This window comes from Loxodonta africana, chromosome 12 (assembly GCF_030014295.1).
Source record: "Loxodonta africana isolate mLoxAfr1 chromosome 12, mLoxAfr1.hap2, whole genome shotgun sequence".
In the NCBI taxonomy this organism is placed as follows: Eukaryota; Metazoa; Chordata; class Mammalia; order Proboscidea; family Elephantidae; genus Loxodonta; species Loxodonta africana.
The window spans coordinates 32,466,355-32,538,443 of NC_087353.1; positions in this window are offsets into that span (position 1 = coordinate 32,466,355).

Consider the following 72,089-nt stretch of genomic DNA (forward strand, 5'->3'; position numbering starts at 1 on the left):
AGTCAGCCCTTTCAGTCTCTCCTTTATTGACAATTTTGCCGGCTTCCCTCTCTCTCTATCCTCCCATCCCCCCTCCAGACAAGAGTTGCCAACACAATCTCAAGTGTCCACCTGATATAATTAGCTCGCTCTTCATCAGCGTCTCTCTCCCACCCGCTGACCAGTCCCTTTCATTTCTGATGAGTTGTCTTCGGGGATGGTTCCTGTCCTGTGTCAACTGAAGGTCTGGGGAGCATGGCCGCCGGGATTCCTCCAGTCTCAGTCAGACCATTAAGTTTGGTCTTTTTATGAGAATTTGGGGTCTGCATCCCACTGATCTCCTGCTCCCTCAGGGGTCCTCTGCTGTGCTCCCTGTCAGGGCAGACATCGATTGTGGCCGGGCACCAACTAGTTCTTCTGGTCTCAGGATGATGTAGGTCTCTGGTTCATGTGGCCCTTTCTGTCTCTTGGGCTCTTAGTTGTCGTGTGGCCTTGGTGTTCTTCATTTTCCTTTGCTCCAGGTGGGTTGAGACCAATTGCTGCATCTTAGATGGCCGCTTGTTAGCATTTAAGACCCCAGACACCTCATTTCAAAGTGGGATGCAGAATGATTTCATAATAGAATTATTTTGCCAATTGACTTAGAAGTCCCCGCAAACCATGTTCCCCAGACCCCCGCACTTGCTCCACTGACCTTTGAAGCATTCATTTTATCCCGGAAACTTCTTTGCTTTTGGTCCAGTCCAATTGAGCTGACCTTCCATGTATTGAGTGTTGTCTTTCCCTTCACCTAAAGCAGTTCTTATCTACTGATTAATCAATAAAAAACCCTCTCCCACCCTCCCTCCCTCCCCCCCTCGTAACCACAAAAGTATGTGTTCTTCTCAGGTTTACTATTTCTCAAGAGCTTATAATAGTGGTCTTATACAATATTTGTCCTTTTGCCTCTGACTAATTTCGCTCAGCATAATGCCTTCCAGGTTCCTCCATGTTATGAAATGTTTCACAGATTCGTCACTGTTCTTTATCGATGCGTAGTATTCCATTGTGTGAATATACCACAATTTATTTACCCATTCATTCATCCGTTGATGGACACCTTGGTTGCTTCCAACTTTTTGCTATTGTAAACAGAGCTGCAATAAACATGGGTGTGCATATATCTGTTTGTATGAAGGCTCTTGTATCTCTAGGGTATATTCCTAGGAGTAGGATTTCTGGGTTGTATGGTAGTTCTATTTCTAACTGTTTAACGTAACGCCAGATAGATTTCCAAAGGGGTTGTACCATTTTACATTCCCACCAGCAGTGTATGAGAGTTCCAATCTCTCCGCAGCCTCTCCAACATTTATTATTTTGTGTCTTTTGGATTAATGCCAGCCTTGCTGGTGTGAGATGGAATCTCATCGTAGTTTTAATTTGCATTTCTCTAATGGCTAATGATCGAGAGCATTTTCTCATGTATCTGTTGGCTGCCTGAATATCTTCTTTAGTGAAATGTGTGTTCATATCCTTTGCCCACTTCTTGATTGGGTTGTTTGTCTTTTTGTGGTTGAGTTTTGACAGAATCATGTAGATTTTAGACATCACTCGCTGGTCGGAGATGTCATAGCTGAAAATTCTTTCCCAGTCTGTAGGTGGTCTTTTTACTCTTTTGGAGAAGTCTTTAGATGAGAATAGGTGTTTGATTTTTAGGAGCTCCCAGTTATCGGGTTTCTCTTCATCATTTTTGGTAATGTTTTGTATTCTGTTTATACCTTGTATTAGGGCTCCTAGGGTTGTCCCAATTTTTTCTTCCATGATCTTTATCGTTTTAGTCTTTATGTTTAGGTCTTTGATCCACTTGGAGTTAGTTTTTGTGCATGGTGTGAGGTATGGGTCCTGTTTCATTTTTTTGCAAATGGATATCCAGTTATGCCAGCACCATTTGTTAAAAAGGCTATCTTTTCCCCAGTTAATTGACACTGGTGCTTTGTCAAATATCAACTGCTCATACGTGGATGGATCTATGTCTGGGTTCTCAATTCTGTTCCATTGGTCTATGTGTCTGTTGTTGTACCAATACCAGGCTGTTTTGACTACTGTGGCTGTATAATAGGTTCTGAAGTCAGGTAAGGTGAGGCCTCCCACTTTCTTCTTCTTTTTCAGTAGTGCTTTGCTTATCCGGGGCTTCTTTCCCTTCCGTATGAAATTGGTGATTTGTTTCTCTATCCCCTTAAAATATGACATTGGAATTTGGATCAGAAGTGCGTTAAATGTATAGATGGCTTTTGGTAGAATAGACATTTTTACTATGTTAAGTCTTCCTATCCATGAGCAGGGTATGTTTTTCCACTTAAGTATGTCCTTTTGAATTTCTTGTAGTAGAGCTTTGTAGTTTTCTTTGTATAGGTCTTTTACATCCTTGGTAAGATTTATTCCTAAGTGTCTTGTCTTCTTGGGGGCTACTGTGAATGGTATTGATTTGGTTATTTCCTCTTCGGTGTTCTTTTTGTTGATGTAGAGGAATCCAAGTGATTTTTGTATGTTTATTTTATAACCTGAGACTCTGCCAAACTCTTCTATTAGTTTCAGTCGTTTTCTGGAGGATTCCTTAGGGTTTTCTGTGTATATAATCATGTCATCTGCAAATAGTGATAACTTTACTTCTTCCTTGCCAATCCGGATACCTTTTATTTCTTTGTCTAGCCTAATTGCCCTGGCTAGGACTTCCAGCACGATGTTGAATAAGAGCGGTGATAAAGGGCATCCTTGTCTGGTTCCCGTTCTCAAGGGAAATGCTTTCAGGTTCTCTCCATTTAGAGTGATATTGGCTGTTGGCTTTGCATAGATGCCCTTTATTATGTTGAGGAATTTTCCTTCAATTCCTATTTTGGTAAGAGTTTTTATCATGAATGGGTGTTGGACTTTGTCAAATGCCTTTTCTGCATCAATTGATAAGATCATGTGGTTTTTGTCTTTTGTTTTATTTATGTGATGGATTACGTTAATGGTTTTTCTGATATTAAACCAGCCTTGCATACCTGGTATAAATCCCACTTGATCAGGGTGAATTATTTTTTTGATGTGTTGTTGGATTCTATTGGCTAGAATTTTGTTGAGGATTTTTGCATCAATGTTCATGAGGGATATAGGTCTATAATTTTCTTTTTTTGTAATGTCTTTACCTGGTTTTGGTATCAGGGAGATGGTGGCTTCATAGAATGAGTTGGGTAGTATTCCGTCATTTTCTATGCTTTGGAATACCTTTAGTAGTAGTGGTGTTAACTCTTCTCTGAAAGTTTGGTAGAACTCTGCAGTGAAGCTGTCCGGGCCAGGGCTTTTTTTTGTTGGGAGTTTTTTGATTACAGTTTCAATCTCTTTTTTTGTTATGGGTCTATTTAGTTGTTCTACTTCTGAATGTGTTAGTTTAGGTAGGTAGTGTTTTTCCAGGAATTCATCCATTTCTTCTAGGTTTGCAAATTTGTTAGAGTACAATTTTTCATAATAATCTGAAATGATTCTTTTAATTTCATTTGGGTCTGTTGTGATGTGGTCCTTCTCATTTCTTATTCGGGTTATTTGTTTCCTTTCCTGTATTTCTTTAGTCAGTCTAGCCAATGGTTTATCAATTTTGTTAATTTTTTCCAAGAACCAGCTTTTGGCTTTGTTAATTCTTTCAATTGTTTTTCTGTTCTCTAATTCATTTAGTTCAGCTCTAATTTTTATTATTTGTTTTCTTCTGGTGCCTGATGGATTCTTTTGTTGCTCACTTTCTATTTGTTCAAGTTGTAGGGACAGTTCTCTGCTTTTGGCTCTTTCTTCTTTTTGTATGTGTGCATTTATTGATATAAATTGGCCTCTGAGCACTGCTTTTGCTGTGTCCCAGAGGTTTTGATAGGAAGTATTTTCATTCTCGTTGCTTTCTATGAATTTCCTTATTCCCTCCTTGATGTCTTCTATAACCCAGTCTTTTTTCAGGAGGGTATTGTTCATTTTCCAAGTATTTGATTTCTTTTCCCTCGTTTTTCTGTTATTGATCTCTAGTTTTATTGCCTTGTGGTCTGAGAAGATGCTTTGTAATATTTCGATGTTTTGGACTGTGCAAAGGTTTGTTTTATGACCTAATATGTGGTCTATTCTAGAGAATGTTCCATGTGCGCTAGAAAAAAAAAGTATATTTTGCAGCAGTTGGATGGAGAGTTCTGTATAAGTCAATGAGGTCAAGTTGGTTGATTGTTGTAATTAGATCTTCTGTGTCTCTGTTGAGCTTCTTACTGGATGTCCTGTCCTTCTCCGAAAGTGGTGTGTTGAAGTCTCCTACTATAATTGTGGAGGTATCTATCTCGCTTTTCAATTCTGTTAAAATTTGATTTATGTATCTTGCAGCCCTGTCATTGGGTGCGTAAATATTTAATATGGTTATGTCTTCCTGATCAATTGTCCCTTTTATCATTATATAGTGTCCTTCTTTATCCTTTGTGGTGGATTTAAGTCTAAAGTCTATTTTATCAGAAATTAATATTGCTACTCCTCTTCTTTTTTGCTTATTGTTTGCTTGATATACTTTTTTCCATCCTTTGAGTTATAGTTTGTTTGTGTCTCTAAGTCTAAGGTGTGTCTCTTGTAGGCAGCATATAGATGGGTCGTGTTTCTTTATCCAGTCTGTGACTCTCTGTCTCTTTATTGGTGCATTTAGTCCATTTACATTCAGGGTAATTATAGATAAATAAGTTTTTAGTGCTGTCATTTTGATGCCTTTTTATGTGTGTTGTTGACAATTTCATTTTTCCACATACTTTTTTGTGCTGAAGCGTTTTTCTTAGTAAATTGTGAGATCCTCATTTTCATAGTGCTTGACTTTATGTTAGTTGAGTCGTTACGTTTTTCTTGGTTTTTATCTTGAGTTATAGAGTTGTTATACCTTTTTGTGGTTACCTTATTATTTACCCCTATTTTTCTAAGTAAAAACCTAACTTGTATTGTTCTATATCGCCTTGTATCACTCTCCATCTGGCAGTTCAATGCCTCCTGTATTTAGTCCCTCTTTTTGATTATTGTGATCTTTTACCTATTGACTTCCATGATTCCCTGTTATGTGTATTTTTTTTTTTTAATTAATCTTAATTTGTTTGTTTTTGTGATTTCCCTGTTTGAGTTGATATCAGGACGTTCTGTTTTGTGACCTTGTGTTGTGCTGATATCTGATATTATTGGTTCTCTGACCAAACAATATCCTTTAGTATTTCTTGTAGCTTTGGTTTGGTTTTTGCAAATTCTCTAAACTTGTGTTTGTCTGTAAATATCTTAATTTCGCCTTCATATTTCACAGAGAGTTTTGCTGGATATATGATCCTTGGCTGGCAGTTTTTCTCCTTCAGTATTCTGTATATGTCGTCCCATTCCCTTCTTGCCTGCATGGTTTCTGCTGAGTAGTCAGAACATATTCTTATTGATTCTCCCTTGAAGGAAACCTTTCTTTTCTCCCTGGCTGCTTTTAAAATTTTCTGTTTATCTTTGGTTTTGGTGAGTTTGATGATAATATGTCTTGGTGTTTTTCTTTTTGGATCAATCTTAAATGGGGTTCGATGAGCATCTTGGATAGATATCCTTTCATCTTTCATGATGTCAGGGAAGTTTTCTGTCAGAAGTTCTTCAACTATTTTCTCTGTGTTTTCTGTCCCCCCTCCCTGTTCTGGGACTCCAGTCACCCGCAGGTTATCCTTCTTGATAGAGTCCCACATAATTCTTAGGGTTTCTTCATATTTTTAAATTATTTTATCTGATTTTTTTTCAGCTATGTTGGTGTTGATTCCCTGGTCCTCCAGATGTCCCAGTCTGCATTCTAATTGCTCGAGTCTGTTCCTCTGACTTGCTAGTGCGTTGTCTAATTCTGTTATTTTATTGTTAATCTTTTGGATTTCTACATGTTGTTTCTCTATGGATTCTTGCAACTTATTAATTTTTCCAGTATGTTCTTGAATAATCTTTTTGAGTTCTTCAACAGTTTTGTCAGTGTGTTCCTTGGCTTTTTCTGCAGTTATCCTAATTTCATTTGTGATATCATTAAGCATTCTGTAAATTAGTTTTTTATATTCTGTATCTGATAATTCCAAGATTGTATCTTCATTTGGGAAAGATTTTGATTCTTTTGTTTGGGGGGTTGGAGAAGCTGTCATGGTCTGCTTCTTTAAGTGGTTTGATATGGACTGCTGTCTCCGAGCCATCACTGGGAAACTAGTTTTTCCAGAAAATCCGCTAAAAAAAAGAATGCAGTCAGATCCCTATCAGAGTTTTCCCTCTGGCTCAGGCTATTCAGATGTTAATGAAGCCGCCTGGGGAGGGTGGGGGAGGGAACAGAGAGATAGGAGAGTAGCACCTCAGAATATAGCCAGAGTTGCTTGTCTTGCTTGGAATGACTATTATATCTGAGATTCCCGCGGGGCGCGTCACCTATGTGTGCTGGCTGTGTGGAGATTGCCCCCGGGGGGTCTGGCCCGCTGGAGTCACGGTCAGATCCTCCGCTTCCAGCCCCACGCCCAGCGTCAAGGCTCCCCTACTGGGACGGTGCACTCTCGACTCCAAAATCAGTCGCTGCCTCCCGAGGACTTCTTGTCCCTCCAGCCGCGTGGCCGTGCCGGCTCCGAGAACCAGTTGGGCCTCCTCCCGGGGTTAGTTCAGATGGGTGGAGCAGCTCCCCGTGCTTGTGCCGTGACCGAGTGTCCCGGCTGGGACGCTGTTCTCCCCGCTCCAATACCAGTCGCTGCCTCCCGGGGACTTTTCCTACCAGCTGCGTCCCACATCGCCCGCGCGACCCGGCTGGTCCCCTTCCCGGGGTTAGTTCAGGGGGGTGGAGCAACTCTCCGTGTTTATGCCGTACCTGCGTCCAGTCCAAATCCCTGCGGGACGGTTCCCCGGCTCGGACGTTGCTCTTTCTGCTCCAAGACCAGTCACTGCCTCCCGGGGACTTCTCCTACCGGCTGCATCCCACGCCGCCCGTGGAACCGGCTGGTCCCCCTCCCGGGGTTAGTTCAGGGGGGTGGAGCAGCTCTCTGTGCTTGTGCCGTACCTGACTGGTACGCTGGCTCCAGGCTCTGGAAACAATCGCTGCTTCCCCGTATTAGTTCGTTCTCCGTCTCTAAATCTGTGTTTGTTGTTCAGGGTTCGTAGATTGTTATGTATGTGATCGATTCACTTGTTTTTCCGTGTCTTTGTTGTAAGAGGGATCCGAGGTAGCGTCTGCCTAGTCTGCCATCTTGGCTCCGCCTCTCCTCCTTTGGTTTCTTGCAGTAATGTTTTGCAGTTTTCTTTGTATAGGTCTTTTACATCCCTGGGTAGGTTTTTTCCTAAGTATTTTCTTTTTTAGCAGCTATTATAAATGGTATTGCTTTCCTGATTTCCTTTTTGCAGGTCTCTTTATTGGTGTATAGGAATCCATCTGATTTTCGTGTGTTTGTCTTGTATCCTACTACTCTGCTGAATCTTTCTGTTAGTTCCAGTAGTTTTCTTGTGGAGTCCTTTGGGTTCTCTATGTATAGTACCATACCATCTGCAAGTAAGGATAGTTTTACTTCTTCCCTAGCAATTTGGATGTCCTTTATTTCTTTTTCTTGCCTTATTGCTCTAGCTAGGACTTCCACCACAATGTTAAATAGCAGTGGTGATAAAGGGCATCCTTGTCTTGTTCCTGTTCTTTAAGGAAATGTTTTCAGCCTTTCTCCATTAAGAACAATGTTGGCTGTTAGTTTTGTATAGATGCCCTTTATTATGCTGAGGAATTTCCTTTCTATGCCTATAGTATTGACAGTTTTTATCAGGAATGTGTGTTGGACTTTATCACATGCCTTTTTTGCATCGATTGAGATGATGTGATTCATTTATTTATGTGGTGGATTACACTGATTGATTTTCTAATGTTGAACTATCCTTGCATACCTGGTGTGAATCCCACTTGGTTGTGGTGTATTATTTTTTTTAATATGATGCTGAATTCTATTGGCTAGAATTTTGTTGAGAATTTTTGCATCTATATTCATGAGAGGTATTGGTGTAATTTCCTTTTTTTGTGGTGTCTTTGCCTGGTTTTGGTATCAGTGTTAAGCTGGCTTCATAGAAGAATGAATTCAGAAGTATCCCCTCCTTTTCTATGTTCTGAAATAGTTTGAGTAGTACTGGTACTAGCTCTTCTCTGAATGTTTGGTGTAGAATTCTCCAGTGAAACCATATAGGCCAGGGTTTTTTGCTGTTGTTGGGGTTTTTTTTTATTACCTTTTCAATCTGAAGAGATAATTTTTAACTTTTACCAAGGAAAATCTATGACTGACAGTAAAGCCACTTAGAGAAGATGAATGAATCTGCAATATAATGTGTTTGTGACCTCTAAGAAAAGACAAAAAACCCACCCAGGATTAGTGAAAAATCAATCCAAATCTTATTAGTCTCCTAATTAGACTGGCTCGTCAGTTGTGAGGCACCTGGAAAATAGGACCAACTATTCAAGTTGGTTTGTTTTTCACCCCTGATGAAGCAAAACTTATTTTACTGAAGAAGGAAAAAAAAAAAATCTCTCTAATATAGGCCCAGCTGCTTTCCTCTAATGCTTGATTGAAATATTTCAAAAAGGTGTTCGTTTCATTTGTGGAAAAGGCATCCATAACCATCTCCTCAAATGGTTGTTTTCTATAAATTCTTGAGGTCATGTAGATTTTTTAAAAACTCTGGCCTGGCACGCTTCACGGTTTTGTTGAAATGTTTTGCTTTTAATCACACAGAATAGAGGCTTCAAGGCAACACAATGCTAAATGCATGACTGGGTTTCAGAAATCACAACCATCTTCATACAAATAAGCTGCCTGCTCAAAGCCTGTGGTTCAATAAAATTGTTATTTGTGTATAATTAATATGCATGGTACTTAATAAATTCATATATACCTTCAAGAAGCTTAACATAAAATAGAATTTTGGAACTTTGAATCCTGCTTGATACAGTAGTTTATTAAGAGAAGTCAGTAGAACATTTAAGATACATTGTAAATCAATTTGATTTTTCCAGAAAAATAATAATAAAGTGTTAGAGTAAGAAACAATACCAAACAACAGTGAAAAATTGAATATCTTTACTATCCAAAGATATCACAAATTCATAAGAAAAACATTAAGTCAGCAAGAAATAAATGGGCATATGGTATAAACTGGCCCTTTGTAATCAGGAACAAAACTTCCTGGGGAAAATGATAAATCAAAGAAATGAAATGAGACATAAACATAAGATTATATCCCTCCCTTTATTAAATGAAGAGAGCTTTAAAAAGAAAAAAAAAATCTCTTCTGGTAAGGATATTATGAAATGGATACTTTTATACATAACTGGTGAGATTGTGAATTGGCAGAACCATTTTAAAGAGCTTTTTGATAATATGTATTAAAAGCTATAATTCACATCCTCTAACTAGTAATGGCCCATAAAACAAAATGAGACTAAAGGGGCACAACAGCCCAGGGGCAAGGACTGGAAGGCAGAAGGGGACAGGAAAGCTGGTAATAGGGAGCCCAAGGTAGAGAAGGGAGAGTGGAGCCATGTCGTGAGATTGTTAAGCAGTGTCATAAAACAATATGTGTACTAACTGTTTAATGGGAAAAGTTCTGTAAACCTTCATCTGAAGTACAAAAAAAACAAAGTATTAAAAAAACCAAAAGAACACATCATCGTCTCATCAACAAAGCACCCAAACATGGCCATAGGGAAAAAAAAAGCCCCTGGAGGGTTTGTAAAAGCACTGATTATGGGGTCCCACCCCCAGAGTTTCTGATTCAGTAAGACCGGGTGGAGGCCCAATAATGTGCATTTCTACTTTTCCAGGAGATGTTGATGCAGCTGTTCCCAGGGCCACACTTTGAGAGCCACTTATATTACTACTGGAAAACTCTGGTGGCGTAGTGGTTAAGTGCTGTGGCTGCTAACCAAAGGGTTGCTAGTTCTAATCCACCAGGTGCTTCTTGGAAACTCTATGGGGCAGTTCAACTCTGTTCTATAGGGTCGCTATGAGTTGGAATCGACTCAACAGCACTGGGTTTGGTTTTTTTTTTTTTTTTTTGGTTTAACTAGTAATACCATTTCTAAGAATCTATTCTCAGGGGAAAGTCTAAAAATTATCTGCACACAGATGATTATCTTAGCATTATTTTTTAATAGAAAAAATTAGAAACAGCCTAAATGACCAATGGATAGAAGAATAGATTAGTAAATTATGGTATACCTACATGATGGGATATTTCACCATTATTAAAATTATGAAATGAGAAAGAATATGTATAAAGGTTACTGAAAACAGAATACAAAATCTTCTATACCATATTTACAACAGACAGTAAGTACAAACCAGAAATAAACATATGCAAGTGAAAACAGTGGCTGTTAGGCTGGTAGGAATTTTAGGTTTATGATATTCCTTTTATCTATTTTCCTGTGTGTGTATATATTATATAGTTGTTGTAAAGATTTATTTTGTAGATCAGCTAACAGACAACCCAAAACACACTAATTCTCACCAGTGGTCTGAATTATTGAAAAGAACAAATTACAGAATGCTTTAAAAGAAATCTAGCTTTATTTCTGTCTAGTATATAATCAATAAATAGATAAGCTTGATTGTAATCAGTATATTAATTGTCTATGATCATTTTACAATGGGAGTAGGTTTCTTTTATCTAGAACCTTGACTTGATAAATAGGAGGCCCTTCTAGTCTTGGAAACGCTGGTGGTGTAGTGCTTAAAAGCTACAGCTGCCAACCAAAAGGTCGGCGGTTCAAATCCACTAGGTGCTCCTTAGAAAGCATTTGGGGCAGTTCTACTCTGTCCTGTAGTGTTGCTATGAGTTGGAATCAACACAGTGGGTTTGGTTTGATTTTAATGACTGTGTGGGTGCCCTGGGTAGTACAGAGGGTTAAGCGCTTGATTACTAGGTTGGCAGTTTGAACCCACTTCCAAAAAGTCACAGCCTTGAAACCCCTATGGAGAAGTTCTACTTTGCACACGTGGGATCTCCATGAGTTGGAATTGACCTGATCACAAAAAATGAGTGTGTAGTGGCATTTCATTTTGATATTAATTTGCATTTCACTAATGGTATATGATGTACATCTTTTCATGTTGCTTATTGACTACTTATGTGCGCTGATAGCACAGTGGTTAAGAGCTACGGCTCATAACCCAAAGATCGACAGTTCAAATCCACCACCTGCTCCTTGGAAGCCCTATGGGGCAGTTCTACTCTGTCCTATAGGGTCGCTATAAGTCGGAACCAACTCAACAGCAATGATTTTCTGGTTTTGCCTCAGCTCCTCTGGGAATTCTGACGAACTCTCAATTGCTTCTACCACCCATCTGTCTGTTTATGGTACTGTTGTGGCTTCCATGTTATTATGATACTGGAAGCTATGCTACCAGTATTTCAAATACCATCAGGGTCACCAAGAGTGGACAGGTTTCATTAGAGCTTCCAGACTAAGACAGACTAGGAAGACAGTCCTGATGATCTATTTCTTAAAATTAGTCGATGAAAACTCTATGGATTACAACAAAATATTGTCCAGTTTGGTGCTGGAGGTGGTCCCCTAGAATGGAAAAAAAAAGGCACTCAAAATACACAGTGGCCACAGTAATGGTTTTGAGTATACCAATGATCATGAAGATGGTGAAGGATCAGACAACATTTGGTTCTGTTGTACATGGGGTCACTATGAGTAGGAGGCCACTCAACAGCAACCAACAACAACTCAGTTACTTAAATTTGCTTATCGTCATGTTTGAGGGTTTCACATTATGCCACTTTCCCAGGCAGTAAACTCAATGGTTTGATTGCCTTTATTTTCTTCATATGTAAAACTAATGAGTTAACTAAATGACGTCTAATTTTAAATCTAGAATTCTGATTCTAAATTAGGGCTTTCAGAGTACTTTAAGCCTATTCCTCAAATGGTTTAAGACACTTTCAGTATTACTTACACTCTTAGTTGGCAAATCCTTTTCCTAAATGGAGAATATAAAGATTTTTTCATGTGAGTTTAATTGCAGATAAATACATATAAGTTAATGAGGCCATTAATGTGTGATCTGTTTACCATCTCCTGGCTTGACTTACATGAAGTTCAAACTGATCTGGTTGATTGGACTGTTTCAAACCAAAGTGAAAATTATCAGACAGTAATTTTTTAATTGTGAAATTGGAGTTCCATGAGATTCCCACAAACATACAAACAAAATGAAGCTTTCTAGTAATATTCATTCCCTTCATGGTGCACTCAACTATTAGTCAAAAGGTTTGTGGTTCCAACCTACCTAGAGGTGCCTGGGAAGACAGGCCTGGCAATCTGCTACTGAAAGGTCACAGCCTTGAAAATCCTATGGAGCAGTTCTACTTTGCACCTGTGGAGTAGCCATGAGTCAAAATCAACTTGTCAGCAACTAACAACAGCATTCCTCAATAATATGTTCCAGAAGGGCAATTTTGAGAATTTTCTCATATCTTGATCTGATAACATAAAATGCTTTTCCTAAAGTCTGAGTCTCACCTGTTAAAGCTCCCTGCCTACCTTTAGTTGTTCTGCTCACTTCAATTCTGGTAATCAGAGCTCTTCATATGTATGTCTTTTCCTTCTATAACCCTTTTTATGAGGATTATTTGCTTTTCTTCTTTCATAATCAAATTAATAGTTTTGGAAAGGTGAAATAAGCAGGAAAGCTTCAAAATAAGCTCATTTAAAAAATGAGGTACAAGAGATTGATTTGAATAAGTAGAACTACTTGTCTAAAAGGAAATAAAGTTTTCCTTGAATAGTGATGTGTTCTCTTTTTTTAAAATTCTGATCTGTTACTTAGTGTATCAGTCAGGGCCTCTGCTTCTTACCCAAAAGAGCTGATGAAGATAGTTAATGGAATCATGGGAGACGGTGAAGCAGACTCTGTTTAGCAACAGAAGCCTGAAAGGGCAAGGGGAAGGAGTGGTTACAGAGCCTGGTGAGATTGTACCTTTGAGAAAGGGCTGCCCAACAGGAGCTGTGGCCTTGGGTGGAAGAGCACCACCATGCCAGCCCTCAGCCCAGCGGGAGGGAGTTTTTGGGTTAATAATTATTTATTTCTCCTCCCACTATCTGGTCTTTTGCTAGAGCTCCTCATTGCCCAACCCAACAGGAAGCCAGAGGGTACGGGAGCTTGTTCCCTGCAGTCCCTAAATGTCAGCCTTCTGGGACATGGGAGAGGGTGGACGGTACACCTGGAAGGGCCAACAGAACATCCAGCACCCCAAATCTAAGAGAATCTAAATTAGAATCATAATATAATAATATCTCTGATTCCCCCAACCCTCACTAACAGAAATATAGTAAAACACGAGGAAGTAAGCAATTAAGACCTCTAAACTCACTCCTGGAATTGACATTACAAGTCCCAAATATTGAAGGGGACACTTTGAAGAATTTTAAACAGAGAAGTGATGAGGTTTTTTGTTTCCTTTTTCTTTTTGAAAAATCATTTTGACCACAGTGAGGAGGGCATATTGGAAAAGGGCGAGACTGGGAGGTGAATTAAAAGGCTCTTGGAATGCTTCAGACAAGACAGGTTAAATCATTTCAAGGATAGTAAGGACGGGAAGGAGAAGATAAATTTGAGAAAGTGGGATATTAAAAAGAAGGTAAAATTAATAGGACAAAGTGATTTATTAAATTTGAGGAATGAAGGAGATTGCAGAATCTAGGAAAAACCCTCCGTTCGTGGATTAGGCAACTGGGTAGGTAGTAGTATCATTCACGAGGCCAGAAATAAACAGGGTGTCCCAAAATATCGGTATTCTTAATTAGTTTTTATGAATTTTGAATAATAGATTTTTAATATTATTTTTTGTCTTAGTCCCTTTGAAGATGGCAAACATTCAAGGAAACATCAGTTACATTCTCTGGTTAGCTGAATTCAAATCTACAACAGCAGTAAGAAGAGAATTTGCTTCCTGTTACAAGAAGGAGCTTCCTTCCCCCCATGGAAATTTAATTAACGAAGATGAAAAAAGCCAGGGAAGCTGCCGCAATTCAGGACAAGTCTTGATCTGGGAGATGCCAAGCAAGTGAAGAAACTGCCTGAAATGAAGAGAGCATTTGAACCGAGTCCAAGTAATTAAATATTCCAAAACTCACAGTGCACAGACTTCTATCAACAGAACACCATAAGCATGCTTACCAGGTTACAACTGATCAAGTACTACAAGAAGATTACTCTGCCAGGATAGACTTCTGTCAATTAGTGAAGTAAAAACAGAAATTTCAGTGACTTCTTTGACAAGCTGAACTTTTCTGATGAAGCAACTTTCCATATAGTGGCAAAGTTACTAGTCATAATTGCCATGTTTGGAATATGGAAAAGACTCAAGAAGCCTAACAACATGAGACAGACGCCCTGAAAGTTAGTGTTTGGAGCGCCATTAGGAAGTCTTGCATTATCGGCCCCTGGTGAATTTTTGGAAACCCTGGTAGCATAGTGGTTAGGAGCTACGGCTGCTAACCAAAAGGGCGGCAGTTCAGATCTACCAGGCGCTCCTTGGAAACTGTATGGGGCAGTTCTACCCTGTTGGAATCGACTCGACGGCAACGGGTTTTGGTGAATTTTTAATCCCTGGACTGCAGAGATTATACTTGTTAAATAACATAGTTTTTCAATGATGGGTGTGTGACAGTTCTTGGATGACCTTTTCTCAGACTAGCGGATCCTAGAGGAGGTCCCTTTGCTTGGCTACCTCAGTCACCTAATGTATATCCATTAGGTATTTTCTTCTGGGGTCAATTCAGAATTTCACGTATGCTTCCAAACCACATCCTTTGGGTTATCTAAGGCTAGGATTACAAAGGCAATGCTTTTAGTTACCTAGGAATAGCTGATAAAACTTCTACAGAGTTCAAAATTCATCTAGAGTGATGTATAGCAAATACAAGATGTTAAATTTTAATAAGAAATATTGTGATATTAAAAAAAAATTTAAATCATTAACCTTTTAAATATTCTTATAAGCTGTAGCTTTTATGTTTCCAAAATTATAAGAGCTTGAAACTAAGACTTTTCAGATGACCTTTAGCAGGAGGATCAGGTTTTAGGGGTAAATACTGAGTTCAGTTCTGGAAACATTGAATCTGATGAGTCAATGTGAACTTTGGGAAAGGATATTTCATAGGTAGATGGGGCTTAAGTGAGAGATCTGAAAATGAATTGATAAAGTTGTGGTTATAGATAAGATTCTCCTGGGAGTATGTATGGGGAAGAGGGACAAGGCTGAAACACCAGGAGGGGCATACCCACCTATGCAATATGTGGAGAAAAAGGAGCCTAGGCAGGGGACTAGAATGATTTATCAGAGAGGTGAAAGGAGACCAAGAAGAAGGAAAGCACCATCAAGAATTTCAAAATTGAATGAAAAATGACAGATTGAACCTATACATCTAATTTGTTCCATCCCAAAAAACCACTTACACTATAGTATCCACCACTACCACCACTCGGTGCCATCGAGGCGATTCCGACGTAGCAACCCCATAGGGTTTCCAAGGCTGTAAATCTCTATGGAAGCAGACTGCCACATCTTTCTCCTGTGGATCCACTGGTGGTTTAGAACTGCCGACTTTTTGGTTAGCAGTCAACCGCTTTAACCACTGGACCACCAGGGCTCTTTAAACTATAGGATTTAAAAAAATATGGCCCACAAAGATACGGAGAATAAAAGAGATGACAGCAGGAACAAAATATTTGAAGCTGGAAGGCAGATGGGCTAATAGTAACTAATTTAGCAGAACCCTGAAAGCCAAATTCTAGACTAACAGTGGGTTAAAGAAGAGAATAAAACAGAATCCTCAAAGGAAAGTATATTAAGGTAGGAAGACAGAACACTTTAATAGTTTGCTAGGTTGATTTGTAATCTTAAGTAGACTTATGGTACATGAGACTCCATTTGTATTCTTGCCCTGAGCCCTGCAAATGTTGGGAGTGGTGAGCCTCTTGGATTTATTAAGCTAACAAGTTTCAGCTTTGGGACCCCTCATCTGCTTGGGCCTGAGAGGGGCCCTTGCTGTGTTTTAAAAACAATCATATGTTGGAAAACAGTGTGGCAGTTTCTCAAAAAAGATGACGAATAGAACTACGTATGATCTAGCAATTCCACTGCTAGGTATATATGCAGAAGACTTGAAAGCAGAGAATAGTACACCAATGTTCCTTGCAACACTATTCACAATAGCCAAAAGGTGGAAACAACCCATCAACAGATGAAAGGGTAAACAAAATGTACATACATACAGTGGAATACTACTCAGCCAGCATGAGAAATGACGTCTTGATACAGTAAAGATGGAACTTGAAGACATTATGTTGATTGAAATAGGCCAATCACAAAAGGACAAATACTGTATGACTTCACTTACATGAAAAGACCAGAGACCAGAGTTTATTAGCAGTTACCAGGGACAGGAAGGAGGGGGAAAAAGGAGGTTAATGGTGATGGGAAAACTGCTTTGTTTAAGGGTCAGGTCATACAGCTGATTATTGTAATTGCTGTCAATAAGTTGTGCAACTGTAAAAAGTTGAATGGCAAGAATTGTGTGTAGAAATATTTACGACAATGACAAAAAAAAAATGCTGAGGCTGCTCATGTATAACCAAACACTTCCTGGGATTTGGCTCTTTGGAGGTTTAGGGTCATGGTGTCACGGGACATCCCGGTTAATTGGCCTAAAAATGTGTTTAGTACTTCTACTTCCTACTTTGCTTTGTAGTGCCTGGGATCTTAAAAACTTGCAAGCAGCCATTCAAGGCACAACAATTGGTCCTTATTCACTTGGAGCAACAGAAGAAGAAGGGCAGTCAGGAATAGGAGGAGGATATGGAATGTGTAGCTAAATGCCTCCTTTGCCATGAGACCAGAAGAACTGGGTGGTGCCTGGCTACCACTACTGAACATTTTAACCAAAGATTCCACAGAAGAATGCTGATGAAAAGGGGGAAAATGTAGAGCAAAATTTCAAATTCTCATGGACTCCATACTTTCTGGAGCCATGGAGGGCGAACGAACCCCTGAAACTATGGCCCTGAGACAATCTTTAAATCTTAAATCAAAAATATCCCCTTAAGTCATCCTAAGACTGAAAAATAGTTTAGCTTAACTAGTAAAAAGGGTCTTCCTTGACCATTATGCTCTTTTAAGAACTATCTATATGGGAACAAACTAACAGCAACTCAAAAGATTAGATAGGAATCTTAGGGAGCAATGAGTTTATCTTAATGTGGGAAAAACAACACAGAAAAGGTGAGAATAGTTGCACAACTCGAAGAATGTAATCAGTGTCACTAAATTGTAAGTGTAGAAACTATTGGAATATGTTTTCCTGTATGCTCAACAACAACAAAATAAATTTTAGGAAAAAAAATCATATGTTTTTATATAATTTACAAAAAGTAATACTTTGAATGCCATTAGGTAAGACCATTGGCTCTTTCCACTTCCACTTCCCCCCTCACATAATACTTCCTCTCCTGTCAGGTAATGTTGGAGTGGCTGCAGGGATTTTTGGCATTCAGTTAAGGAGAAATTGAATTGAGGTTTCATTATTTTGGGCTTAGTGGGATATATTCATGTGCTCAGTTGCATTTCCCTTTTGTGGGAATGGCTTCCAGGAATACTCTTACTTCATACTCTGCTGACTCATCTGGTGCTGTGCCTTGAAGTGGCAGAGCCAGAGATCCTGTTACATATAAATGTGTCCTTCACAGCTGGCACTGGAAGTGTGTAGGTTGTGGAGGAGAAACAAGATTTGAAATATTCGAGCCAGAAGCTAGTCTGTGCAAAATACTTCCAGATTTAGAGCTTTGAAAGAAACTGTCTTGGAGGAGTTTGTTGCTGTTGTTAACAGCTTATGGAGCTATAACTCACATATGACACAATTCACCCACTTAAAATGTACAATTCAATGGTTTTTAGCATATGCACGGTGTTGTGCACCACAATCAATTTTAGAATATTTTCATCACCCTAAAAAGAAACCCTGTGGCTTTTAGCCATCATTCCCCAAACCCCTTATTCCTCCTATCCTTACACAACCACTAGTCTTTTTTCTTGACAGAGCTTTCCCAAATTTGGGAAATTTTACATGACATTACAAAGAATGAGTTGTAAAGTTGGAAAAAAAATTTTTTTCTTAAACTTAATAACAACAACAAAATAAAAATTGGTCAACCATGCTAGAGGAAAGACAAAATTATTTCTCCGTTCTGTATGGATAAAAAAATATATGTGGATACTACTTTACAAAAAAATTGTCAAACAAGGAGAAAATAAAAGATTTTATAGCCTATTAATGAAGGAAGAACATTATAGATGTGTCAAGCAGTTAATTCATGAAAATATTATTGGGTCTTCCCCTCCCCCATGTTTTGTGATATTTATGGTAGTTGTCAGCTTTTTTAAAATTTGCAAATCGTGATTTCTGTCTAATTCTAAGTAAATATTTTCATACTTAATTTTTAATTGTAATTTTGAATTATTAAAAAATCCTGCCCCCAGATGTATAAGCTTCAAACCCCGCAAAGCCCAGGCCCACCCATGACTAGTCCAAGAAGAATAGCCTAAAGATAACGGCATTGGTGGTTTCCCAATAAATGGCCCAGCCAGGTCAACCAGCAGTGAAGCTCAAACTTGACAAACCCCACTCAGTGTTTACAATCAGCCTCATAATTCCATACTCTTAATCTGGAACAGATAACAAAGAAATACAAGACCCCTAAGGAAAGCCAAAATAGCACTTGGAAATTCAAAACAGTAGAGCAGAAATGAAAAACTCAGTGGAAGGTTAAAAAATAAAATTGAGAAAAACTCCCAGAAACTATAACATGTAAAATAAGGAAAGAAATAAGAACATTTGAGGATTGTTGCAGCCTATTCAATAAGTGAATAATAAGAATTCCTGAAAGAATTGGTCTCAACCCATCTGGATCAAAGGAGAATGAAGAACACCAAGGTCACACGATAACTATGAGCCCGAGACAGAAAGGGTCACATGAACTAGAGACTTACATCATCCTGAGACCAGAAGAACTAGACAGTGCTCGGCCACAACCGATGACTGCCTTGACAGGGAACACAACAGAGAACTCCTGAGGGAGCAGTAGAACAGTGGGATGCAGACCCCAAATTCTCATAAAAAGACCAGACTTAATGGTCTGACAGACTAGAAGAATCCCGGCAGTCATGGTCCCCAAACCTGTTGGCCCAGGATGGGAACCATTCCCAAAGACTACTCATCAGACATGGAAGGGACTGTACAATGGACTGGAGAGAGATGCTGATGAAGAGTGAGCTACTTGTATCAGGTGGACACTTGAGACTGTATCGGCATCTCCTGTCTGGAGGGGAGATGGGAGGGTAGAGAGGGTTAGAAACTGGCAAAATGGTCACGAAGGGAGAGAGTGGGGGAAGGGAGCGGGCTGACTCATTAGGGGGAGAGTAAATGGGAGTATGTAGTAAGGTGTATATAAGCTTATATGTGACAGACTGACTTGATTTGTAAACTTTCACTTAAAGCACAATAAAAATTATTTTAAAAAAAAAAAGAATTCCTGAAAGAGAGAAAGAGGAAATAGAAAAATTTATCAATGTAACATTTCTTAAACTAAAGGAATGAGTTCCCAAGATTGAAAGGGATCATATTCTTTGGAGTATCATTGTAGTAAAATAGATCCATGCAAAGACACATGAGAGTAAAAATTTAAGGGACCAAGGACCAAAATTATTCTAAAACTTCTAGAGAAAGGAAGGGAAAGCAAACCATAAAGAAGAGATAAGGAATCAAATAGCCTTGGACTTCTCAACAACAACCCTGGAAATTAGAAACAATGGAAGTTTTTCTTCAAAACTGTAAGGAAAAAATGATTTCCATTTTAGGATTCTATTCGCAACCAAGCTATCACTCAAGTATGGCATAGAATGAATATATTTTTAGACAAGTCTCAAAAAATTTACTTGCTACTACCTTTTTCTCTGAAAGCCACCAGAGGATGTACTCCGCCGAAATTGAATAAGCCATGAAAGAGAAGATGTGGGATAGATACAGAGAACAAGAGATCCAGCATAGGTGAAATGTGGATGAAGTCTCTAGAGGGTAGTAAAGGGAGATCCCAGGATGAGAAGTGTGCATTTGGTGTAGAGGACAAGCCCATATTGGAGGGCTGTGACTGAGGAGAAAAACATCTTGAGAGCTACCATTATTTTTGCCTTCTGCAATTCTACTCTGTTTTCGGCCTGATGAAACTACTTGAGGATGTATTCCAGCAAAACAAAGGAGAAAACAAGAAAGGAAGATATGAGAACCAAGAAACAGGAAATCTAATGTAGGAGAAAAGCAAAGGGAATTTCATATGATGAGAGCAAAAGAAATTCTCAGGATGACAGCTGTATAGTAGGCCTAAAAGCAAACAATACAGATAGAAAAGAAAGTCTCCAGCAGGTAAGTCAATAAGAAAAAAAAATAGAACTAGCTAACTACCTAATGGAACAGACCTCGCAGAAAAGTTGCAGTGAAAGGCACTGGGACAATGTGGTAAAACTTAGCAAACAATATGCACAAAGAAAACCAAGTAAATTAGTAAACAAGAAAATTATTGTAATTCAAGAAAAACAAGTTGAAAAAGAAATGTAATCAGAGTACACCACAATGTTCAGCTGTGGTTAATAACTGCAGAGGCACAATCAAATAAACACTGGATTCTATTATAAGCCTTTTAGTATATTTACCTTTAAAATATGTGTATTTACTAATTTGATAAAAATAAAATTAATTTAGAAAGAAGGGAGCAAATAACCAATAGTGCAGATTGCCTGGGGAATATCAAATAAGAAAAAGGTTGGATTCGACAATTGAGGGAATTTAGTGAGGTATATGAGACTAGCTTCAACGAAGCAATGGAGATAGGAGATCCATCGAAGTGACAGACGAGAAGAAAAGGGGATGCACTGAGGGTAAACTATTTTTACTAAACCTGTTGCCATCGAGTCAATTCCAACTCATAGTGACCCTATAGGACAGAGTAGAATTGCCCCAGATGGTTTCAAAGGAGTGGCTGGTGAATTCAAACTGGTGACCTTTTGGTTACCAGTTGAGCTGTTAACCACTACACCACCAGGGCTCCATTTTTACAAGAAGCAAGATTGTAAAATGAGGGAGAGAGAGAGGGTACTACCTAGAGGGAGGTGCTGATTTGATGATAGCAAACTACCAAACCCAGACTGAATTTTATCTCTTTGCTTTTAGTCTTTCTCAAATTGTTTTTCTAATGATCATTTCAAAGATTGGTTCAAAATGGCAGTTTCTTAGGAGCAGACCGGGTTCAGTGTTCACTCTGCTAAATTATCTAAGGCCAAAACCAAACCAAACCCGTTGCCATCAAGTAGATTCCGACTCATAGCGACCGTATAGAACAGAGAGAACTGCCCCATGGAGTTTCCAAGGACTGCCTGGTGGATTCGAACAGCTGACTTTTTGGTTAGTAGCTGTAGCACTTCACCACTATGCTACCAGGCAGTGGTTCTTAAAATATGGTCCACAGATCCCTAGGAGTCCCCAAGACCCATTCAGGGTCTGTAAAGTCAAAACTATTTTCATAAAATATATTATTTGTCTTTTCCACTGTGTTGGCATTTGTGCTGATGGTGCAAAAACGATGACGGGTCAAACTGCCGGCACCTGAGCACAAATCAAGACAGTAGCACCAAATTATCCTAGCAACCATTGTTTTATTCACTGCCACGCACAGGCAGTTAAAACAAAACTCTAGATTAGTTTAAGAATGTTCTCAATGAACAAAAATTATTAATACTGTTACCTTGACTCTTGAGAACACATCTTTTGAACAGTCTGTGTAACCAAACAGGAAGTCCACATAACGTGCTTCTGCTGCTTACTAAGTGCAGTGGTTCTCTCTAGGAAATGTACTTCTGCAGTTGTTGTGAACTGAACTCACTGCTTTTTTCAGTTTTTTTTGTTTGTTTTACCTTGAAAGAACAACTGACCGGCAAATACTAATATTCTGACATGGATATTTGGCAGTCGCTTCTCAAAAATGAATGAAGTAAGCTTGTCTCTTCAATGGAAACAACTGAAGTATTGTTGCCAAAAATAAAATTAGAGCTTTCAGCAGAAAATTAGAATTTTGAAAGATTTTTATCTACCACTGTGAGCTTGACAACTTCCCAATAATTAAAGATTTTTTCTGATGAGATTGGAAGTAAAATAAACAAATGTGATTTTTTTGTTATATAATAAATTGTATCAACATTTGGAGTATCTGCATAACTCAGTGAACCAATATTTTCCAAATGACCAATGCATGATGTTATAAAATTATACATAGGTAAAATATCCACTCAAAATCCAAGAGAGACTAATGGTTTTTTTTTTTTTGTAGTTTTGTTTGTTTGTTTATAATTTTTATTGTGCTTTAAGTGAAAGTTTACAAATCAAGACAGTCTCTCACACAAAAACTTATGTACACCTTGCTACATACTCCCAATTACTCTCCCCTAATGAGACAGCCCACTCCTTCCCTCCACTCTCTCTATTTGTGTCCATTTCGCCAACTTCTAACCCCCTCTACCCTCTCATCTCCCCTCCAGGCAGGAGATGCCAACATAGTCTCAAGTGTCCACCTGATCTGAGAAGCTCACTCCTCACCAGCATCCCTCTCCAACCCATTGTCCAGTCCAATCCATGTCTGAAGAGTTGGCTTTGGGAATGGTTCCTGTCCTGGGCCAACAGGATGTCTGGGGGCCATGACCACCGGGGTCCTTCTAGTCTTAGTCAGACCATTAAGTCTGGTCTTTTTATGAGAATTTGGGGTCTGCATCCCAGTACTCTCCTGCTCCCTCAGGGGTTCTCTGTTCTGTTGGCTGTCAGGGCAGTCATCGGTTGTAGCCGGGCACCATATAGTTCTTCTGGCCTCAGAATGATGTAGTCTCTGGTTCATGTGGCACTTTCTGTCTCTTGGGCTCGTAATCGCCTTGTGTCCTTGGTGTTCTTCATTCTCCTTTGATCCAGGTGGGTTGAGACCAACTGATGCATCTTAGATGGCTGCTTGCTAGCGTTTAAGACCCCAGACGCCACTCTTCAAAGTGGGACGCGGAATGTTTTCTTAAAAGATTTTATTATGCCAGTTGATTTAGATGTCCCCTCAAACCATGGTCCCCAGACCCCTGCCCCTGCTACTCTGGCCTTCAAAGCATTCAGTTTATTCAGGAAACTGCTTTTGTTTTAGTCCAATTGTGCTGACCTCCCCTGTATTGTGTGTTGTCTTTCCCTTCACCAACATCTACTATCTAATTAGTGAATACACCCTCCCCCCTCCCTCCCTCCCTCCCCCCCCACTCTTGTAACCACAAAAGAATGTTTTCTTCTCAGTTTAAACTATTTCTCAAGTTCTTATAATAGTGGTCTTATACAATATTAGTCCTTTTGTAACTGACTAATTTCACTCAGCATAATGCCTTCCAGGTTCCTCCATGTAATGAAACGTTTCACAGATTCATCACTGCTCTTTATCGATGTGTAGTATTCCATTGTGTGAATATACCATAATTTATTTATCCATTCATCTGTTCTTTGGCACTGTGGTTGCTTCCATCTTTTTGCTATTGTAAACAGTGCGGCAATAAACATGGGTGTGCATATATCTGTTGGTGTAAAGGGTCTTATTTCTCTAGGATATATTCAGAGGAGTGGGATTGCTGGATCGTATGGTAGTTCTATTTCTACCTTTTTAAGGAAGTGCCAAATCTATTTCCAAAGTGATCATACCATGTAACATTCCCATCAGCAGTGTATAAGTGTTCCAATCTCTCCACAGCCTCTCCAACATTTATTATTTTGTATTTTTTGGATTAATGCTGGCCTTTTGGCCTTTTTTGTTGGAGTGAGATGAAATCTCATAGTAGTTTTGATTTGCATTTCTCTAATGGCTAATGATCGTGAGCATATCCTCATATATCTGTTAGCTACCTGAATGTCTTCTTTAGTGAAGTGTCTGTTCATATCTTTTGCCCATTTTTAATTGGGTTGTCTTTTTGTTTTTTTGCAGTATCATGTAGATTTTAGAGATCAGGTGCTGATCGGACATGTCATAGCTAAAAACTTTTTCCCAGTCTGTAGGTAGTCTTTTTACTCTTTTGGTGAAGTCTTTGGATGAACATAAGTGTTTGATTTTTAGGAGCTCCCAGTTATCTAGTTTTTCTTCTACGTTCTTTATAATGTTTTCTATACTGTTCATGCCATGTACTAGGGCTCCTAACGTTGTCCCTATTTTTTCTTTCATGATCTTTATTTTTTCAGATTTTATATTTAGGTCTTTGATCCATTTTGAGATTGTTTTTGTGCATGGAGTGAGGTATGGGTCTTGTTTCATTTTTTTGCAGATGGATATCCAGTTATGCCAGCACCATTTGTTAAAAAGACTGTCTTTTCCCCATTTAACTGTTTTGGGGACTTTCTCAAATGTCAAGTGCTTATAGGTGGGTGGATTTATGTCTGGATTCTCAATTCTGTTCCATTGCTTTATGTATCTGTTGTACCAGTACCAGGCTATTTTGACTACTGTGGCAGTATAATAGGTTCTAAAATCAGATAAAGTAAGGCCTCCCACTTTCTTCTTCTTTTTCAGTAATGCTTTACTTATCTGGGGCCTCTTTCCCTTCCAAATGAAGTTGGTGATTTGTTTCTCCATCTCAATAAAGAATGTCTTTGGAATTTGGATCAGAATTGCATTAAATGTATAGATCGCTTTTGGGAGAATAGACATTTTTATAATGTTAAGTCTTCCTGTCCATGAGCCAGGTATGTTTTCCCACTCGTGTAGGTCTCTTTTGGTTTCTTGCAGAAGTGTATTGTAGTTTTCTTTGTATAAGTCTTTTACATCTCTGGTAAGATTTATTCCTAAGTATTTTATCTTCTTGGGGGCTACTGTAAGTGGTATTGGTTTGGCAAATTCCTCTTCGATGTTCTTTTGTTGGTGTAGAGGAATCCAAATGGTTTTTGTATGTTTATCTTGTATCCTGATACTCTGCTGAACTCTTCTATAAGTTTCAGTAGTTTTCTTGAGGATGCCTTAGAGTTTTCTGTGTATAAGATCATGTTATCTGCAAATAGAGATTTTACTTCTTCCTTGCCAATCTAAATGCCCTTTATTTCTTTGTCTAGCCTAACTGCTCTGGCTGGGGCCTCCAACACAATGTGGAATAAGAGTGGTGATAAAGGGCATCCTTTTCTGGTTCCCTTTCTCAAGGGAAATGCTTTCAGGCATTTAGGATGATTTAGGATGATGTTGGCTGTTGGCTTTGTATAAATGCCCTTTATTAAGTTGAGGAATTTTCCTTCTATTCCTATTTTGCTGAGAGGTTTTATCATGAATTGGTATTGAACTTTGTCAAATGACTGTTCTGCATCAATTCATAAAATCGTGATTCTTGTCTTTTGTTTTATAGATTACATTAATTGTTTTTCTAATGTTGAACCATCCCTGCATACCTGGTATGAATCCCACTTGGTCATGGCAAATTATTTTTTTGATATGTTGTTGAATTCTATTGGCTAGAATTTTTTTTGAGGATTTTTGCATCTATGTTCATGAGAGATATAGGTCTCTAATTTTCTTTTCTTGTGGTATCTTTACCCGGTTTTGGTATCTGGGATATGGTGGCTTCATAGAATGAGTTTGGTAATATTCCGTCCTTTTCTACGCTCTGAAATACCTTTAGTGGTAGTGGTGTTAACTCTTCTCTGAAAGTTTGGTAGAATTTTGCAGTGAAGCTGTCCGGACCAGGGCTCTTTTTGTTGGGAGTTTTTTTGGTTGCCTTTTCAATCTCTTCTTTTGTTATGGGTCTATTTAGTTGTTCTACCTCTGTTTGTGTTAGTTTAGGTAGGTAGTGTGTTTCTAGGAATTGATCCATTTCTTCTAGGTTTTCAAATTTGTTTGAGTACAGTTTTTCATAGTAATCTGATACGATTCTTTTAATTTCAGTTGGGTCTGTTGTAATATCACCCATCTCATTTCTTATTTGGGTTATCTGCTTCCTCTTCTGTTTTTCTTTTGTCAGTTTGGCCAGTGGTTTATCAATTTTGTTGATTTTTTTCAAAAAACCAGCTTTGGGTCTTGTTCTTTCAACTGTTTTTCTGTTTTCTATTTCATTTAGTTCAGCTCTAATTTTTATTATTTGTTTTCTTCTGGTGCCTGAGGGTTTCTTTTGTTGTTCTCTTTCTATTTGTTCAAGTTGTAGGGATAATTCTTTGATTTGGGCCCTTTCTTCTTTTTGTATGTGTGCATTTATTGATATAAATTGGCCTCTCAGCACTCTTTTGCTGTGTCCCAAAGGTTCTAATAGGAAGTGTTTTCACCCTCATTGGATTCTCTGAATTTCTTTATTCCATCCTTAATGTCTTCTATAATCCAGTCTTTTTTGAGCAGAGTATTGTTCAGTTTCCAAGTGTTTGATTTCTTTTCCCTGCTTTTCCTCTTATTGATTTCCACTTTATGGTCTTATGGTCAGAGAAGATGCTTTGTAATATTTCAATGTTTTGGATTCTGCTAAGGTTTGCTTTATGACCTAATATGTGGTCTATTCTAGAGAACGTTCCATGTGCACTAGAAAAGAAAGTATAGTTGGTTGCTGTTGGGTAGAGTGTTCTGTATATGTCTACGAGGTCAAGTTGGTTGATTGTGGCATTTAGATCTTCCATGTCTTTATTGAGCTTCTTTCTGGATGTCCTGTCCTTCACCAAAAGTGGTGTGTTGAAGTCTCCTACTATTATTGTGGAGCTGTCTATCTCACTTCTCAATGCTGATAGTTTGTTTTATGTATCTTGCAGCCCTGTCATTGGGTGCAAAAATATTTAAGATGGTTATATCCTCTTGGTGTATTGTCCCTTTAATCATTATATAGTGTCCTTCCTTATCCTTTCTGATGGATTTAACTTTAAAGTCCATTTTGTCAGAAATTAATATTGCCACTCCTGCTCTTTTTTGATTGTTGTTTGCTTGATACATTTTTTTCTATCCTTTGAGTTTTAGTTTGTTTGTGTCTCTAAGTATAAGGTGTGTCTCTTGTAGACAGCATATAGACGAATCTTGTTTTTCGATCCATTCTGCCACTCTCTGTCTCTTTATTGGTGCGTTTAGTCCATTTACATTCAGGGTAATTATGGATAGGTATGAATTTAGTGCTATTTGTTTGATGTCTTTTTTTGTGTGTTGTTGACAGTTTCTTTTTCCCACTTAATTTTATGTGCTGAGTTGATTTTCTTTATATATTGTCCTTTCCTCATATTTGTTGTTGTTGATTTTGTTTCTGCTGAGTCTCTATTTTCCCCTTGTATTTTATTTTGATAAGTAGGGTAGTTTGTCTCCTTTGTGGTTATCTTATTATTTACCCCTATTTTTCTAAATGTAAAACTTAACTTTTATTCCTTTGTATCATCGTATCTTCCTCTCCACATGGAAGGTATATGATTACATTCCTTAGCCCCTGTATATTATTTTAATGTTGCCTTCTTTTATATAATAACATCGCTGTTATCCTGTTTTGAGTTTTTTTTTTTTTTTAAATCTTGCTTTGTTTTTTTGGATTTCCCTGTCTGGGTTGACTTCTGGTTGCTCTGCCCAGTGTTCTAGTCTTGGGTTGATACCTGATATTATTGATTTTCTAACCAAAGAACGCCCTTTAGTATTTCTTGTAGTTTTGGTTTGGTTTTTATGAATTCCCTCAAGTTGTGTTTATCTGGAAATGTGTTAATTTCACCTTCATATTTAAGAGACAGTTTTGCTGGATATATGATTCTTGGCAGGCAATTTTTTTCGTTCAATTTTTTAAATGTGTCATTCCATTGCCTCCTTGCCTACATGGTTTCTGCCGAGTAGTCCGAGCTTACTCTTACTGGCTCTCCTTTGTAGGTGACTTTTCATTTATCCCTCGCTGCTCTTATAACTCTCTTTATCTTTGGTTTTGGCAAGTTTGATTATAATATGTCTTGGTGACTTTCTTTTAACATCTACCTTACGTGGAGTTCGATGAGCATTTTGGATAGATATCTTTCACAATATCAGGGAAGTTTTCTGCCAACAAATCTTCAACAATTCTCTCTGTATTTTCTGTTATCCCTCCCTGTTCTGGTACTCCAATCATTCATAGGTTATTTCTTTTGATAGAGTCCCACATGATTCTTAAGGTTTCATTTTTTTTAATTCTTTTATCTGATTTTTCTTCAAATATATTAGTGCCAAGTGATTTATCTTCGAGTTCAGAAATTCTATCTTCTATTTGCTCAGTTCTGCTCCTCTGACTTTCTATTGAGTTTTCTACTTCTGTAATTTTATTTTTAAACTTCAGAATTTCTGATTGCTCTCTGTCTATGGATTTTTCCAGCTTGTTAAACTTTTCATTATGTTCCTGAATAATCTTTCTAATTTCTTTAATTGCTTTATCTTTGTGTTCCTTGGCTTGTTCTGTGTATTGCCTGTTTTCCTTCCCGATGTCTTGAGGGGTTCTGTATATTAAACTTTTGTGTTCTGCATCTGGTAATTCCAGGAATGCACTTTCATCTAGAAGATCCCTGGATTCTTTGTTTTGAGAGCCTGTTGAGGTGATCATGATCTGTTTCTTTATGTGAGTTGATATTGACTGTTGTCTCTGAGCCATCTATAAGTTATTGTATTAGTTTATGCTTGCTTACTGTGTCGTAGCTGCTTGCTTTGTTCAGATTTGGTATATCCCAATGGGTTGCTTGAGTTAGCTAGCTTGGTTATTTTCGCCTTGGGAACTCTGATGTCCTGTCCCCAGCTGGCTAGAGCTGTTATTAGGTATATCAGGCTAGGAGTCCATTCAGTTTTCTTGTATGAATTCAGCTCAGGTGTCCAGGTAGCTGATCATCACATGTGTGGTACAGGCTCTGTCCTACAGTCTTAGAGGGGCAGGGATGATTGGCGTATATACCAGTATCTGATTGCAGCAGGTGGTCACGCTCTGAACAAGGCAGGGGGCTGAGAACCGATCCCTGAGTGTCTCTGAGGAAAACGCGTCCCTGTTCCCTAGAGCGTGCAGGTGGGTGGGTTCTGCAGAGGGACCATGGGCACCCAAAGTTTTTGGTTGTAAGGGCTGGGAGGTACCAGTTATCTGTGGACCCCTGTCACGGGTGGCTGGGTGACCTGAGTGGAGCTGCCAGTCCTTAGGTCCCTGATGTGAGTAGGTGAGGACCTTGTTTAATAGGCAAAGCAATATCAAACATCAAACACCCACCTTTCAACCGCACAGCTAAAACATTTGGAGTCTGCCAGCAAGGGCCTATTCTCCCGAAATAGGCCCACACAGGTCCACGCAGAAGGGAAAGGTGCTCAAGGTCCACGGACGGTTTATACCTAGACAGGAGCCGCTTTTGTCCTGAGCTCCCCCATTTAATGGAGGTAGCAAATTATCTTTTCCTCCCAGTTGCAAATTTTTCCCTTCCCCATGGCCGGGAGGGTGGCTCTACGTGTTCTACAGGGCCTATCTCAGGCCCAGGGATTCAGCCACTGAAGCCGGCTTAGGGGGGGGGGGGGGGCACAGTAAAATATACGCAAGTACTTAGCTTTTGCCGAGAACACCGTTCTTCTCAGGTTCCGGAGGTGTGAGTGGTCTCTGTGACTGGCTGCTTCTCCCTGAGGAAACTGCAGCCCAATGCTGGTACCAGCCCACCAGCAGCGCCACTCCGGGAGTGGTGACTGAGGACTCCCTGCAATTCAGGTCCAGTAACTCCTCTCCACTTCTGAAGGGTCTCTTCGTTGTCTAAGCTTGCCTTTGATGCTCAGGGGTCCCCGCTTGTCACAAATATACTCATTTCACTTGTTTTTTCAGGTCTTTGTTGTAAAGAGGGCTCGCCAAAAGCATCTATTCTGCCATCTTGGCTCTGCCTCTATTTTAAATTTTTAAGTTTGTATATAGAATCAAAGAATAGCCACAGTTATCCAAGCAAGTTATTAAAATACCCCCCTCACTTTTCCAACTACCTAACTGTGTAAGGCTGAATTTTCACATATTTCAACCAAACCAACTGACCACAACAGATTGCAGAAGCAGATGTGAGAATGCAGCCACCTTCAATGAAGCCACATTAAAGAGATTTGCAAAATATAAAACAATGCCTTTCTTCTCACTACTTTTTAAAAATATAGCTATTTTTCATAAGAATATATTATCCATGTTAACATATAATGGATTTCTTATTATTTTAAAATCAATTTATAAGTTTTTTTTCATTTTCTCAATTGTAATTTCTAATAATGGAAATGTCAACAGCTATTATCCAGGTGGATCCCTGGTGGCAAAGTAGTTTAGAGCTCAGGCTGGGAACCAAAAGGTTGGCAGTTCAAATCCACTATCTGCTCCTTGGAAACCTTACGGGGTACTTCTACTCTGTCGTATAGGGTTGCTGAATCGGAGTCAACTTGACAGCAATGAGTTAATTGGTATTATCCAGATAAACAGAAGTTCTTTCATGTCCCCTATAATTGTTAAGAGTGAAAAGGAGTCCTGAGACCAAAAAGCTTGAGAATCACTAATGTAAGCCTCTACGTGCCACTGTGAGCGATGTCATTGTTAGGTGCAGTTGAGTCGATTTCAACTCATGGAGACCCCACGTAACAGGGTAGAGCTGCCCCAGAGGGTTTTCTTGGCTGTAATCTTTATGGAAGCAGATCACCAGGTCTTTCTCCCGAGGAGCCACTTAGTGGGTTCAAACTGCCAAGCTTTTGGTTAGCAGCCAAGCACTTAACCATTTGTGCCAACAGGGCAATAGTTACAGATATTAGAACAGTGACTCGGGGACTAAAAGAGCTGCCATTCACAATTTTTTTTTAACAGAGAAGGAAAATGTATTCAGGATTTCCAAAATCTTAGTACTGTGGATTTAAACAGTTATTGTATTAACTTCAATTTAGATATTGGCTAATCAGTGTTTACCTGTACAAGAATTTTCTTCTCTGAGCCTCAGTTGTATCACATATAAAACGGACATAAGATTTGCTTCCTAATGAAACCTTAATTTCATTTACTCTGATGAAAGCAGAAGGCAATCATGCTTTGGAGTATCTCTACCAGAATTTAATTATTCATCTCTAGCCCCTCAAGGTATTTCTTGTCTACTGGCATTGGTAATTATATCTGCCATCCAAATTAAAAGGAACCATGGTGTTGCAGAGGTTAAAGTGATCAGCTGCTAACCAAAAAGTCAACGGTTCAGAGAAAGATGTGGCAGTCTGCTTCCATAAAGATTTACAGCCTTGGAAACCCTATGAGGCAATTCTAATCTGTCCTACAGGGTCACTATGAGTCAGAATTGACTCGACAGCAGTGGGTGTAGTTTTCTGGTTATCCAAATTCAACATGTGGTTTCTATTTTTAATTGCTTCAGGGTATTGGAAGGCATAATTGATAAGTGTTGGCCAACTACTTTGAAGATGAAAAATACTATGTAATTATCACCATGAGAAAATTACTTTCCACGCACTTGGCGAAAATCATGCTTGAGCTTACAGAATTAAATTTTAACCTTAAGGGCTTCTGGTATGAACATGTTGGCATAGGTCTAGCGTCTTTCTTTTTCTTCTCTTTTAAATTATACACAAGCAACAAGAAGGTTGAACAAAATAGTAAACTCAGTGTTCAGCAAAATTGGGAGCAGATATAATTAATAGCCTTCGAAATATGAATCACGGCTGCTAAGAGCAGTTGAGATTACACAAAAGCCATATAGGAAGAGATGGCAAAGAGAGATGAGGCTTAACAGCAGCTGAATGCAGGAAGCATCAGCAAGCATACACTTCATAAGGTGAGGGACTCACCATGAAGTGTAGGTGTGTATCTCTTCTTGTTAAGGGCCAGTAGAGGATTTGAGTGAGCAGGACAGGTGGCAGTAGCTCTCCTGGAACCTGATTTATGTCAGCATAGCAGAGTATTAACCACAGAAGCCATTTTTCCAGGAAGCACTATCTCTGTAACAACAGAAGTGAGAGCCTTGGGCAATAAAACCTGAAGGGCTACCTTTAGCCTCTCCCCACACAGTCAAATTACTGTTTTAAAGTAACTTGAAATAATTCCTCTCTGTGTGGTTATGTCGTCAACTCAATTCCCTGGTGTCTTAGGCTGGGTTTTCTAGAAAGGCAAAACCAGTGAGACAATTATATATATATATGTATATGTATATGTATATGTATATGTATATGTATATGTATATGTATATGTATATGTATATGTATATGTATATGTATATGTATGTATGCAGGTATGCATGCATGCATGTAATTATATCGATGGCACTGCGTTTTCTGGGTTATATATATATATATATATATATATATATATATATATATATATATAATTGGAAACCCTGGTGGCATAGTGGTTAAGTGCTACAGCTGCTAACCTAACGGTCAGCAGCAGTTCAAATCCATCAGGCGCTCCTTGGAAACTCTATGGGGCAGTTCTACTCTGTCCTATAGGGCCGCTATGAGTCAGAATCGACGGCAGTGGGTTTTTATATATATATATATGTATAGAGAGAGAGAGAAAGAGAATGATCTCAAGGAAATGTCTCACAACGATTATAGAGGCTGACAAGTCCCGAGTCCATCAGGCTAGAGGCTTCTACTGACTCACATAGCTACTATAGCTAAAGGGGTGGACAAACCCAAGATCAGCATGTCAAACAGCAGGCCGCTGGCTCACAGGCTGTGGAGGCCGAGGAACCCCAAGATTGGCAAGTAAGATGACAGGCCACTGGATCACAGGCTGCAGAGGATGATGAACCCCAAGATTGGCAGGTAAGCTACTAGCTCATGTCCCAAGAATCAGAGGTCAGATGATGACAAGCTAGGTGCAGGATCCAGAGTGAGCAAAATCCAGCAAGCTTTACCAGAATGTCTGTATGTATTGGATGGAGGCCACGCCCTGAGGAAACTCCCTTTCAACTGATTGGCTGCTCATCAGATCTCATCATGGAGGTGATTACATTATATCAGAGCTCATCATGGACGTGATTACATCATTATATAACTGCCAGACTGCATCGTAACTGCTAAACAACTGAGAATTATGGCCCAGCCAAGTTGACACAATCTTAATCATCACAGTCCACCTCTTGTCAGCTTGGCACCTGTACACAACTCCTTAAACTGTACGTAATCTCTAAATAAAGATGATGATAAAGTTATGCTTGCACCTAACATGATATAACTAACATGAGTACAATGGAAAATGCACCAGCGCTCTTTGCACCTTTTATTTTATAAGTGAAGAAAACAAAAATATTTGATGCACACATACAAAGAAGAAATACTCATAACAATTACAGTCCTCATTTCTGCAACTGGTCAATGGTCGTAGCTGGTATTTAGAACTACCTTCTTCCACCCCCCATTCTGTATTCCCTTTACCCTCTACAAGCACCTCAGCTGGTCATGGTTCTTTGCCTGGTGGGGTGACCAGGCAAATCTTTATCCTGAAGGGTCTGGGCCTTTAGTAGTCATGTCAGAATTGAGATGCTCTAGTTTTCCATTGACTTTAATCACAGGGCATAGTAGTACTAAGAGATGTCCTAAGGGATCTGTTCTATTCCAGACATATTTTTCTTTACCTCCATTATGTAGTATCAATCCAATTTCCTCTTAGTAATCAGGAGCAATCACACCAGCCAGTATGGTAACTACCTTCTTTGCCTGTTGATCCAGAGGCATGAGGAGTCCAAAGTGGCCAGGTGGCATTCTTAACTTCCAGTTCAGTGGAATTAGTATTGTGTCTCCTGCTGGGAGCATTCCCCACTTTGGAACTAAGACCTCTAGACCCACAGAGTATAGGGTTGTGGGAACAGGATGCAAAAATCTTGCGAGTGAGTCACTACGGGTAATAGTGAGTGGTGTCATTCCCATTTCCACCCCTTGATTCCTGGATCCATGAGTCCTGGCAATGGGCGAAACCACTCTGTATATTGGACACTAGTTTAGAGCAAATACAGCCTCCTAGAGAACATTGCCCCAACCCTGCAAGGTATTGCTACCTAGCTGGTGTCATAATTGTGTCTTTAGAAGGCCATTCCATTATTCTGTCGAGCCAGCTGTTTCAGGATGGTGGAGAACATGGTAAGACCAGTGCATTCCATGAGCATGGGCCCATTGCCACACCTCATTTGCTGTGAAGTGAGTCTCTTGATCCAAGGCAATCCTATATGGGATACCATGATGGTGGATAAGGCATTCTGTAAGTCCATGGATCGTAGTTTTGCCAGAAGCATTACATGCAAAGAAGGCAAATCCGTATCCAGAGTGTCTATTCCAGGAAGAACAAAATGCTGCCCTTTCCATGATAGAAGTGGTCCAGTGCAATTAACTTGCCTCCAGGCTGTTGGCTGATCACCTCGAGGAATGGAGCCATATTAGAGACTCAGCGTTAGTCTCTACTGCTGGCAGATTGAGCATTCAGCAGTGGCTGTAGCCAAGTCAGCCTTGGTGAGTGGAAGTCCATGTTGCTAACCCCATGCATAACCTCCATCCATGCCACCATGGCCACTTTGTTCATGAGTCCATTGGGCAATGATAGGAGTGGTTGAGGAAAAAGGATGACTGATTTCCACAGAGCACGTCATCCTATCCATTTTAATTTTTTTTTTTTTTTTTTGTCAAGGTGACCCCTTGGTGAGCATTCACATGAGACACAAATATCTTCACTTCTTTGGCACATTCAGAGAAGTCTATCCACATACCTCTTCCCCATACCTCCTTGTCACCAATTTTCCAATCATTTCCTTCCATATCGCTGACCATCCAGGCAAACCATTGACAATAGCCAATGAATTAGCATACAATCCCACATCTGGCCATTTAGCCTTCCAAGCAAAGTGAACAATCAAGTGCACTGCTCAAAGTTCTCCCAATTGGGAGGATTTCCCTTCACCACTGTCTTTCAGGGAGGTCCCAGAAAGGGGTGTCAGTGCTGCCACTGTATACTTTGGAGTGGTGGCTGCATGTTGTACAGAACCATCTGTAAACCAGGCACAGGTTTTTTCTTCCTCAATCAACTGATCATAAGGAACTCCCCATGAAGCCATAGGTGCAGACTGGGAGAGGGGGGATATGTGACAGAAGTGGAGACCATGGGGCATTTGAGCCACTTCTTCATGCAACTTACTTGTTCATTCAGGTCCTGCTCAGGCCCGATCTTGTGTATACCACTTCCATTTAATGATGGGGTGCTGCTGTGCACATCTGACTTTATTACTATGTGGTTCAGACAACACCCATTTTGTGATTGGCAGACTCATCCTTTCTCCACCTCGTCTTTTCAGTTGACAATATATCCTAGAGATCACTTCATAGCAGTAAATAGAGATATAGCTCCTTCCTTTTCATAGCTGCACCATCATTGATTTAACCAATATCTTATTCATTGATTTTGGATTTTTTACAGGTACATGTAGTGCTACAATTAACAGTCTTGCTTTCTTTTTTTTTAATTTTTGCCAATATGTTTTTGAGCTCTCTCTGCTTTACTATTTGTTGAAAAATATGGCCTCATACTTTTGCTGGCTCTGTTCCCCTTCTCTATTGGGCCCTCTGCTTCCTTCATCCCTAGAGTCTCTGTTCTGTTCAATTTGGATCCTATTCCCAGCTGTTCTCTTTAGCGTGGGGCTCTGTCTTGGAAGAGAACTTGGGCTTATTAGGTTTGAGAATTCATAGGGCCCAGGTTGCCCCAGCACCTAACCAACCTTACCCACAAATAAACCTGTTGCCAATAAAGCAGTTCCGACTCATAGCAACCCTATAGGACAGGGCAGAGCTGCCCCATAGGGTTTCCAAGGAGCAGCTGGTCGATTTGAATTGCCGTCCTCTTGGTTAGCAGTCACTTAACCACTGCACGACCAGAGCCCCTACCCACAAATGAAAAATAGGAACCTGCAAAGTGCCCTCTCAGTTTGGGCTGCAGTTCTTAAGGTGACTGCTGAGCTTTCTGTGCGTGTGTGTGCGGGTTTGGGTTCTTCAGCTTGCAGGACCATCAGCAGTCCCTTGCCTTCCCTCCACAGTGACTAATACTCCAAAGATCTTATTGCTCGCAGCAATTCATTCCACCTGCTTGTATTTTGGGGTGCACAGGAATACCTTGCATGTAGTCTGGAGATCTACTTCCGGAAAGTCAGCCATTGAAAATCCCTGGAGCGCAGTTCTGCTCTGACACACACCGGGTCTTCATGAGTCAGAGTCAGCTCTGCAATAACTGGCTTTATTTGTTGTTGTTGTTTAGTTTTGTTGAAAATGGCTTGGTCAATTCTTTGGTTTTACTCACAACATTGCTCCTAATTAGAACAATGCACATTAAAGCTCAACTGAGAATATGCAGGAAACCTTTGTATATCCTTACAATTTTCTATCAGTTTTAACCTATATCAAAATTAAAAGTTACCCCCAAAATAAATAAATGAATAAAATAAGCAGATACCATTTTTCACTCAACAACTTGGCAAAAATCCAAAAGTGTGATACTATACGTTCTTGACAAGGCTGTGGGAAAACAGGCCCACTCATACATCGCTAGTGGGAATTTGGCACAATATATTTCAAATGTATATACACCTTTTGACCCAGCAGTTCAACTTCCAGGAATTTATCCTACAAATACACTTGCACATGTGTCCAATGATGTATAAACAATGTTATTCATTGCAGTGAAACAAAAGTAATAGCAAAAATTTGGAGAACAACCTAAATGCCCATCTGTAGAGACTGGTTTAATAAATTATGCTGCATCCTTTCAATGGAAAGAATGAACACGCTTTCTATATCAACAAAAACAGAAAGGCCTCCAAGATATTAATAGAAGAAAAAGTACAGAACAATGTATACATACCAATTTCTAAAATAAATAAAGGGATGGTGTAATAGAAATATATATTCCTGTTTATGTATATTTGCCAAGGATGCCTCTGGAGGGCCAGAGAAAGAGGAATTAATTTTTGGAACTGATTTCTGATAGAGTTGTGGCTTTCCCTTAGGCACATCTAGTCCCCTTGTCAATCTCACCGTGTGCCTGGTGACTGGACACGTTCCAGTTCTGCCAGGAAGCCTCACTGTGCAGCCCCCGCAGTTCAAAATATACAGCCTCTCTTGTCTGCCATTCCCCCCTGACTGACTAATTTGTCTCATAGTTACTGTCATTCTGATAGTATTGGGATGATAACACCACCTTTTTTCTGAAAACAATTTCAAATGTAATTGCTTTCTGAGGGAATATATTCACATGGTTCAGAAATAAAAACAAACTTTCTGCAGCCTGTCGTCCTAGGATAAGATTTGGAGTCTCCTCGCTGTCCTTGTTTCTTTCTTTGGGACATAGGGCAGTGAGTCAGTGTCTCTCCGAAGGTGTACTTCCCATCTGCAATGCTAAGTAGCAGACCAGACTGGAGGTTTCGCCTGCCTGTGCTGGATACCCTGTTTCTACTAACGCAGCCGATCTGAACAAACCACACTAAGGCAACAGTGACTCAAGTACCCCCACCTCTTCACCGGTATTTCAAAAAAGGCAGCTCGAAAGGGTGACACTTAACTTCATCAGAACTAAGCTTTAATGGAAAAGTTCAGACTCTCTGAAAAGAGATTAAAAAAACAAACAAATAAACACATTGCCGTGGAGCTGATTCTGACTCACGGTGACCCAGTGTGTTACAGAATAGAACTGCTCTGTAGGGTTTTCTTGGCTGTAATCTTTACAGAGGTAGATTGCCATGGTGCTACTGAGTAGGTTCGAACTGCCAACCTTTAGGTTAGTAGTTGAGTGCAAAGCATTTGTGCCATCCAGGGACCTCTGGAAAGGATTGGAGGGGTATTTGAGGGGGAGGCTAGGGCCTTCTTTTTGTCCCTTAAATCACACGATTGTTTAAAATAAAAAAGTGAAATTATAAGTGGCATCGATAAGTGTGGTGGGAGAGCTAGCCTTAGTAAACGTGCAGATGGAAGCTTCCCAAGAGGCAGCTGGGCAAGCGGAAGTGAATAATGGCTGGGTGTAGTACAGTGATGTGTGGAAACCACAGGGAACCGCCTCTCCACACAGCATTAGCTTGTCATTGGGGTCCCCACCACGCTGTCCCTCATGTATCCAGTGCTTCACCAGGCCTTTACCCAGGCCTCCTACTCTCAGCAGGAGTCCTGGTAGTGCAGTGGTTAAGCACTCGGCTGCTAACCGTATAGGTCAGTGGTTCAAACCCACCAGCCACTCTGCAGATGATAGGGCAATGAGTTTGGTTTGGTTTTTCCTACCCTCTGGAATCAGCTACAAGTCCCACCAGTGGTGAAGTGACTGCCAGTTTGAGAAAGAAAGAGGAGGGATGTGGGCCCAGACCAGGTCACCTTCCCTGACCACCCAGCCCACTGCCATCACCCCTTCCTCTGAGCTTTGCTCCCTTGACAACGATGTCCAGGGTTGCCTGTGAGGGCTAATTCTATGTTTCGACTTGGCTAGACCAGGGTGTCCAGTTGTTTTGGGCAAGTGCCAGTCTAGATGCTGCTATGAAAGTATTTACACATGGTTAACATTTACAGTATTTAAGTAAAGCAGATGTCCCTGGAAAATGTGAGTGAGCCTCATTAAACCCATTGAAGGCTTTAAAGTAAAAACTAAAAGGAGAAGAAATTCTGCCTCAAGACTGTAACATAGATATCCCGCTGAATTTTCAGACCAGTGCCTGGCCTACTAATTTCAGACACAAGGCTGCTGGAATTTCCAGCCAGCCTCCACAATCACATGAGCGCCAACTCCTTAAAATAAACCTCCCTCTCTCTGTATGTATGTTATGTACTTACATACGTGTGTGTGAGTTTATATATGTGGAGTCCCTGGGTGGTACAAACAGTTAATGTGCTCAGCTGCTAACCAGAAGGTTAGCAGTTTGAGTTCACCCAGAGGCTCCTTGGAAGAAACCCCTGGTCATCTACTTCTGAAAAAATCAGCCATTGAAAACCCTGATGTCTCCCATCAGTTCTGTTTTTCTGGAGAATGCTGGCCAATACACTGCCACAGTGTACAGCACCAGGGAGTGCCATTCTCATGGCATTCTCAGTGTGGGCACAGAGCCTGTGCCATTTCTGGGCACAAGCACATGGGTCTGGTCATGTTCTGTGTATGAGTTTGTCTTACTACCTCAGCTAGACTGAACTCCTTGAGGAATGTGGGACATGTTTATATATCCTTTTATGTAACTAAACCACCTAGCATCAAACCCAGCTTGATAAATATTTGCTGATGGATGGGCAATCCAGAAATGAGGTCACTGGCCTCAATCATAGAAAAAGGGGCTATTTCAGATCATAAGACCCCCTACTTTGGAACTCTACAAACCTGACTCTGCCCAGCTCTGGCATCTGGTACCAGCCTTAGCCACTTAGGAATGTAACTTTTAATGATACAGGGCATCTCCGAGCAGCAGCATGACGTGACCCACAGCTGCTCTCTACCACTTCTCTTAGTGTCAGTTTCCTTCCTCAAAGGGTTCAGTCATGAGCAGGGATTTCACAAGCCGCAGGGAAAGCTGACGCAATCTGCAAAGCCCTGAATGGGGCTTGCATTAGTCATGGCCATAACCACTGTTTGTGCAGCTCCAGAGCGGACCAAGGATCACATTTCTCCCAGAGGCCCACGGTAGTTCTGTGGGATTGTTTTGAAGCAAGAGACCTCAAAACCATACTTAAATATTTCTCTTCTCATGTAAGACTTTGAGTAGCTAAATTATACTTTATGGAGCCCTCCCAAGCCCGCCTACCACTCACACACAGTAAGAACACTCTCTGGCACTTTAACTACATTGTCTCTGTGCTGGGCTGCCCTGCCAGAATCACTTGGAAATGAGGGCAAAACAGGAAAACCAAAATAAAACAACAAAACAAAACCAACGCTGAATTGAGAATTAGAGGACTAGGGTTTTTGGTCTATAGCTCGTTGTATGGCCTTTAGCAGGTGACATCTCTCTCCTCCGCGCTGTCTTTGGTAAAATGCAAGAGAGGAACAAGCGGAGGTGTCCCTGGCCCACCATCCACAGGACACCTCCTGAATCCTATGTCCCTCTGGTGGTAAGAATTGAGGAGGGCAGGATGGGGGTGGCCTCCCCTGAGTCATTCAACCCTTACCTGATTGCCCTTGGCAGACAGCTGAGGTTGGGATGTAATCTGTGACTACAGAACAAAGGTAATAAGTTTTGGGGGCCAGTAGTGGTTCAGTGGTGATTCAGGGGTAGAATTCTCACCTTCCATGCGGGAGATTCAGATTTGATTCCCGGCCAAAGCACCTTCTGCGCAGCCACCACCCTCTATCAGTGGAGGCTTGCGTGTTGCTGTAATGTGAAATAGGTTTCAGTGGTCCTTCCAGCCTAAAACAGCACAGGTCCAGGCAGTGTTTCATTCTGTTGTCCATGGGGGTCACAACAAGTCAGGGACCAACTTGATGGCAGCTAACAACAAAGCTTTTTCAGGGCAGAGATTGGGGTGGGAATTGTTCTCATGGCAGTTCCCAACCCCTCTAGTTCCTAAGATAATTATCTAGACTAATAACCTGACCTCTCTGTTCCAAGAACACTTTGGAGTAAAGGCCCAAACTCCAAAAGCCTGGGAGTGAGGGGGAGTGTCCCTAGCTCCCTGGGCAGACAGGAGGACTGGGCAGACAGAGCTGGACCTGCACTGTCCCAGGAGACTTGGCTCTGGTTCTGCTCTAGTTCCACCCTTCCCTTACAGAGTGACCTCAAGTCTGCCCCATTCCCTCTTAGGGACTTAAGTTTCCCCATCTCTGCAATGAGTGGATGGATTAAGGAAGCCCCAAAGCCCCCTTCAGCCCTGAGGTTTAAAGATTTGTTTTCTTCCCCTGAAGACTTCCTTCCTTTCTTCTTAGTCTTCTGATTACTTTCCCCACTCTTGCAAATGAGAGTCTTGTTGTGGATTGAATTTTGTCCCCCCCTCAAAATGTATGTATCAATTGGGCTGGGCCATGAATCCCCGTATTGTGTGATTTTCCTATGTGTTGTAAATCCTGCCTCTATGATGTTAATAAGGGAAGACGGGTGGCAGTTGTGTTAGTGAGGCAGGACTCAACCTACAAGACTGGATCGTGTCTTGAGGCAAACTCTTGAGATATAAAAGAAAGAAGCAAGCAGAGACACAGGGGGACCTCTTGCCACCAAGAAAGCAGCACTGGGAGCAGAGCATGTCCATTGGACCTGGTGTCCCTGTGCCTGAGAAGCTCCTCAAACAGGGGAAGATTGAGGACAAAGACCTTCCTCCAGAGCCCACAGAGAGAGAAAGCCTTCCTCTAGAGCTAACACCTTGAATTTGGACTTTTAGCCTACTTTACTGTGAGGAAATAAATTTCTCTTTGTTAAAGCCACCCACTTGAGGTATATCTGTTATAGCAGCACTAGATGACTAACACAAGTCTCAATTCTCTTTCTAGCTGGTCTCGGGTATTTCTGGGCCACACTTTTTTCAGTGGAAAAGGAAAGAGTTTGACTACGAAGCATCTGAAGGCTTGCCCAGCTTTGATGGAACAAAGTCTTAGATGGTGTGCCATCTTGGGGTGGCTGGGTAACCTGGGCTGGGGCCCCTACATTCGTCCATTACAGTGAGACTCAAGCCTCAGGTCACAACTGCCTCTTCACCTACCACTCTTCTCAGAAGGATTCCAAGGAAATGCCTTAGAGGTCAACAGGCAGAAATTGTATCTATATCGGATTCTGGTCTGATCTGTAGTCTCTGGACTATGACATATTTTTCAGAAATAGTTCTTGAAGAGTCCAGGCCCTCCTGACCTTGACAGCGAGTGTCAAACACTTTCTAGTTGGACAGGGTAAATTTGCCCCTAATCTTAGCCACATTCTGGACAAGGTAAACTGAGGTTCCTGAAGTCTTTTGCCTTTGCTAGTTTTTAAACACTCACAAGTACTTGATCATGGGATTCCTTGTATGTTTCGTTTACCTTAAATTATTTTTATTGGTAAAAATTTATTGGTAGATGCTTCTAAATACATCTACTGAAAATGAAATATTCTACTCCCTCACCATTCAATTTAACAGCTGTGGTCGATTGTCTAAAATCAAGAAAAATAACCAAGTGTAACCAAGTGTGTGAGGGAATACAAGTGTAACCAAGTCTCCAGTGAACACAAGGAAACTGTGTGTGAGAGTTAAAGCAACTTTGCAAATTAGGAGACTGTGAGGAATCTTGGGCTGGAAAGGATATCTTGGGTGAATGAAATCAAAGAACCAAGAGTTCTTTGCCTTTTTGTTTTTAAGACCTCAGCTTTATATACCTCTCTCTTCACCTGGCAAATACAGGCATGCCAAAAAAACAGAATATACCCATTACGCCCATTGCCGTTGAGTAGATTCCAACTCATAGCGGCCCTATAGGACAGAGTGGAACTGCCCCATACAGTTTCCAAGGAGCAGCTGGTGGATTCAAACTACTGACTTTTTGGTTAGCAGCTGAGTTCTTAACAACTACACCATCAGGGTTCCATATATATATAAATCCTCATAACTGGACCAGTAAGCAACATCGTGATAAACAGAAAAAAGATTGAAGTTGTCCAGAATTTCATTTTACTTGAATCCACAACCCACATCCATGGAAGCAGCAGTCAAGAAGTTAAAAGACACATTGCATTGGACAAATCTGCTGCAAAAGAGGTTTTTAAAGTGTTAAAAAGCAAAGATGTCACCTTGAAGACTAAAGTGCACCTGATCCAAGCCATGGCGTTTTCAATTGCCTCATATGCATGCGAGAGCTGGACAATGAATAAGGAAGATCGAAGAATTGACACCTTTGATTTATGGATTTGGCGAAGAATATTAAATATATTATGGACTGCCAAAAGAATGAACAAATCTGTCTTAGAAGAAGTACAACCAGAATGCTCCTTAGAAGCAAGGATAGCAAGACTACATCTCACATACTTTGGACATGTTATCAGGAGGGATCAGTCCCTACAGAAGGACATCATGCTTGATAAAGTAGAGGGTCATAAAAGAGAGGAGACCCTCAATGAGATAGATTGACACAGTGACTGCAACAATGGCTCAAGCATATCAACAATTTTGAGTATGGCGCAGGACTGGGCGGTGTTTCATTCTGTTGTACATAGGGTTGCTATGAGTTGAAACTGACTCAACGGCACCTAACAGCAACATATGTATATGTACATATAAAAAACAAGCCGAACCAAACCTATTGCAGTAGAGTTGCTTCCAACTCATAGTGGACAGAGTAGAATTGCTCCACAGGGTTTCCAAGGAGCACCCAATGGATTTAAACTGCCAACCTTTTGTTTAGCAGCTGTAGCTCTTAACCACTACGCCACTAGGGTTTCCAAAATCATGGCATTCTTCTAAGGAGCGTTCTGGCTGTACTTCTTCCAAGACAGAGTTGTTTGTTCTTCTGGCAGTCTTCACCAGCACCATAATTTAAAGGCATTAATTCTTCTACAGTCTTCTTTATTCATTGTCTAGCTTTCCCATGCATATGATGTGACTGAAAACAACATGGTCAGGCATGCCTTAGAACTGGTGGTGAAGTGGTTAAGAGCTCAGGCTGCTAACCAAAAGGTCAGCAGTTTGAATCCACCAGCTGCTCTTTAGAAGCCTTATGGGGCAGTTACACTATGTCCTATAGAGCCTCTGTGACTCGGAATCAACTCAACGGCACACAACAACAACAAATCAAGGACTGAGGAGCACCTGACCCAACCCATGGTGTTTTCAATCACCTCATATGCATGGGAAAGCTAGACAATAAATAAATAAGACCATAGAAGAATTAATGCCTTAGTATGTTGTCATGGATTGAATTGTTTCCCCCCAAAACATGTGTCAACTTGGTTAGGCCGTGATCCCCAGTATTTTATAGTTATCCTCCATTTTGTGATTGTAATTTTATGTTAAAGAGGATTTGCGTGGAATTGTAATACCCTTACTAAGGTCACATCCCTGATCCAATGTAAATAAAGGGAGTTATCCTGAAATGTGGCCTGCACCACCTTTTGTCTTACAAGAGATAAAAGGAAAGGGAAGCAAGCAGAAAGTGGAGACCTCATACCACTAAGAAAGTAGCACCAGGAGCAGAGTGAGTCATTTGGCCCTGGGACTCCTGCATGGAGAAGCTCCTAGTTCAGTGGAAAATTGACGAGAAGGACCTTCCTCCAGAGCCGACAGAGAAAAAAGGCTTCCACTGGAGCTGACGCCCTGAATTTGGACTTCCAGCCTATTAGATTGTGAGAAAATAAATTTCTCTTTGTTAAAGTGAACCACTTGCAGTATTTCTATTATAGCAGCACTAGATGTCTAAGAAAACCCGTAACCCTAAGACATATGTGTATATTTATTTTTAATAATGAATAATGTAGATTCCATTAACGTCTGTCCCAGCTAGATGAGCAGGGAATCTGCAAGGTGTGTTGACTTTCCTGGTACAGTTCATAAAATAGGGAATCTTGGCCATAATGAGCCCAGCAGATCCTTCTGCCAGGGGTGGGGGTTAGGAGTGGACTGAGCTGGGGAATTAGGGTCTCAGACAGCAAGAACAAAGGTTGTCAGTGAAAACTATACAAGAGGCAAGCAAAGTTTGCCTGAGTTCTTCCATCTCTGGACAACCCCAGCCCACAAGGTTCAGTCTGCTGAACTATGGCGACTTTTTCCCAGTGAGCACAAGACTTTGAAAAAGCCTGGCCCCCTCTGATATGCAGCCATGAAGGAGGGCTGGACCAGCTGGACCTTTATGTGGAGCTTCTATTTTCTTCTGGCCTTTCACCTATGCTGACATGTAAGCTGTCTCAAAGCAGAAGCTCCCTATTGCTCAGCCCTGGGGCAGCTCCCAGGGCCTGTCTGGGCCTGGCAGGAGGACATCGGCTCAGACTGCCAGGCTGTGAGGAATGTGCAGACCTCTCAGCTGACATCTTGCAGGCTGTGCTGTAGCACTGACTCATCTTTCTCTTCCCACGGCTTGAAGCCAAGCAAGGAGAGCTTCACTCAGAGCAGGAAAGAGCATAAGCCCTTCTGCAGCCCACGACATTCTTAGGCTCCTGCCCTCAAGGCCAGCAGAGGAGACTTTGTGGTTGATTTCAGCTTTCCAGCTCTACAGGTTGTATAACTACAAGCTGGTGTACCTGGGGAACCAATAGCTCAGTGTGGTGCAGCTTAACTTGCATTTTGGGTGTGCTGGGAGATGAGGCTAAAGAACAGGGTGGGGGTTGGGGGTATACTCAAAATATAAAGTTGTAACTGGCATTAATATTAATCTTTTGACATTCAAAATAAGATTATTATAGCTTCATTGATATATAGTTGAAATACAGTAAATTGCACATTTTGAAAATGTACAGTTTGAAGAGTTTGGACATATGTATATGTCTGTGAAATGGTCATCACCATCAAGATAATGAATAGTATCATCCCCCAAAGTTTTCTTGTTCCCCCAATTCAGTTCCCAGGCAACCACCGATTTACTTTCTGTCACTATAATTTGCATTTTCTATAATTTTACATAAATGGAATCATACAGTACATGTTTTTTGGTCTGCTTTTTTTTTTCTTTCCCTTTGCATAATTATTTTGAAATCCATCCATGTCATTGCTTGAATCAATAGTTCATTCCTTTTTATTGCTGAATAATATTCCCTTATATGCTTATGCCACAATTTATCTGTTTACCTATTGATGAGCATTTGGGTTGTTTCCAGTTTTGAGCTATTATAAATAAAGCTGCTATCAGTATTCATGCCCAAGTCTTTATGTGGACAAACGCTTTCACTTCTCTTGGGGAAATACCTAGGAATGAAATGGCTGAGTCATATGGTAGGTTTATGTTTATCTTTTTAAGAAACTGCCAAATGGTTTTCCAAAGTGGTTGTACCATTTGATACTCTCACTAAAAAAAAAAAAATGACTAGTACAGTATGAAAACTCCAGTTGCTCTACATCCTCACCAACACTTAATATAGCCAGTCTTTTTAATTTTAGCCATTCTAAAAAAAAAAAAAAAGGGGGGGATATATAGGAGTAGTTCATTGTGGCTGTAATTTGCACTAAAGACATTCAAAATAAGATTTTCAGCAAGACATTACTCAAGCTATCCTGACTACTGCTTAGAAAGAGGATTTTCTAAATTCCTTTATACTGAAGCAACATACCATAGTGGTTAAGACATGGGCTTGGTACATGGGTAATGAAACATTTGTTTATATAAGCAGAAAATGAAAAACCTAAATGTCCATTAATAGACCCAAAAAAACCCAGTGCCATCAAATCGATTCCGACTCATTAGCAGTCCATTAATAGAGGGCTGGTCAGAGTATAGTATGAATGGGATGTCATGCAGCCATTTAAAAAAAAAAAAAAAAACAGGTGTATATATATGTACTGAAATGAATACATCTCTAAGGTTATATTGTTAAGTTAAAAAAAAAAATCCAGATATAGAATAGTATGTAAGGTATACTAGTATCTTAGTTACCTAGTACTGCCATAACAAAAAATACCACAAGGTAGATGTGGGTGGCTCTAAAGAACAAGAATTTATTGTCTCACAGTTTCAGAGGCTAAGAGTCAGAATTCAGGGTGTTGACAGGGCTGGCCATTCTCTCTCTCTCTCTTTTGTCTGTTGGTTCTTTCAGTTTCTAGTAGCTACTACAATCCTTGGCATTCTTTTGATACTTTTAGATGCATTTGCCCCCATTGTCAATTGGCGTCTCCCACTGTGTGTGTCTGTGTCTATACTCCCCTTTATAAGACCCCACTCAGAAGAGATTAGATTTAGGTTTCACCCTACATTGATATCACCTCATTAGCATAACAAAAGAAACCCCCTATTTCCAAATAGGGTCACATTTATAGGTACAGGGTTACGACCTCAACTTAACTTTGGAGGGACACAATTCAATTCATAACATCTACTGTTTATTTTTTTTTTTAAATAATATATGTGGTTATGATTAGATAAACACATAGTATATATCTTGAAGGATATATTTTTACACAAATAATGCGCACCTTCTATGTTTGTTTGCCAACCGTGCCCTCTTCCCACAAGGCATCTTCATAAGTGCCACTGTGACAATTTTTTTTACATGTTGCTGTAAAAAATTAGCATAGCGCACTTACAAAAATACCTTGAAGGCGGGAGGGGGCAGTTGGCAAACAAATGTAGAAAGCACATGTTATAAATTGAATTGTGCCCCTAAAAATGTGTGTCAACTTGGCTAGGCCATGATTCCCAATATTGTGTGGTTGTCCACCATTTTGGGATCTGATGTGATTATCCTATGTGTTGAAAATCCTAACCTCTATGATGTTAATGAGGCAGCATAAGAGGCAGTCAATCTCTTTTGAGATATAAGAGAGAAAAGTGAACAGAGAGAAGAGGGACCTCCTGCCACCTAGAAAGAAGTGCCAGAAGCAGAGCACATCCTTTGGACCTGAGGTCCCTGCACTGAGAAATTCCTAGACTCAGGGAAAGATTGATGACAAGGACCTTCCCCCAGAGCCAACAGAGAGAGAGAGCCTTCCCCCCTGAAGGTGGTGCCCTGAATTAGAACTTCCAGCCTCCTAGACTGCGAGAGAATAAATTTCTGTTTGCTAAAGCCATTCACTTATGGTATTTCTGTTATAGTGGCACTAGATAACTAAGACAACATGCGTTATTTGTGTTAAAAATATGGTATACAAAAAACTGGTATGAGAAATAGAAGGTAGCCACCAGAGAGGGGGACTGAGTGGCCAGGGAATAGGGGAGAAAGGAGATATTTTTTATTTCATTCTATACCCTTTTGCATTTTTAACTTTTGTGACATGTGCAGAAGCCTGGACTTTAAGTCTCAGTCCTATCAATTTGTAGTTATGTGACCTTAGAGAAGTCACTTAACCTCTCTGTGTCTTGGTTTCCTTATCTATAAATGAAAATAATAACACCTACCTCATAGGCTGGACTATGTGAAGAAGAACGGGGCATCAGGATTGGAGGAAAATTAATTAACCTGCATTATGCAAATGACAGAACCTTGCTTGCTGAAAGTGAAGAGGACTTGAAGCACTTACTGACGAAGATCAAAGGCTACAGCCTTCACTATAGATTATACCTCAACATAAAGAAAACAAATATTCTCACAACTGGACCAACAAACAACATCATGATAAATGGAGAAAAGGTTGAAGTTGTCAAAGATTTCATTTTACTTGGATCCACAATCAATACCAATGGAAGCAGCAGTCAAGAAATCAAATGACACATTGCATTGGGCAAATCTGCTGCAAAAGATCTCTTTGAAGTATTAAAAGGCTAAAACGTCACTTTGAAGATTAAGGTGTGCCTAACCCAAGCCATAGTGTTTTCAGTTGCCTCATATGAATGTGAAAGCTGGACAATGAATAAGGAAGACCAAAGAAGAACTGATGCATTTGAATTATGGTGTTGGTAAAGAATATTGAATATACAATGGGCTACCAAAAGAACGAACAAACCTGTCTTGGGAGAAGTGCAACCAGAATGCTCCTTAGAAGCAAGGGTGGCGAGACTATGTTTCACATACTTTGGACACGTTATCAGGAGGGACCAGTCCCTGGGGAAGGACACTATGTTTTTGTAAAGTAGAGGGTCAGCAAAAAAAAGGAAGACCCTCAAGGAGATGGACTGACACAGTGGCTGCAACAATGGGCTCATGCATGATTGTGAGGATCGCGCAGGACCGGGTTGTGTTTCGTTCTGTCATACGTAGGGTTACTATGAGTCAGAACCGACTTGATGACAACTAACATCAACAACAACCTCATAGTGTTGAAAGTGTTCAATAACTTAATACAGATAAAAAAAAAACATAGGATATTACTTAGCACACAATAATTATTTCATGTCACGTGAGCTACTGTTATCTCCTTTTCCCCTCCCTTTTTTTTATCATTACAAGAAACAGCTCCAGCAGCCTCAGCTTACAATGCTCTCCAGTAGAGTAGAAAAAGAACGCCTTCTGCCGACATCATGGCTAAGCCATGAGATTTGCTATTGTGTACTGAAAGGAAAACCAAAAACCAAACCTGTGGCTGTTGAGTCAATTCCAACTCAACCGTATCATGGTGACACCATATATTACAGAACAGAACTGTTCCATAGGGTTTTCGTGGCCGTAATCCTAGTGGAAGCAGATCACTAGGCCTTCCTTCTGCAGTACCATTGGGTGGGTTTGAACTATCAACTTTTAGGTTAGTAGTTGAGCATGAACAATTTGCACCACCCAGGGACCTAGTGCTGAAAGGAGGCTAAAAGAAAATCCACCCATGTCAGTCCAGAGAATTGTGGAGGCAGAAAAGAGGCTGAGCAGGAAGAGCTGGGGGTAAGAGACGTGTCCCAGGCTTCCTACTCAAGGGCTGCATGGCACCGGGGGCAGCCATATTTGAGCAAAAGTGGTGGCAAGAGAGAGATGGGCAGAGGTGGAGGCCAGAGATGCTCTCCTCAGAGCTCTCGTCTTCTCAGGTACCAAGAGTGAAGCTCACTCCTTTGCTTTGGGGTGGACAGGCTAGGCCAGGGCCTGAGGAAGACATGCCCAGGGCTCAGAGAGGCCTGCTAGAGCCAAGATGAGGCCAAAAAGCACCACAGGCTCCACCAAGCAGTGCTTTTTGCTTTTCGGTGAAGTCTGAAGGGCTCACTTCTTGATCTGAAGATGGGGAAGATGGCATAGGTCCCACAGGTCTTTAACCTCAACCAGAAGAAATCCCTTTCTGCCTACAGACTACACTCTGCCCTGACATTTTGGGTGACAAATCTATCTAAAAAGACGATCTCCTCAGAAGGCGCCCACAAAAGAAATCCCTACAAATGGTGGGCAGGTGAACCATCTGCATTTCCAGCTCTTTAAGATGCTGACTCCACAATAAAAACACTTTGCCTTCAAAAAACCAGCATGCGTTACAAATTTGCCATCAACATATGGTAGGAGTTAATAGCATGCTGTCATTAACTGAGTAATTCCAAATTCCTCCAGCCCTCCCTCCTCTTTCCCATGCTCCTATCATCCTACCCCTGCCCCCAATTCCCCTAACTCCCCCCAAACTCTAGACTAACTCGATTCCCTTCTTCCCAATCTCAGCCTGATGATTTCACTCATTCCTTAACCAGATGCTTTCAAAGCAGTGAACAGAGCCAAGCTCTAGCCAACACTCATTGACAACTCATTCACTCATCACACGGACCGGGTTGTGTTTCGTTCTGTTGTAAACAGGGTCACTACGAGTCAGAACCGACTGGATGACAGCTAACACCTAACAACAGTGTCATAGTGTTGAAAATGTTTCCTTTTGTTTATTTAAAAAAAAAAAAAAACAGTATTTAATGCTTCAGGACACAGTGAAGAATAATAGCAAAGGGGAAAAGCTGATAAACGAGTTTGTCCCATTAACTGATCTAAGCTGTCTTTCAAACGTAACAGCCCCCGCCACCACCACCACCAGTGTAACTTATAATTAAATCTTGTTTATTTCCTAAACTCTTTTAAGGAGGTTAAGTACATTTCTGAGAAAAGTACAGACTGTACCTTCACTGTCTTATATCACGTGTGTCAGGCACAACATTCCGAAGGACAAATACAACCAAGCCCTCTTAGATCTTGGAAGATACAGGCCTTCTGGTGGTGACTCATGTTGCTGAACCTGCCACACTGACCGGACAGAGCCATCCTGCAAGTGGACAACTGATCTCCACACCCCAGCCAGGGCTTTCCTCCTACAAGCAGAAATAAAGCACCTGCTATAAATTCTTGCCCAGTGCAGGACACATGTCCTTGGTCCTCAATTCAGACGGAAGTTATTTATACCCAGTACTCAAGACAGAAAGGACTACCTAATGTGTAATCCTTGAGTCCATCTGTTTCTTCACCTCCCACCTCCATTAGCAAGTACTATAGGTCCTGCTCCCAAAATATATTTTGCAAATGTCTGTTTCTCTTCATCTTCACTGCCATCATGCTAATCCAAGCTACCATTATCTCTTGCCTGGAAGACACCATAGCTTCCTCACTTGTTTCTTTGCTTTTTGATTTTGGTCTTTGCTTTTGTGTGAGATTTACTGAAAAGTTGTCTCTGTGCTTTTCTCTTCTTTGCCTCACTTCTTCCCCTTCCCCCATTTCATCTTTCAAGCAGATAGACAGATTTTATCATCCTGTGCTCTTGGAATCTAGCAAAGCTGTAAACCAGACTAAAGGCATTTCTGCATTTGCAAAAGCCTGAATCAGAGAGCACTTGTGGCTAGGTGCCCTGGAGGGTATGGGGAGAGAGAGTGTCTAGACCCAGCTTGAGGGCCAGAGATGAGATTTTCCCAGGCTGGGAAGGGAGAGTTCCATGGCTTCTGAGAGCAGTGAGGTGTCCTGCCAAGACTCCAGCAAAGGACCTCAGGAAGTGCCCAGATCAGACGGTTTGACAGCCTTGGCTACAAAGAAAGGACAATTTACCTACAGCCATTAGTGGTTCAGTGGTAGAATTCTTACCTTCCGTGCAGAAGACCTGGGTTCGACTCTCAGCCAATTTACCTCATGTGAAGCCACCATCCATCCATCAGTGGAGGCTTGTGTGTTGCTATGATGTTGAACAGGTTTTAGTGGAGCTTCCGGATTAAAGATGAACTAGGAAGAGAGGCCTAGTGACCTACTCCTGATAATCAACCAGTGAAAACCCTGATCCATAAAGAGCCTGATCCATAAGCAGTCATGGAGGTGGTGCAGGACCCGACAGTATTTCATTCTGTTGTGTGTGGGGTTGCCATGAGTCGAGCCGACTCAATGGTCACTAACAACAATACTCTTGCAGCCAGGGTACAGAATCATGAAAAGAACCGTCCTAGTCCTAAACAGCCAGGGCACATGTTGTAACCAGGCCAACTAGAGGCCTATGTTTTGAGTACCAATTAAGAATTCCCTTGCGATCCTGAAAGGGGAAGGCATCTCAATAAGAACTTGCCAGGAAGGAGCAAGTTGCCAGGATGGGGGCTGTGATGGATTGAACTGTATCTCCAAAAAATATCTTATAAATTCTAACCTCTATACTTGTGAATGTAATCCCATTGGGGAATAGGGTTTTCTTTGTTAATGAGGACATATTAGTATTAGGGTATGTCTTAAATCAATCTCTTTTGAGATGTTAAAGAGTGGATTAAGCAAGCAAGCACCAATGGAGGGGAAGATACAGGCCACATAATCGCCAAGGAACCTAGGAGTAGAACCCGAAAAGAGTCAAGGACCTTCCCTCAAAGTGGGCAGAGAGAGAGAGAGATTTCCCCCAGAGCTGCCACCCTGAATTTGGACTTCTAGCCTCCTAAACTGTAAGGAAATAAACTTCTGTTTGTTAAAGACACCCACTTGTGGTATTTCTGGTATAGCAGCACTAGATAACTAATACAGGGGCTGAAGGCAGAATTAGGTTGAGCTACAGGAAGTAAGTGATGCTTCTTGAAGACCTAAGTGTGGATCAAAATTCATATCTACTACATACTTAGGGTGACCAACCATGCCAGTTTGTTTGGGACCAAGAAGTTTTCTGGGACACAGGACTTTCAGTCTTGGGTAATCTGGGATGAGTTGCTCACCCTATTTCAGCCCCTGAAATTCCTTCTACAAACAGTAAATTTAAAAAAAAACTAAGTCAGATCATGTTACATCCCTTTGTTGTTGTTGTTCTTGTTCGTTGCCGTCAAGTCAGTTCCAAGTCATGGAGACCTCACGTACAATAGAAGGAAATGTGCCCAGTACTGCATCATCTTCATGATCATTGGTACATCTGAGTACCTTTTTGCAACTATTGTAAAAATGCAGTGCCTTCTAACCTAGGGGAGCTCATCTTCCAGAACTATGTCAGACAATATTGTGTTGTGATCCATAGGGCTTTCATTGGCTGGTTTTCAAAAGCCGATCATCAGGCCTTTCTTCCTAGCCCATCTTAGTCTGGAAGCTCTGATGAAACCTGATCACTGTGGGTGACCCAGCTAGTATTTGAAATACTGGTGGCATAGGTTCCAGCACCGCAGCAACACACAAGCCACCGCAGTATGATAAACTGATAGATAAAGTGGTGGTTGTGTCCCTTATTCAAATCCAAAGTCCTTACCATGGCCTCTAAGGCCCTTCTGATCTGAGTCCTGCCTCCCCTCCCACCTCATCTCATTCTGCTCGTGTAATGCTCCTCACTTCCCTCCTTTCCACCCAACCACTCTGCCTTCATTCAGCCCTCCAGCAGGCCAGGTTGATTCCCGTCTCTCAACCTGTCTCTTGTTGTTCCTTCTGCCTAGACCACCTTTCCTCTCTTCCTTCTGAGTCTTCCCAAAGCTGAGCCCTCCCATCCTATACCTCATTAACATAACAAAGAAACCCCTATTCTCAAATGGGATTACATCCAATAGGATGGGTGTAGTATAGGAATCCTCCTGCAGATCTCAACTCAGAGAAACCCTCTCCCGCCACCCTCTCTAAAGGACCCTTCAGCACCCTGGCCCCAGTCCTTCTTTCTGATATCACTGTCTTTAATTAGCTCATGGTACTTACCACGAGCTGAAATTAGCTCAGTTGTCTGTGTACCTGTCTGTTGTCTGTCTCCCCTTAAGCACGTGAGCACTACAAGGGCAAAAACTTGGCTTGTTTACTACCCCATTCTAGACTTTTGCTCAGAGCTTTGCATAAAGTCGGTGGACAATAAATAGTTTTGGCTGACTGCACAAAGAGTCAATTTTTTTCTTGTGCCCTTTCTTTTTCTTGTGTTAACAAAGAAGAGCAGTCAATAAGCAGATTATATTTTTTGAGACCAACACTTTGGTGGATCAAATGAAAACCAGTGGTTCATCCTGCTTAGTCTTGGGGTTTATTTAGAATAAGTATTGTTTTCATCTTCTTAGTGAACATTATAACCAGTTTCCCTTTATTCCAATCCTCTTTTGGAATTTTCTTTCTAATCTCTCTCACGTATATAAAGAACCTAGCACAGATAAAAGAGGAGAAAAAATAAATACAGAACAGTGAGGCATATAGCACAAAGTAAGACGGTTAAAAACAAGTCAAAATATATCAAAAAGCACAGTAAATTGAGCTGTCCTTAATTTTCCAGTTAAAATTACGAGATTATCAGCTTGAATAAAGAATTTTAGCTATGAGCTCTTTACGTGGAACACACCTACAACAACAAAAAAAAAACAACAAAAAGGTATGAAAAAGTTGAAAATTAAAGAACAGGAAAAGATAGATCAGGCAAACACTAACCAAAAGAAAGATGGTATCAAACAAAATAGATTTTTAAGCCAAAAATATTATTAGTGATAAAGAGGATCGCAATATATGGCAAAAGTTTTAATTTACCGGGAAAATGTAACAATTCTAAACCTGTATACCAGTACCAATACCTGTTGCTGTCAAGTTAACCTGACGCATGGTGACCCCATGTTTTTCAGACTAGAATTGCACTCCATAGGGCTTTCAATGGCTGATTTTTTGGAAGTAGATCATCAGGCCTTTCTTCCGAGCTCTGGGTGGACTCTATTCTCCAACCTTTCGATTAAAAGTCATGCACATTAACTTTTGCACCAGCCAGGGACCATAACATGTGTAGTACCTATTAAAATAGCCTCAAAATACAAAAAAGCAAAAATGGCACACTACAGGAAAAAATTAACTCACCGTAACGGTGAGAGATTTTGATATTCCTCCATCAAGTATTGTAAGCCAAACACACACACACACACACACACAAAAAAAAAAAAAATTAGGAAGATTTGAAAAAGAGTAATTAGCAAGTATGACTTAATTTTTTCACATAGTATTGGGAAACAATTCTTCATTGATCTCTCTCGTTTCTATGTATCTTAAAAGTAGAAACACTGACAACTTTTATTCTGGGCTATCTATTCAAGAATGCTTGTATAGTGAACAGCCTTGGAAGATGGAGATAGTGTCTCCTTCTGAAGCAGAGGGTAAGTTTGTTCATTATCCACATAATAACAATTATGTCTCCCTATTTTTTTTTTCTAGGGCAAAGTTCGAGCAGGCTTGCTTATAGTCCATTATAAAAAACTGAGGCTTCCTAAACTTGGGGCTCTTCAGCTATGAAGCAACCCCATGTGTGCCCAGCATCACCTGGACTCTCCACATCACCCCTGTGGGACCAGGGGGACAAGGGAACAGCACAACCATGAAGTTCAGCCTGCTTATTGTGACGTGAGTAATAAAGCCTTTCATCTCTGATCCACAAGTCTCATGTCTTCTGTTAGCATCCGTAAAACTGTGGCAGGCTAAAGCACAAGACAGCAAGTAAGATAAAATATCAGATCCTTCTCTGTTCTTGAGGCCTAAAACCTAGCACCTACAGTAGACAATACACCATCTTCTCAAGCAAAACATAGAACATGAACAAATTACGTAGCAAAGTGCCTGCCCCATGAAAGGCATTCAATAAATGTTAGTTCTCATTTCCCTCCAGTATTCCTACTGTGCTTCTCTGAGTAGTCTGCAGCGTCAGGGAAGAAATGAATCAGTAAACAAAAATCTTAAACTAATGTTACAGTCTGAGACATGACTCTGTCCATCCCAAGCATAAAATGGGAGCATGGGGAGCCACAGTGACATAGGCCAGCCCCTTCTGCGTTGGCCCTCGGTTGTGTGACTTCACTATTTGATTTGAGGCAAGGCCACTCCCAGTAATGCAAATATTGCATATTTGTATTCAAAGGTAAGGACACTTTTCAAAGGTCCTATAGAAATTAAATCTGTATTATTAACCGTTACAACCTAGATCAGCAACAACCTGACTTATTAAGTCATTACAAATTCATGTTTTTAAGGAATTTCTGAGAATGAGACATTTCTTCATCCCTGCCTCCTCCCAGAGGTATGAAGACTTAATTAATCTTGGCCTAGTTCTATTTTTTCTGACACTGGCTTATTTCTGTAGCAAATTTTACTATACCACCTATAGGCTCAGAGAGAGAGGAAACACGTGTGTGAGGCTCCAGCCCTACGCTGGAAAGCTCATTCTTAATTGACTGGAGCAGGATCACTTTCAGCAAACTCTCAGCTTCCAGTGTACAAGAATCTAGGTGACTAACAGGAAAGCTCCAAGTCCTACCCCCAGTCTTGTAGCCATACTCCAGGGAGGTGGGGGTCTAGTGGATCAGGCCTTGGATATATGGAGGGAAAGCTGATAACAGCCTGATATACCCATTTCCAAATCAGCCCAGCCATGTGTAGTCAAACGGAACTGGGCCTTTTTAGACAGCTTGCTCTTGATTGTACTGTATTTGTGACACTCTCAGCTTATAACGGCAGCCCCTTAAATCGCAACTCCAATGCTAAAGCACTGGTATATGGGATAGGGTAGCTGTTACTGAACATTTCATGGGGAAGAAGTGATGTTATTCCGTACTTACTCAGAAAAGCTTACTATGTATAGATTCTTCCCCCAGATTCATTTCCCTAGAGCATTTCCTCCTTCCTTCTCTCTCTGCTTCCCAAATCTCCCCCTTGCCTCTCAAATGAAACCAGCTCCAGCGTCCTCCCCCATTGCCCCTCTCTAAATCCAAGGCCTCGTGGGTACTCCACTCAGCAAATCTAAAGCCAAACCAAGCAGTCCATCTACTTGTTTTGTCAAACCCACTCCTGGAGAATCCCACTCCCTTCTATTACATGGTAATAGTCGAATGCAAGATCTACGGGATTTGCAACACTGCAGACTTCTTAGCTGGACTCCTGCCCTTACAAAGATTCCCCACATGGATGTGCTCTCTGACTTCAGAGGTTTTCTGCATCCATTATTGTATTCAGTTCCTCATTCAAATAAGAAGATTGAGGAGCAGAGAGATTAAATAAATTGCTGGGGCTTACCCAGCTAGTAAGTGGTGGAGCCTGGTTTTCAGCCAAGGTCTCCTAACTTGAAGTCAAGTGCTTCTTCCACTTATTTAAATAATCTCAGCAAGGGAGATGTCTGTGAAGTCAGCAAGTTTTCTAACCATTGAAGCTCCTAGGGTAGCTCTGGTTCCCATTAGTTTTCAGGGAAGACGAATGAAAATGACTGGTGGATTTCTTGGTCTGGATCCCAAGCAAATTAAACTTAAGGTGTCTTGTAATGCATACTCAGTGAACATCTAGAAAATGATGATTGCCTGATCAACCTATCTGTGGTATAGTTTTCCATTCTAGTAAGTGGAAACTATTCATTCACTCACTCTTCCATTCAACTTGTATTGAGCAGGGAATGAGACATGGTCTCTGTCCTTGAAGAGTCCTCAGTCTTATAGGAGACTGGGGATGGGCCAGGAGAATGGGGATTGGCAGATTAACCACTAACACAATGTGATCCGTCCCCAAACACCAAGACAGCATGATCCATAATTAATGCTGCTGAGAGGAGACCTCACAGAGGAGGTGACATTTGAGAACTTAGCTGGGTCTAGAATAATTTTCTCAGGTGGAAAGTGAGGAGACTTACAGCTTCCAGTTTGCAGATGCCCAAGGTGTAAAGTTTCCGTGGTTGTTCTGGATCCCAGGTCACCCCAGCCTGTGCCACATGTGACCCAAATTTGTCCTCAGTGCTATTACAGTTGTGTTTTAAGGTGGTGGTGGTGATGGTGGAGGTAAGGTCTGTGTCATATCTTCCCAGGCCCCTAGGAAAGATCCTGTGGTTCTGTTGCCCAGGAAGATTGTGATGATTTTGCTGACACACCCAGTGACTAAAACCCCCAAATCAAACTCCCTGCTGTCAAGTTGATTCTGACTCATAGTGACCCTATGGGTCCAAGCAGAGCTGTCCCATAGGGTTTCCAAGGTTATAAATCTTTATGGAAGCAGACTGCCACATCTTTCTCCCACAGAGTGGCTGGTGGGTTCAGATCACTGAGCTTTCAGTTAGTAGCCGAGTGCATAATCACTGAGCTACCAGGGCTCCTTTTCCAGTGACTACTGTCCACTTAGTGTAAAGAAGGCAGCAACTTGCAAATCTTCTCCGTCTACCAGACTACTACAAACCATCATAAGATGCGGGTGGGGTGGGGTGGGGAGGGACTTAAGAAATGCAATGGAAAACACCAACAATGAATGCCCAACAGCTAAGGCTGGTCTTTAGCCAGGGCTTGTCCAGAGCCATGATAGAGACCTGGGGGTGTCCAGTGTATTAGATGAGCAGTAAGGAGCTCTCTGAGGCTGTGTTCTGGCAAGAACTCACTAAAGTTTTCATTGGAGAAAAAAAAAAAACACTATGGTCGGAAGTATGGACAAAATTACAGGAATCCAAAGAGAGCGAAGTACCCAGGAGCCAGCAACAGTGGAAGCGTGAACAGTTCTAGGCTCAAGGACCAGGGGAGGGACAATGCCACCTGCAGGGCTCAATCTGATCACTTGACAGAGCTGAGTTGGGGCAGATGAGAGCTTCTGCAAGGAGGGAGTGTATGTATGTATTTGAAGAGATGGGGATAAATGCCTAGCCCTTTCTGTCCTCCTGTGTTCCCAACTTCTGCTGGTGTCTCCCAATGACCTAACCCAACTGGAAGCCAGAAAGTAAGGGAACATGGGTGATGTGGTCCATATTCTCAGCATCCCACTCCCATGGCAGATGAGGGTAAAAGAAGGGATGACAAATGGAATATAACTATCACCCCCAATGCAGGAAAGCAGGAGCCGCTGTTGGGTAAGATAACTCATGAATCAGTGGGGGCAGAGATATATTAGCTGATCTCCAAGGTCCTACTTAAGCTAAATCCCAGAGTCTGCCACTCTTTGAAAAAAGGATAAAACATGCATCTCAGAGAAACTGCCAGAAACCTACATGTGTCCAGAAGACACTTCTGATGCACTACAGAAGGACAGCTGGAGATGGGAGACAGCTGTTTCAGCCATGGGCAGCAGGACATCCTCCAGCTCTGCAGCAGGTCTGTTGCCTCCCTGAGCCCAGGTCCTCTGGCCCCTGAAAAGGGATAGATTTTTGCTAAAACCTACAGAGTAGGGAGAACTCAGAAAACCTACCCATCATGACTCAAGTCCACTTTATAGCAGATGTTAGAGTATGTTGCCTGAATGTCATCCTTCAAAGTGTCCCCAAAACACACTTGGTTCTCTCAGGTGCATATGTGGCTCTATAATTCATGACTTTATTGAAATGTTTCCTTAATTTGCCACAGGGTCCCAAATTTACCTACATCACAACTCAGACTAGCAGAGAAAACAGCTTTTTAAATTTCACATGGAGGTAGATCTGATCTTCCTAACCAGCCACAACCCATTCAGCAAAAAAAGGAAAGCAAAATGACTTTAGCCCATTCAAGAGACTTAGTCTGGTGCATTAATTTAAATAAATTCTCTAGACAGCATTCTGACTCTTGGGGTGAAAATGTTCAGCTTCTGTTATAGATTAAATTGTGTATCCCCAAAATATATGTTGAAGTCTTATATGTCCCTGTTTGGAAACAGGGGCTTTCTTTTGTTATGTTAATCAGGACATACTGGAGTGTGGGTGGGTTCTAAACCTAATCTCTTCTGAGTGGTGTCTTATAAAAAGAGAAAACAGAGAGATACACACGGGGGAAGACAGACGCTGTCTATAAGCAGCCAAGGATTCAAGGAATGCCAAGAAACACTCAAGGCCAAAGAAGCTGAAAGAGATAAGGAGGTTTCCCTAGAAGATCTGAGAGAAAGCCTAGCTCTGCTGACACCCTGAATTTGGACTCCTAGCCTCCAAGATTATAAGCCAGTGAATTCCTATTCTCTAAGGCCACCCACTTTTCGCTTTTTTTTTTGCTATGGCGCCCCTAGGTAACTAACTAGCTTCTGGCTGAGTTACTCAGTCAGCTTTCTACTTCCACTCCTCCTTCCTCTCTGCAGAATGGCATCTAGGATACGAGACTCATCTGTGCAGGGACAGATTGTCCAATAGGCAAGGTAAGCACGTGCTTACCTTGCTTACTACATCATCGGTAGTGAAATCGTTCTCTATAAATTGGTAAGTAAGCACAAGTAAGCCCATGGTTACCTTGCTTAGTGGGTCATCCACCTCTGTCAGGGATTGTACATTTGAAAAGAGGCTTCCATGTGCTGTGGAATTGGGAGAGAGACAGATGCCAGCCATACCAAAAGCAGAATCTTTGATGTGATAAAAAAAAGTGTGAAATAGTTCACAACAAATGATCTGGTAAATAAGCTAAGTACCGTCCTTACTTTGCCTATTGGATAATCCGCCCCTGCAGCTGTGGCTTGTGTCCTCGTGGCAGAGGCATGGGTCCTTGGGTCTGTGAGGTGGCTCTGATCCTCCCTGGTCTCCACAGTGATGCCCTTGGTTGCTGGAATTTCCCAGCTGAAGGCAACAACTGGTTTAACTTTGTCCTGGCTCCAAGCATCTGCTTTCAGTGAATGGGTACTGGGGAACCTTCGAGGTCTGATCTAGGAGGTACTTGGGCTTGGTGTGGCTAGGGTGTTGCCAAGCATGTTTATTTTTCAAGCTCAGATGAGGCCTGTGCTGGGTGGTCTGTGACAGAGCCTACACCCAGCCCTACAGCAAACCAGGAGTCAGCTGGCCTCAGCTGCTGAGAAGCCCCACTGTCAGCTGGGGTTCAAGGTGTCTGGGCTGCACTCTGGACTTCCTGAATGGGCCCCTTCACCCCCACTCCTCATATGATTCACCTCAAAACCCCTGGGCTTCTGGCCCAGCCCAGCCCAGAGCTGGGGAGTGGACCACAGCCCAGAGGGTGCTAGCCAAGATCACTCTGGGTTCACCCAGCTTATGGCCCTGGAGGAGAAATCTCAGCTCTCCTGAGAAGCAGTAGGTGCCAGAGGGCTGTGGGCTGGCCTGACTGCAATGTGGCAGAGGCTCGCTGCTCCAGAAATGCCCTTCTCCAGTCCACCTTCAGGTGTTAGGTCTCATAGTAAATAAAGCTGGTACTGAATGCATCCACAAAGCCAGATCACCCCCACCAATCGGGAGGGGGAGGCAGAAGTTAACAGCTAAAAAAAAAAAAAAAAAACCATCAAAATGTTAGTAAGTCTATCATTTTTACATTTACACTTCAGAGTCCTGTTTGGGCCTCAAAGTTCCGAATCCAGCCCCCCCCAACAACAAGCTCTTTCTGCTCAGAGGCTCAACTCGCAGCAACAGCACACCTTGCTTCTTTGAACTTTGTCATATTGGTCACTCGGTTTAACGCGCATTTCTGAGCACTGCTCTCTGCCGGATGTCGGATGTCGAGAACATAGAAATGAGGAAAGGCTCCGTTCCTGACCTGAAGGAGTTCACAGCAGGGGCAGATTACACAATAGGCAAGGTAAACACAGTGATTACCCTGCTTACCAGATCATCTGTAGGGAACAATTTCACATTTTTTTTTTACCACATCAAGGATTCTGTTTCTAAGTATGACTGGCATCTGTCACTCCTCCAACCCCACAGCACCTGCCTACAGAATCAAAGCCTCTTTTCAAATTTACCGTCTCTGACAGGGTCCGCGTACCCAGTGAGCAAGGTAAGCACGGCCTTGTTTGTGCTTACTTATAATCTGTAGTGAACAATTTCACGTGTTTTCACCGCATCCCTCAGCCTGCATTGCCTCCAGCTTTGATGCTTTGGGGCATCCCAAGGGCATCAGACATCGGGGCCTACCACTCATCCGGTGGGTGGGGGGGAGGCTAAGTCTGGTTCCGCTGTTGTTTTCAGGCCCAGTCCCCATGGACTCCGCCCCCTATGGGAACAAGTGCCTCTTGACCCAGAGGAAGGGCTCTGTTCCAGGGGTCTCTGTGCCCTGTGGACTGCAGGAGCTGCGGCAGGAGAGTGGAATGCATCTGGGAGACCCAGGCACTGGGGGCTTGGGCCCTGGCAAAGGCCCATCCTCACTGTGGGGCAGGGCAAACTGAAAGCTTATATGTGGGTCTGAACTGGCAGCAAATGGAAGACCAGGTGAAAGGGCTCCATTAAAAAGCTTTAATGATGGGACTACTATGGAGCATGGCAGAATGAAGGGGATTAGTGTAAGGTTACCAGATTTAGCAAATAAAAATACAGGATGCCCAGTTAAATTTGAGCTTCAGATAAACAATGAATAATTTTAGTATAGATACTTAATAGCCATACTTAAACCAAACTTGTTGCCATCAAGTCAATTCCAACTCATAGTGACCCTATAGGACAGGGTAGAACTGCCCCATAGGGTTTTCAAGGAGAAGCTGGTGAGTTCAAACTACTGACCTTTCAGTTAGCAACCGAACTCTTAACCACTGTGCCAGTGTTTGGGACATGTGGTTTCTCTTAGTTGCTATCAAGTTGGCTCAGACTCATGATGACCCCATGTAGAAGAGAACAAAACGTTCGCTGGTCCTGTACCGTTGTTGGTATGCTCGAGTTCGTTGTTGCAACCACTGTGTATTTTGAGTGCCTTCCAACCCAGGGGGTTCATCTTTCAGGACTATATTGGACAATATTCTGTTGTGATCCATAAGGTTTTCATTAGCTAATTTTCTGAAGTAGATCACCAGGCCTTTCTTCAAAGTCTGGAAGCTCTGACAAAACCTGTCCACCATGGGTGACCCTGCTGGTATTTGAAATAGCAACACACAAGCCACCACAGTACGACAAACTGACAGACAGGGGTGGATTTGGGAAACACTTAAACTAAAAAATTATTCATTATTTATCTAAAATCCTAATTTAACTAGGCATCCTGTTTTGTTTTGTTTTGTTTTTTGTTTTGTTTTGTTTTCTGGCAACCCAAGATGAAGGGCACCAACATGGGATGATGAAGCACCCAAGGACAAGCTACAGCAGGATGCCGTTGCGCTCCCCAGGCTGGAAGGTGTAGTGGGAGGAAACTACCACCCACAGGTACTGGGGTGCAGCCAGCACAGAACTCAGTGAGGCAGGAGCAAATGGGGAGTTGGAGGGGGGAGAGTAAACACCCCCATCTCATCTTGGGGTCTGTCTTAGTTATCTTGTGCTGCTATAACAGCAATACCACAAGTGGGTGGTTTTAACAAACAGAAGTTTATTTTCTCACAGTTTGGGAGGCTAGAAGTCTGAATTCAGGGTGTTAGCTCCAGGGGAAGCCTTTCTCTCTGTGTTGGCTGTGGGGGAAGGTCCTTGTTCCTTGGTTCCTTGGTGATCTTCACCTGTTGTAATATCCATCCTCCCCCATCTATGCTTGCTTGTCCTAATCTGCTCTTTTTATGTCTCAAAGGTGATTGGTTTAAAATCCATTCCCAAATGGGTTTATAATCACAGGCATTAGGTGTTAGGATTTGCAACACAGATCTTTGGGGGATACACAAATCCTTACACAAAGCAGGGCAGAGAATGGGGCTGGGGAGAGAGACAAATAGAAAATATCCAACTCAGCTCCCATACAGATTTCTTTCTCCTCCTCATTCCGTTCTCAATAGTTTGAATGAATCGTGTTACTACCTGCTTCCTCTAGCATCTGCAGTGGCTCCCACTGCCTACAGCACCGAGTTCAATCTCTTTAGAATTCTCCCCTCTGACCCCCTAAAACTCTTCCTCGGCTCTGAGCAGGCAGGGCTCTTGGCCAAACCATGAATTTGTTGTGGTGCAATCTAGTCTTGGGGTCTATGCTCATGCTAGTCCCTCGGGGGGTCATAGAACTTAGTGCTAGAAAGGCCTTTAGGAGAATCTCCTCTGATGCCTTCTTGCCCAGATAGAAGCCATAGGCTTGGCAAGGAGAAAGGATACACTCAAAGCTATGTCTTTTCCAGCCAACCCCCACCCCCACCTCCAGGTCTTTAAGGCCCAGCCACGTCCTCAGCCAGGAAGTTGTCCAGGGCCACTTGGCCATGAGCACACATGTGGCTAATAGTTCTCTCCTTTTTAACCGCTTTGTTTCCAGTCGCTGTATGCCTCTTAGACCCTTTTCCTTGACCAGAATACAAGGTTCTCTTTCTTAGCTTTCCCTTCAACACAGTGCTGGGTATGTGAACTCAGTAATTTTCTTTTTAAATATTGCATCCTTTTATTATAGTTCAACAATTTAATCATAGTTATTAAATAACTAAAGATCTGCCTAATTTGGTACTTGAGGCATAATGGAAAAAGAAAAAAAAATCCACAGGCTTTGGAATCAGATAACTTGGCTTTGTTTACCTTTATTTATTTATTTTCAGTAAATCTTTATTGAATCTACTCTGCTGAAATTCTTATAACAGCTGGAAGTGTTGTACAGGGGTCGGGGGATCAAGCAGCCTGACCTTCAGGACCTCCTATCCCTGGTAGAGTGGGGGGACCTTTCTGATGGGCCCTTAAATTACTTCTGCTTTCTGCACCGTTTCCCACAGGACATGGTTTTAAACCAGTTGCCGTGGAGTCAATTCCAACTCATGGTGACCCCATGTGTGTCAGAGTAGAACTGTGCTCCATAGGGTTTCCAATAGCTGGCTTTTCCGAATTAGATTGCCAGGCAGGAGCCGTGGTGGCACAGTGGTTAAGCCTTCAGCTGCTACCCGGAAAGTCAGCGGTTTGAACCACCAGCCACTCTGCGGGAGAAAGATGTGGCAGTCTGCTTCCGTAAAGATTTACAGCCTTGGCAACCCTGTGGGGCAGTTCTACTCTGTCCTCCAGGGTGGCTATGAGTCGGAATAGACCTGACAGCATGGGTTTTTTAAGATTGCCAGGATTTTCTTCCGAGGTACCTCTGGGTTGATGCAAACCACCAACCTTTTGGTTAGCAGGCGAGCACTTTAAGCATTTACACCACCCAGGGTCTCCCTAGGACATAATAGCATTCAAAAAAGGCTAACTTTAATATGAAGTTTATTTTTCTATTAACATACAAGTTCCTTTTCATTTTTTTTTTTTAACAAGGATTTCTTGATTCATGTGATTTATGTTGCTTTTTCCATGAAAGAAAGAGTTTTTCTCTAGTTTTGCTTTTCTTTACTTGGGGTACATGGATGAATTTCAAGGAGCCTGTGAACTCTTTTAAGTAACATAGAATATTGTGCTTTTGTGTTCATGTGCAGTTTGTGAGGGTCAATAAACTAAAACCCACTGCCAATGAGTCAATTCCAACTCATAGTGACCCTATAGGATGGCGTAGAACTGGCCCATAGTGTTGCCAAGGAGTGGCTGATGGATTCAAACTGACGACCTTTTGGTTAGCAGCCATGCTCTTAACCACTGTGACACCAGGGCTATTATCAAACTCTTAAAAGGAGTCCCAAGGATTAAGAACCATTACTCTAACATATGATTTCTCAACTCGAGACCGTGACCCTGGAGCTGCTACCTAAATCACCTGAGAAGCTATTTAAATCAGAGTTTCCCCAGTCCTGGTGCCAAGGACACTGCCTCTGTACATGGGCAGAGGATATACTTTGCACTTTTAAAAGAACTCTCCAGGTAACTTGGAAAATCAGCCATGGGTGGAAACTAGTAATCTAGGGCAGTGGTACTCATAGTGTGGTCCCCGGGCCAACAGCATCAGCATTAACGGGAACTTGTTGTTGTTATTGCCATCAAGTCGATTTCAACTCATAGTGAGCCCATGTGACATAGAACCGCCCCACAGCGTTTCTTGGCTGTAATCTTTATGGGAGCAGATAACCAGGTCTTTCTCGGGAAGAGCAGCTAGATGGGTTTGAACTGCCAACCTTTCAGTAAGCAGCCAAGCGCTTTCTCTGACCCTACTGGATCAGAAATTCCTGGGCTGGGAGCTTTTAACAGAAACCCTGGTGGCGTAGTGGTTAAGAGCTATGGCTTCTAACGATCATCTTTTAGAATCATTATGAGTTGGAATCAACTCAATGGCAATGGGTTTGGTTTTTTTGATCCATTGCTGGTGGGAATACAAAATGGTATAGCCATTGTGGTAAAGTGTGGTGATCCCTCAAAAAACTAAAAATAGAACTATCGCATAACCTAGCAATTCCATTTCTAGATATATACTCAAAAGACTTGAAAGTAGAGACTCAGAGACTTGTACACCAGTGTTCATTGCAGCAGTATTCACAATAGGCAAAAGGCAGAAACAACCTAAATGCCCATCAACAGATGAATGGATAAACGAAATGTGGTACATGCATAAAATGGAATACTACTTAGCCAGTAAGAGAAATGAAGTTTTTATGCATGCTACAATTTGGATGGAACTTAAAGACATTGTGCTGAGTAAAATAAGCCAATCATAAAATGACAAATACTGTATGAACCTCACTTACATAAAAAGACAAGAATAGGCAAATGTAAAGGGAAAAAAGTTTATTAGTGGTTCTCAGGGGCAGAAGCCCTGGTGGCATAGTGATTAAGAGCTTGGCTGGTGACAAAAAGGCCAGCAGTTTAAATCCAGCTGCTCCTTGGAAACCCTATGGGACAGTCCTGTAGGGTCGCTATGAGTCAAAACTAGCTCGATGACACCTAACAACAACAACAACAGGGGAAAGATAAAGGGGGAAAGCGAGGGTTATTGTTTATGAAGTACTCAGTTTCAGTTTATGGTGATAGAAAAATAGCATTGCTAAAGGGCAGGGTTACACAGCCGATTAATGTAATTGCTGTCAATAAGTTGTACACCTGTAAACAGTTGAATTGGCAAGAGTTGTGTGATAGATATATTCACAACAACAAGAAAGGGGAAAAAAGCTGCTGAGGCTGCTAACATACAACCAAACACCTCATGGCATTTTGTTCCTTGGTTTGGAGGTCTTGTTGTTGTTAAGTGCCATCAAGTCTGTTCCAGCTCACAGTGACCCTATGTACAAGAAAATGAAACACTTCCTGGCCCCGCGCCATCCTCATGATCGTTGTTATGCTTCAGTCCATTGTTGTAGCCACTGTGTCAGTCCATCTTCTTGAGGATCTTCCTCTTTTTTGCTGACCCTTTATTTTGCCAAGCATCATGTCCTTCTCCAGGGAATGAGGCCTCCTGATAAGATGTCCAAAGCTTGTGAGATGAAGTCTCACCATCCTTGCATCTAAGGAGCATTCTGTTTGTACTTCTTCCAAGATGGATTTGTTCATTCTTTTGGCAGCCCATGATATATTCAATATTTTTCATCAAAACCATAACTCAAAGGTGTCAATTCTTCGGTCTTCCTTATTCATTGTCCAGCTTTCGCACACAGACGAGGCAATTGAAAATATCATGGCTTGGGTAAGGTACACCTCAGTCCTGAAAGTGATATCTTTGCTTTTTAACACTTAAAAGAAGTCTTTTGCAGCAAATTTGCCCAATGCAATGTGTCTTTTGATTTTTTGATTGCTGCTTCTATGGGTGTTGACTGTGGATCCAAGTAAAATGAAATCCTTGAGAACTTCAATCTTTTCTCTGTTTATCATGATGATGCTTATTGGTCCAGTTGTGAGGATTTTTGTTTTCTTTACATTGAGGTGTAATCCATACTGAAGGCTATAGTCTTTCATCTTCACCAGTAAGTGCTTCAGTCCTCTTCCTTTTCAGCAAGCGAGGCTGTGTCATCTGCATATTGCAGGTTGTTAATGAGTCTTCCTCCAATCCTGATGCCCCATTCTTCTTCATATAGTCCAGTTTCTCATATTATGTGCTCAGCATGCAGATTGAATAAGTATGGTGAAAGGATACAACCCTAACGTACATCTTTCTTGACTTTAAACCACACAGTATCCTGTTGTTGTGTTCAAACAACTGCCTCTTGGTCTAAGTACTGATTCCTCATAAGCAAAGTTAGAATTCTGGAATTCCCATTCTTTGCAATGTTATCTATAATTTGTTGTGGTTCACACAGTTAAATGCCTTTGCATAGTCAATAAAACAGAGGTAAACATCTTTCTAGTATTTCTAGTATCCTGCTTTCAGCCAGGATCCATCTGACATCAGCAAAGATATCCTTTATTCCATGACCTCTTCTGAATCTGGCTGGAATTTCTGGTAGTTCTCTGTCAAGGTACTGCTGCAGCTGCTTTGGAATGATCTTCAGCAAAATTTTGCTTCTGTGTGATATTAACGATATTGTTCGATAATTTCCACATTCGGTTGGATCACCTTTCTTTGGAATAGGCATAAATATGGATCTCTTCCAGTCAGTTGGCCAGGTAGCTGTCTTCCAAATTTCTTGGTGTAGATGAGTGAGCACTTTCAGCCCTGCATCCATTTGTTAAAACATCTCACTTAGTATTCTGTCAATTCCTGGAGCCTTGTTTTTCACCAGTGTCTTCAGTGCAGCTTGACTTCTTGCTTCAGTACCATCAGATCTTGATCATATGCTGCCTTCTGAAAAAATTGAATGTCAACCAGTTATTTTTGGTACAGTGAATCTGTGTATTCCTCCCATCTTTTGATGCTCCCTGCATCATTCAGTATTTTCTCTATAGAAACCTTCACTACTGCAACTCGAGGCTTGAATTTTTTCTTCAGTTCTTCCAGCTTGAAAAATGTTGAGTGTGTTCTTCCCTTTTGGTCTTCTAACTCCAGGTCTTTGCTCACATCATTATAATACTTTACTTTGTCTTCTGGAATTGCTCTTTGAAATCTTCTGTTCAGCTTTTTTACTTCAGCATTTCTTCTGTTCACTTTAGCTACTCTATGTTCAAGAGCAAGTTTTAGAGTCTCTTCTGACATCCATTTTGGTCTTTCCTTTCTTTCCTGTCTTTTTAATGACCTCTTGCTTTCTTCATGTATAATATCCTTTATGTCATCCCATAACTCATCTGGCCTTCAATCATTAATGTTCAGTGCATCAAATCTATTCTTGAGAGGTTTAGAGCCATGGTTTCCTGGAACATTCCAGTTAATCGGCCTAATAATGTTTTTAGTGCTTCTGTTCTCCCTCCTAGTTTGTTACATCATGCCTGGGGTCTTAAAAGCTTGCAAGTGGCTATCCAAGGTACAATAATTGGTCTCTATCCATCTGGAGTAACAGAGAAAGGAGAGTCAGGAATGGGAGTAGGAAATGGAATGTGTGGCTAATTGCCTCCATGCATAACTGTCCCTTTTGACATGAGACCGGAAGAACTGGTTCGTGCCTGGCTACCATTACTGAACGTTTTGATCAAAGATTCTGCAGAAGAATCCTGATCAAGAGGGAGAAAACGCAGAATGGAATTTCAAATTCTTATGGAATCTAGATATTCTGGATTCATGGAGGCTGGATGAACCCCTGAAACCATTGCCCTGAGATCATCTTTGAACCTGAAACCAAAAATATCCCCTGAAGTTTTGTCTTTAAAAAAAAAATAGTTTGGCTTAGCTAACAAAAGAATGTCTGCCTTGAATATTGTACTCTTTTAAGAACTATCCAAATGGGATCAAATTTAAAACAGCAACTTGAAAGATTAGATAGGAAACTCAGAGAACAGTGAGTTTATGTGAATGCGGAAGGAACAACTCGGAAAAGGAGGGTGAGAATGGTTGCACAACTCAAAGAATGTAATCAACGTCACTGAACTGAACATGTGGAAACTGTCTAATTGGTGTATGTTCTGATGTGTTTGCACACTTAAGATGGCTCGAACTGGCTTGATAGCAAAGGCAGGGCACATTCAAGGAGCAAGGGCAGGTACCTAAGTCTGTGCGTAATTCAAGGGGCAGGGGCTTCAGCCCACGCTAGAGGGAACTTCATCAGAGATAACAGCATACTGTGGTGGGACTGACCACATACGGATGAACTAGTATTGGTTTAATTTGCTAATGAGAGCCCATCGGGGCCAGAGGCCACTGGAGACCAGTGATCCTCAAACTCTACAGTGCATGAGAATCACCTGGAGAGGTTGTTAAAACACAGATTGCTGGGCCCAGCGATTTCTTTTTATTTATTTATTTATGCTGTTGTTGAGAATATACACAGCAGAGCATACACCAATTCAACAATTGTAGGAAAGGCCGTCTAATTGGCTCCAGCTAGTCCTGGTAAACTGAGGTCATGCTTAGCCACATCAACAAGCAGGGCACAGGCAGGAACCGTGAGGCAGTCAGTGTGTTACCTGTCCTCCCACCCCTCCTCTTTTGTCTTTGATGTTCCCCCACTGTTATTGCTGTGCCTGTTGGTTTGAGTATAGTGATTATAGTATTGCTGTGTTTGTTCAAACAGTTAAGGCACTCAGCAGCTAACTGAAAGGTGGGGAGTTCAAGTCCACTAGAGGTACCTCTCAAGAAAGGCCTGGTGATCTACTTCCAAAAAATCAGTCATTGAAACGCCTATCGAACGCAGTTCTACTCTAACACACATGGGGTCTCCATGAGTCAGAATCGACACAACAGCAACTGGTTAGTGTTTATTCCACATGGCCCTGGAAAGCAAACCAGCCAAGGAATTTGAGGGCAATGTATGCCCTGAAGTAACGAAGGAGATATTGTTATTCCTTGGTATCCGAGGGGGATAGGTTCTGGGACCCCCTCAGATTCCAAAATCTGCGGATGCTCGAGTCCCTTATATAAAATGGCGTGGTATTTACATATAACCTACGCATATCCTCCCATGTATTTTAAAGAATCTCTAGATAACTTATAATACCTAATACAGTGTAAATGCTATGTAAATAGTTGTTATACTTAAAAAAATTTTTTTACTATAGAGTCAATTCCAATTCCTAGCGAACCTATAGGACAGAGTAGAACTGCCCCATAGGGTTTCCAAGGAGCAGCTGGTGGATTTGAACTGCTGACATTTTGGTTAGCAGCCAAGCTCTTAGCCACTGCACCAGCAGGGCTCCGATTATTTAGAGAATAATGACAAGAGGTAAACAAAGCTCAAACAACAAACCAGTGCTGGAGAAAGATGGTGGATCTATGAAATGGCGGGAGGCTCCGGCAAGGATACCTGCACATCATTTAATTCGCGTAAATTCAGCGTAGTGCTCGGCACGCAGCAAATTCAAGTTTTGCGTTTTGGAGTTTTTTCTTCCCAAATATTTCGATCTGCCATTGGTTAAATCCACCAATACAGAACCCTCAGATATGGAGGGCTGACTGCTCTGCAGACAACAGTGGCTTGTTCCAACTTGTTGAAAGACATACTACCAAGTACAAAAGCATAGACTGTATTGTCAATTTGAGATGTTAAGCAGATTCAGGTTTGCTACATTTCTCTTTGTAATGTAACTGCCCTCTCAAGCCAAGAATATTGTGTATGTGTTTCACCTGCTGACCACCTGGTGAAATTCGTTGTGTGGTCTTGACACAGTCACGCCACCCAGCCTGGAATCTGGCAAATCTATCTAGACCTGGAAAACAAAGGCTGTGCTTCCGACTTTTTCCACATCATCACATACAAAGAAAATGATCATATTTGTGCAACATTTTGAGATAAAGAGAACAGGCTGCCCCTACTTGGCTGCCTGGCCAGGGGTCTAGCCAGCTCAGGAACTTCTCCACTGAGAGAGTCAATACCTGGGAACGCCTGGGACCCACTGACAGCTCTGTGCCAAGAATTTGTCCCGGTTCCTCCTCAGGATAGTAGTAGAGCTGGAAATCACTCCTATCAGTGGCTTTTTGCCTCACCAGGTGGCATCTTCTTGCCAGTTTCCTGGATTTGTGACACCACGAGAGTACCTCAGACTCCTTTGGATGATCATCAACCCAGAGAGGACTTTCTCTATTCAGAGTTGAGTCAGACAAATCCTGTGTTTGGAGGTATAAACATGCGTGTGTGTGTGCATGTGCGTGAGTATGCATGGGTATGTGTGTGTACATGCAAGCGGAGCTGCTATCTCTTGTTTTTATCAATACAGTATAAAAAAGATATCTTTGGACTGATGCCCAATTTCAATTACTCTGCACCTCCACCAGCATGAAGTAGGCCCTTAGTATCTCTGTACCTGTGTTTGGTCCCTTGGTTATTTTTTTTTGGTGCCCCTAAAAGTGGACCTGCATGCGTTCCCAAGTCTGTTGGTCCACTATAGATGCCCTTGGCATTCATGGTGATCTCATTCCGCTGCTCTGGCTCCCCCCTCAGTGCCCACTAAGCCACTTGAAGGACTATGGGATAGGGCCCCAAGGATGTGGCTCCTGAAGGCCACCAAGGTCCCACTCCTCAGGGCAGGGGCACAAATGCTGCTGGGTTCTGGGTTCTG